This window comes from Gobius niger (assembly GCF_951799975.1).
Source record: "Gobius niger genome assembly, chromosome: 2".
Lineage (NCBI taxonomy): Eukaryota > Metazoa > Chordata > Actinopteri > Gobiiformes > Gobiidae > Gobius > Gobius niger.
This window is the reverse complement of record NC_136853.1, coordinates 37,615,159-37,687,247: the sequence shown is the minus strand read 5'-3', so window position 1 is coordinate 37,687,247 and position 72,089 is coordinate 37,615,159. Positions and strand designations below refer to the sequence as shown.

General features: G+C 41.1%; 1 protein-coding gene across 2 annotated transcripts; it reads left to right on the top strand.

The window, feature by feature from the left end:
- Positions 1 to 45,153: 45,153 nt before the first annotated feature.
- tmem168a (transmembrane protein 168a) lies at positions 45,154 to 68,613 on the top strand. 2 transcript variants are annotated; one of them, XM_079552443.1, is made up of 6 exons: positions 45,154 to 45,204; positions 45,756 to 46,711; positions 48,905 to 49,180; positions 53,351 to 53,493; positions 61,946 to 62,223; positions 67,840 to 68,613. In XM_079552443.1, exons 2-6 carry the CDS (start codon positions 45,875 to 45,877, stop codon positions 68,388 to 68,390), a joined length of 2,085 nt encoding a protein of 694 aa, XP_079408569.1. In that variant the 5' UTR covers positions 45,154 to 45,204; positions 45,756 to 45,874; the 3' UTR covers positions 68,391 to 68,613. The 2 variants fall into 2 exon arrangements, with proteins under 2 accessions (XP_079408569.1, XP_079408570.1); XM_079552444.1 differs by lacking the exon at positions 45,154 to 45,204 and adding an exon at positions 45,506 to 45,576.
- Positions 68,614 to 72,089: the final 3,476 nt, after the last annotated feature.

Sequence of the window (72,089 nt, the reverse complement as noted above, 5' to 3'; positions counted from 1 at the left end):
AGAGTCTCTCTCCCCACTAAGCCGCCGACCTGCGGAATATTACAATTTCTCCACTGAAATCAACGCACGATGAGCGTCTAAGTCTACGGCATTCTGGGTTTTCGTACATCTTGCTCGTGTTTGGATGTGAGCAGTCTGTGCTTGGACGTCTGTGGAGATCATTTAAATTTGATCATTATTAGGGATGCACCGATGCCAGTATCGAGTATCGGGCCGATACCACATGCTTGTACTCACACTCATACTCATTAACAAGGTCCCGATACCAGAAACCGATACCACTCGACGTGTGGCCGGCGCTCCCCTCCACTGAGGAGAGAAAAGAGCAACAAACTGGAGAATTCTTTAGTGGAAATACAATATTCCACATAGAGCTTGACTTTATTACAGAATAAACTCCCTAAATCAGAGTCTGTGCTGGATTTAACCAGAGCTAAATGTTGTTAGTGCTGCAGTGTGGAGTCGGCAGTGTTTACAAGATACAAGCTAATGTTGCTAATGTTGCTAAACTAGCCCTACTAACTCGCGGCTAACATTTCTGGCGATTCTTAGGCTGCTTTATGCCCAGGGGTTTAATTGATCTGAAAAAACGATCCCAGCGACTAAACAGTACTCATAAAATCCAAGGAGATACAGCATGAAATTGAGCTGCAGCAAAACAATCAAAATGCTGCAGCTACTCGCTAAGTTGCAATAAACACACAAGAAAATCTACACAGAGCTGAAGTAAAGGCGAGAAAAGACCATTTAGCTGCAATAATAAGTAACCATCTCAATACGGTTGTTAGATAAAAAAAAATATGTAAATGAATAAAGCACAGGCATTGAGGAGCTTTTGGACATGGGCTGGTCTGTCTATGATGGACAGTGCAGCAAAAATTAAAAATGATATTGAATGAAAAATTAAAAAATAAATAAAATGGCATCTGTTCAATTCTGACGAAACTTCTCTTAAAAGTGTAGACTACTTTACTCAAGGAAATGTAAATGAGTAAATAAAGTCTGTTGAAGAAAATGCCTTGTACTCGTATCGGTAGTCGGTATCGGCAAGCACTTAAATCAAAGTACTCACTCGTATCGGTTTTAGAAAAAGTGGTATTGGTGCATCATTATATATACAGTATGCCTGAGAGCTTCTATGGTCGTTAATTAGGACTGGTAGAAATCCATTCACCACATTTTGATAATTGGCACAATGTATGGTCGAGAAGTCACTAGAAACAACTAGAACAAAGCAAATACTGTATATTGTATCTGTGATTCTAGAGAAGAGGGACATGTCCTCAATGAAGGATATATAACTGTGTACTGAAGCTATTTACAAGCACATATTTTTGATATTTTGGGAAAATCCCGCTCAAATGCTGTTCCAGAAAGCCTATGTTAATTTTTGTGTCATCAGCAAGGATTTGTTTTTTTCACCAGCTCCAAAAACCTTTAAGAAATAATCCTAAAAATTGATTAAATTGAAATCAAAGGCTCTTAAAGGAACAGGCCTCTTCACTTTACTGCATGGACGTTGCAGTGCTCATAAGGTGTTACAATATAGTACCCCATTTGGCCCCATGTGTAGAGGAGGAGAGGCTAAATGCTAACAACATCTTTGGGTTTTTTTGCGTGACTGAGACCAGACAGGTACACATGAACTCGTCTAAGCTCAGGTAAGAACATATCTCAGTATGGAAAAATGGTGGCCTATTCCCTTAATATTCAAACCAGAGGAAGAGGAGACTGTGTAGGTTTCCTACAGGTACTCAGGTTTCCCATACCACTAAAAACATGTACAATAGGAACAAATGATGGTGGAGCAGTTGTGCTTCTGTCTGACCAGGGGAAACTGTGGCTACATACAGTACATAGCTCACCACCACCATGTGTGGAGTGAATGAAGTACAAATGCCCTAAAACTGTGTGAAGCCCTTTTTTGTGACATGTGAAAAGCGCGATACAAATAAGGTTCCATTCCAATCCATATAAACGTAACCTCTGGGAGTCATATATCAGAGCATATGACTGAACAAAGCAAATCCCACATGAAGCGCCACATACTGTGTGACATAAGACAGGCATAATACGGCCCTGCACATTGTAATGATCTCATTTCCATAATCGTGAACTGCTTTGTGCATTTATCATCAAACATATGTGCACTAAACACAGTCTGAGATTATGCAAAGACTAACTAAAACTACTGAACGGAACTAGAAAAAAATTAATGTGCTGAATTTTATATCTAATTTTATCATGAGAACCTTTTGTACCATTGCATTAAAAGTGCTTTGAATGCCTTAGGTGGAAAAGAGCTATAGAAATGTAGACATTTACTATTACTAATACAAGTGTTAAAAATGGCAATACAAACATTGTAAGATCTTTACGTACTTTAATTATGACATCAAAGAAACTTTATTGAAATTAATCGATAATTTAGCCTCTTCTTATCACCTATGCATGCAAAAGATAAAAAATGATGTTTTGAATTCTTAGTTACAATGGAAATTGTCCTCATATCACTGGGGGAACAAACATGAATATTGTTGGTACAGAGTACAGGACTACATGCCGTATGTTTCTGGGTTGGACCTGTTCCAGGCAGGATTGCTGTATCACCCACAGAACAATATATGGCCACTGCAGTAAATGAATGCACATAAATTAGCTTTAAGGTTAAGTAAAGCTCAGTGTGAATGTTTTATTGTTCACTGTAAGTCCTTAGTGTGATGAGTAATTGAACATTACTGCCTCTTGGGAAGACTATAGGGCTTAGCTCTATTAGTCATGTTTATTCTTCAAGAGGTACAGTTATATAAGCCACAACTGCTGCATCCAGCTCTGATTGGGCATTTGAAAACAACAGAGGAGAGTGGAAATGTGTGCAAATGCAGGAGAAAGCAGCAGAAGTACTTTATGTGAGATTAATCCTGAGCAGTAGGTGAGACACTGGAGGGTGTGGAGCTAATGAAATCAGTTGGATCAGCAGCTGGCTGCAGATGTGTTACTGATATGTCTGTACTACTCATCCACAGCTCATTGTTTCAGATACAGTGGTGTCACAGACACAGTGTTCTGTCCTGACACAGCTCAAGTCATGAAAATTAAATTGAACTCATCAAAACATGTAATTCCTACAGTTAAGCTTGTCAAGTCACTGATCTTAAAACACATTCAGTGATAATCCCTGGTGAGAGGCTGTCTTTAATCCTCTCCTAATATTGAGAAAAATACCCAGATCTGGTCCACATAGACTCCTCTAAAGCAAACAGAGACAGAGCTGGACCTGGCTCTGCTGTTGCTTAGCAACATTGGAAACCCCATTTGAAGCGTGGCGTCTTTTCGCTGAAATGTAGAATATTTTTATCTTCAAAGCCACACTCTGTTCGAAACATACAATGGCACGTCCCATATTTTTCAAATGTGAAATAAAGAGGTCATTGCGGTTCAGGATGTGTTTGTGTGTAGCCCAATGCTCCCAGTGGTGTGCGTTCAAACAAGAGAAGACAGAAAAGACAGAAGCTGTGAGCCAATTAGCCTGGCTCACAGCTTCATTGAGTCACAGCACTTTCTCAAGACAAACACAATACTACTACTACTACTACTACTACTTCTACTACTACTACTACTACTACTACTACTACTACTACTACTACTACTACTACTACTACTAATAATAATAATATTAATAATAATAATAATAATAATAATAATAATAATAATAATAATAATAATAATAATAATAATAATAAGACACGTTTTCCATTTCAATCTATATAGTAGATGAGTCAAAGCTTATAGCCTATAGATAAAATAAAATACAGATGCAAACCTTAACCCAGGGGTGTCCAAACTTTTTTCATGGGGGGCCGCATATTGAAGCGTACACGGGGTGAAGGGCCGTAGATCAGTAGTTAGTGCCGCAAAACCTTCGACTAGCAGAGGTTTAAATTGTGCCCCATACCTCTATTTAAGCTTAAAACTTTCATGCCAGCTCTGTCTCACAATAAAATGTTAGTTGTTCGGTTAGAATTGTATAGAATTATTACATTTCAAATAAAAAGGTCCATCTCTGGTGATGTGTACCGATACAGCAAGAGGCCGAGGGCCACCATAAATTGGTGTGAGGGCTGCATTTGGCCCCCGGGCCGCACTTTGGACACCCCTGCCTTAACCTGTCAGAATTCCCAAAACACCAATGATCATTGCAGTTTTGTATTTACTCCTTGTGACGGCAGTAAAAATGTATCCGTGTGGTGTATGTGAGCGTTCACAACAGTCAGAGTCATGCAGAACAGAACTAATTTTAGTTTTTCAAAATACCAAGACACTATATTTGAAAATATAGTACATAAATACTGCAATACAAATGTTAAAAACGGCATTTCCAAAGTTATTTGTATTTTATTTGTTCCTCTGTGAAGTGTTGGAGGGACTGTGAGCCATCTGTCCTCATATGAACCAAATAGCTAATATTAAAGATGAAACATAATTGAGTCATTCAGACCAAAATATCAAACAATTTGCTGATGAAAATCCACCATGGTTTGAATAGAAAAGCACAAAGCAGCATGTTATGGATTATGAAAAGACAGTTTGGTTTTTAAGCTGTTTTTAAGCTGCACCCTGAACAAAGTCATTACTTTTCATTTCTGAGTTAGCTAAAGCCAATTATCTGTCTCCCATTATCCAAAGATTCACATTTGGTACATTTTCTGTCAGGTGCCCCTCCTGAAACCACTTTCAGACTCAGGATAAGAACTGGGGAGGAGAGGAAACATCTCCTCATATATATATATACTGTATCCGGGAAAAAAAACGTACAATTTCAGGTGTTATGCTAATGTTATATTATGTTAAGTGAACTCCTCTAAGCATGTGATTTACTAAGCCTGGTTCTAAATTGCAGCAAATTACGAATTGCATTTGAAGTGCACATTTACTTTTATTAAAGTGTGTTAAGAACTTTGATTATATAATTCTTTAAACACGCGTGTGTTCAGTGAAGCCACAGCGCTGCCCGCCCAGCGGCGACTCCTCAAGAGTGTGTCCGTGTTTAGAGCCGCCCACCTCAGCGTGTTAGCGCACACGGCCTCTGGACTTTCCCGGTGTTCGAAGCTGCTTTGAGCTGGGTTCATGGCGATCGCTCTCGGCTGGCTTTTGATACCCGCCTTTCACTGTACCCTCTATAATGTAATACATGAGAGAATTAAACACATTTATTTTGCACCTGAAGCCACGGTAGCTCCGCTCCTCAGGTGATCTACCTGCCTAACTGATCTGGTCTTCTCCACATAGGCACACAGAGCACAAACAGGCCTCTGCCTGTGCAAACACTGCTGTTCAGAAGTGTGAAGTGGAGACTGAAAAGCATCCACCTCATGACTTAGTGACTAGGGGCGTAGGTACAGCTATCTCATGGTTTGGTTCGGTTCACAGTGCAGGAACCATGATGGTTCAGTGCATGGGAAGCATTAAATATTTAAAATATATTTTTAACTATTTTTACGTTTTGAAACAAAATGTTCATCATTCAGCAGTGTTTACAATCTCAGAATAAAATTGGCAAAGCTTTCTAATTTTTCCAAAGCTTCTGATAATGACAATATATATAATAACATAATGTGCCCCTGGGCTCGCAAAACAAAATAGAAACCAAGACTTTGGTTAACATTTAAAAAAGAGCAGCACAGAGTAGCCCATGTGCTCCACAGTTCCTGGACAACATTATGCTTGGACCTTTTTTTTTTAAACAAAGCTTTTAAGGCGGTTTAGGATCAAGATTGGATCTTAGATCTTATTTCTTTGGGCGCACTGTATCTCTATCATTTACCGCAGCCTGTTGTACGGCAGGAGAAACCTTTGCAAAGCCATGCAGATTTTGTGTGTTTTTGGAGGATGTCATTTTGCAGGTCTGGTGTGTCTACACAGTTAAGCGGTAAGTGATGAGTGGTAATGATAAAACACACATGTGCTCTGTATTGCAGCGCATACATACACATGACACATGACACGCACCACGGAGCTTAAATATTAAGCAACATAGACTCATATCAGATTTTTGCACCGTGGTGCACCGTGGACACCAATATGTATGCTGATGTCACAGTAATGTTCACACAGGTGAAAAGTGCTCTTGAGGCAGCCTTTTGTCTGTTAACAGCTCTTGATGATCCACAGAAATGGCTAACTGACTCGTGTCTCTGCCTGAACGTTCATAAAACTGTCTATGTTCTTTACAAATCCTATGACAAACTTAACCCCAGCAAAGGTCTATCTGTGAGGAGAAGCACTACAAAATGTTGAACAGTTTAAGTATCTCGGCGTGCTGTTATTCAAGATTGTCGTTCCCAAAACATGTATGTTTTGTGTTAAATGTTAAAAACTGTAAATTTTAATATACGTAATAGAGCATCGTTGATGGATAAAGCAGCACTAACATTCTTACATTCTACGATACTACCTCATGTTGAGAACTGCATCACCAGCTGGTCCTACGCTGGTATCTCAGTCATTAAACCAATTGAGTTATGCATAAAAGGGCATATAAGATGCTTTTCCTACCATCACTGCCAAGTCCTGGAAAAATACAACTAGTTGAATTTTTCAATTTTTTGCGTGACTCGAGCCACTGTCAGAGGCAATTGTGAACTTCCACTCAGACAAACATCCTTTTCTCCCCACATTTAGGAAACACTTAAAACTGTGGCTGAGAATCACAAACAAACATGTGAGCATGTGTGACATAGTAAAGGGCAATGCATGCGCAAAAGACAAGCTGGGAATTAATCTTACAATAATCAGACAGCAGAGACCTTACCATGTGTTCTGTCATCATCCTCTTTGGCCATAGCGCAGGACAAAATGCTGACTTTTGTGTATTGGGCATTTTGCATGAAATCCCTTTCATTAGCTGAATCCTAACGGTGGCCTTGCACGCTACTTTTTATGACCGCATGGGCCGGCGATCTACCTATTGATTCCAACTTTATCACCTAAAGTTGGAATGGGTGGTTAAACATATGTAATGTATTGAAAACATGAAGATTAATTTTATCAATATTGCTGATAATGATTTGATTGACTATTAACTGTAATTTGAGAAGGACCAAATAAACAAATAAATTAGTATTTTATCATGATGAATGAATTAATGCATGAATTCATACCCTTATTATCAAGTGTTACCAGATCTCTTTCGTTCTGCACAATTTTACCACAAAAATATTAAAGGCTCACTGTTCAACAATTTGGAGTATAGTGCAGTCAGCAAAACATGCTCATAATGACCAGCTATACACAGAAAATGCTATTTTTGCATTTGAGAATCAAAGAATGGATTTGTATGTGGTCCTCCTGACCTATTGAAACCTCATATTTGGCCGCCTTTAGTCTCCATGGAGACGAGCTGGAGATGTCCCTGCTTCCAGTAAAGTTACAAGTCTTAGGAGAGGTGAGCCACTCACAGCAAAGACCTGATTTTTTATTCAGTGTTAAAAATGGCTGTGAGCATAAATTCAAATAATCGTAATGGGGAAATGAGGTGAATTTCGAGGTGAAAATTTGAAACTAAAAATAATCCAGATATACCACTGATTATAAACTGCTCTGAGCTGGGTTTGTGGTGACTGCTCGAGGCTGGCTTTGATACCTGTTAGCGTGGGAGGGCATCCTGCTGCCCCCGCTCTGGTGTGCAGTGCTGTCCTACACTGATCAGCTCCACCTCCTCCTTCCTATTCCTCCTGCGCAGCTTCCTCCGCTCCCTCCGCTCCACAACAGTCTTTCACCATCCTCTGGGAAGATCTTAGCAGTTAGTCTGTTTTATTTTCCACTGAATGATTAGCCAGAACAAAAGAAAGCATGTGTGACTTAGCTGTGAGTCTCGCCCGGATACCTCCTCATTTTTGTTTCCTGTATCACTGTGCTGCAGGTGTGGGGGCGCACCGTTGTATAAGGTTCAAAAGTGGGAAAAAGTATCGGCTTATAGTCTGGAAATTGCAGTACAAGCCCACTGGAATTATTCTGTATAGGTTCAACTGACCTGCCTTCTATTGATGTAAAAATAAATTTTGGCTCAAAGCTGCTTTAAGACCGTAAAGTAAAAATATATAAGTAAATATATCATTGTGTGCTCTGGTTTAGCTCACTGTCCACACACATTTGTTCACAAGCCGCTTCAGCCGTGTGATCCCAATCCATCCATCGACCACTAACAGGAAGTAGTTTGATTGCACTGGGAGCTCCGTTCATTCCCAGCCTGATCGCTCAGACACACAGGTTAGAGTGTCACTGTCCGCCTTATCGCCTACTGCTACTTCAGCCTCAGCCCACAGCCTGGACGAGCCCCCGCATAGATAAAACCCAAAATAGACCACTCTCACTGACAGCAAGGCAGCACAAGATAAGACTTTTGTGTCCACGGCTTTGGGGTACTATCGGGAAGCCAGGGAGGTGATATTGTTTGAATGTAGATAGGGTTGTTTTTGCCATGTGTGCCCTTCGACCGTCTAATTCTGATAAGAGAAGTGGCTGTAAAAGATGCACAACCCTGTTTTGTCACCCTTCTTTTGTCATGGCGGGTGAGCGTTGATTGCGTGTATTGACCCACATCGCTAAAGCCCCCTTTGAGCCAATCTGAAGATCTGTTTCACGACAATAAGAAAATTAAATTGCGTGTAATGTATGTATGGACGTATGTGCTCTCACCTGTTAGCCAATGATTCAACTGCTGCCAGATGACCAACTGCAAAAGTGAATCTTAAAAGGTTTCCCTGTGCTGGCATACACAAGACAATCAATAGCTGTGTGTCTTAGTAAATTAGATCATGTAGACAAGAGGCAGTCGTCAGCAGAGGCATCCCCCTTAGTCCATTCTCCATTAGATGCCGGCCACAGTAATTGAATTAGCCTGTACAAACTCAATGCTTGGCCTGCGCTTTTCGGCATTGACAGCTATATTTGGTCTATACCCAAACTAAAAAGCTTGTATTTAAGGATGGTAGGACAGAGTGTAAGTAAATTAAAGATATATTAACGTTGAGCATACACAATAGTCTGAAAGCAGATTACTAATTGCAGTTAAAATAAGTATTGCTATTTGTTATTTTGCTATGTACTAAATTTCAATGGCTTTATATGCATATTCATTGAACCGGAACTGTGGTGATGCAGTAATAGGTGAAAGTTAAAATGTACACCAAGAAGTGTTACTGAATATGAATCGAAACACCGCACATGCAACTTAAGTGCAACTGGCCATTGTCCATGTACTCTGCACTTTCTGCACTCGACCCTCGATATAGTTGTCTATAGCAAGGCCCTGTCTCAATACCCACACTGCGCCCTACGCTGCTCTACGAAGTGTGCACTTGTTTGAAGTGTACGCAAGGGTTCCAGTGTGCAGGTTACAAGCGTACAAAAATTGCAGAGTTGGCACAGTGCGGCCTATCTGGTAAGTTTTATGTTTTTATACATCCTAAGTTTTGTTGAAGTGAAAAGTTGAAATTGAATTTCGGGGAAATCCGGGGATGCCACTATTTTTCTGTCTCTTTGGTCTGTACCGCAAAGAATTATGGGCAATATGCTTCGCCAAAGTCCGCTTGGATGCAGGCTTCGGCGAAGTGTGGATCGGGGCGCAAAGTAGGCGGGGCAAAAGACCCCTCTGGAGAATTGGGACACGCACTCCCATCATCGGGAACGCGCAAAGGAGGGGTGCGAGGGTGGAAGTGCGAGTATTGGGACGGGGCCTAGATGTGTTACGGTACACTCAAATTTCGATTTGATTCAACCATTTAAAGGTAACGTATAAAACCAATACCAAAAAATGAACTTGCAAAAATCATCATCAAAAAAACATGTTTCATTTGATGGGAGCACAGTAGGGCACGTGGAGGAAGCTATCAGACATTAAGAGCCTATCTCATCGGCCTGGAGACTAGTTGGAGACTAGAGTTGCTGCTAGTCATGGAGATGTCTCCGATACATTCCTTGGCATTAAATCGAGTCTCTAGGTAGTCTCGGTGAAAACAAACAGGTTCAATATCAGCGAAACGTCTCTGAGAGGTCTACGTGGTCTCCAGCAGCTCTGACAATGTTTGCGAACACTGTTTGTTATTTGTGAGATGTGACGTTCCTGCAATGTCTCGGGGACCTGTCGGATACCGAGGGGATGTCACAGAGTAATAATGGAGTCTCTTTCAGATCTCCTTGGTATCCAACAGGTCTCCCAGGTCTCCGAGACATTGCAGGGACGTCACAGAAACATCTCACAGGTTGAGGACAACAAATAGAATTGCTACACAACTGCTTGAGACCGTGTAGACCTCGCAGAGACCATGAAATCTAACATGTTTGTTTTCACCAGGACTACCTGGACACTCGCATTATCTCCAGGGAACATCTCGGAGACGTCTCTGTGACCAGTCTCCAGCTAGCCTCCAGGCCGGTGAGCTAGTTTAGTCAAGCAGCTAAACTGTAAGTTGACTCCTGGAGGCTCCAGAGGATGAAAAATGTGTGTATCACAGACAAGTGCTTTTCCACAGACGAGTAAACAGCGGCGCGACAAAGGGCTACATTTTTACTGACATAAGTTGTTTACGAGTGGATGGCCACAATGTGCCCCGGTACGTCAGAGGGAGGAGAGGTTAGGGTTAGCCGAACCTCAATGTAGAAGTTATTTAGGCTGCTCAACCAAACACTGTTAATATATGTATTTACACTGCTGAAAAGATGTTTATTGGGCTGTGGATGTGTTTATACATTTATTGTAATAAGTTATCTTCCAGATGCAATCCTTTCCTTGAAGCTTAAGACCACCTGCATCATGAACGGAAAACTGCATCAAGTCTACACTACTTGAGCAAGACAGTAAAATCTTGTAAACTTGGACTGATGTTGGGTGTTAGATGTTGCTTATTAGGGTTATAATTGTGTACAGTTATTAAACTGGCGATTTGAGCCAACTCAGCAAGAAGCCTCAGGGCCAATATAAATTGGGCCCCATTTGGACAGACAGACAAATTGTTTTCTAGCTTAAACACCAAATATTCAGGCCTTGGGTTGGAGAAAGGCCTTTGTCTGTGTTTGGAAGTGTTACCCACATGGCTCTGAAATGCGAACAACAACAAAAAATGCTGTTTCAACATAGCGGGAAGTATACAGGCAGAGTGTTTTTTTCTTTTTTTCTTCACAGTGACTGCAAGTGCCTTTCTGCGATAAAAAAAATGCCCAGTAGTGTATGTGTCCATAATCCCATGTGACGTGAGCAGTCGAGAGGAAGGGGATGGAGGGCTCCGAGGCAAAGACAAGCAATGCAACTCAGAAAGCAAAAGACTGAGGCAGCATCACAAGCAAAAGACATAAAAAGACACAGAAAATGGAAAGATTCATGTTAGGTTTCCATTTATGTCTTCCCACTGAAGGTCTCATGTGAAGATGAGCAAAAGGGGCTAGTTAGATATGCAAAATAAGTTATGCTATGGAGAAGATTGTGTAGGCCTATTGAACATTGCTGATTTGTGTTTGGACAGCAAGAAAAATCCTCGTAGTAAACCAAATGTGTAAACTGTTGTTGAGTAGTTATTTTTCAAATTAATTGCAGTTAAATGTTTTTTAAGCACGGTGCATCCTATTTTAAAGAAGACCAATCTTGACCCCACCCTCCTGTCAAATGACAAAACCTCACAGCTACAGTAAGGTCCTGGGCTCGATACCCAGACGGGGCCTTTCTGTTTGGAGTTTGCATGTTCTCATTGGAATCCTCCCTAACCCTAACCCTAACCTATTGCACACATACAATAAGTTAAACAGCTGCAACCTCTTAACCCCCACCTGAACCAAGCACATTTCTCCTGTTTGGCTTTACCCAAATCTAAAGGCTTCAAAATAAAAAAAAGCATAAAAAAGTGGCAAAAAACGTGCCAGAAAAGCAAAAAACATGTGACAAAAACACAACACAAACGTGATGAAAACACCACAAAAAAGCAATGAAAAAGCGACAGTTACGATCACTTTTGTAGGTCTTAGCATTCAAATGAGGCGTTACACTTTGGCTCTCCAGTTCAGAAGCTTCTAGGTTTGGGTAAAGCCGAACTGGAGAAAATGGGCTAGGTTCAGGCAGGGGGCTTAAAGGAATAGTTCACCGTTTTTCCATACTGAGATATGTTCTTGCCTGAGCTTAGACGAGTTGATGCGTACCTGTCTGGTCTTTGTGCGTGCGCTCAGTCATGCAAAACGACCAAAGACGTTGTTAGCATTTGGCCTCTCCCGATGTATTCCTATGGCTCCAAACGGGGGTGAAGTTGGAAGCTACGACGCTCTTCCACGGGCACAGACAAAAACCAGACAGGTACGTATCAACTCGTCTAAGCTCAGGTAAGAACATATCTCAGTATGGGAAACCGGTGAACGCCCCTGCAGCCGCAACCCATTTCAGCTCAGACGGGTCTTCCCTCTCTGTGCGCCGTCCTCTTTCCGTTCTCACTTGCCACTGCGAGAACAGGAAACACTACATGACACTAATGTTTTGTCAGGACATCTGAACTTAAGTTTGCAGTTAATGTACTACAATTGTATGAGTGTGTGAAGTTTCTACAACTCTTATTCATCAGTTACATTAATAAAACAGCGGCGCAAATACTGTACACGTTTCAGTCACCCTGAGGGGACAGGGAGCGGCGGCACTGCTAACAGCCAATCAAATCTCAGAAAGCTTTTATATTGATCCAATCACAGACCATGTTGTCACGACAGGAGGACTGAATTAACCTTAAAGTAAAATCTCGGCCGGATTCCGACTGACCGGAAAATAGACCCGTTTTCTGTCTGGGTGGAATGGAGCGGTGGTGCGAATAGGAGGTTGTGGAACTGTATTAACTAAAATGTAAAACTGTTTATGAAGGAATACGGAGGGGAGCGAACTGCAGGGTAGTAAATCTGAGAGTTAGCGGTTCAGCAGGTTTTATACCTATCTGTTATTAAGGGATAATTATACTTCATAAATCACTGAAGTAATGCCACGATGCCATGCCAATGCTTAGAATCATCCGTTTTTCAAACAGGGGATTTTCACCAGGGTGCCGCGGGTCAACTCTAAACACTAAGCTCGGAGCAATAGAGTGATATTTCTACTGAGGAGCTGAGGAAATGACTCCATAGAGATACCTGGTAACAAACATAAACCAACATGTGCTAATGAATAATGGATGGAGTGGAGGAGCGCGTATGCCTGGGCTTTCTCTCTATGGAGAGTGTTGTTTACATTGCCTCACAAATGCTTCCCCTTCATCACTGGTAAAATTGGCAACACTGTAGCTCAGCTGAGATACACCATGTTTTGCAGTGCATAATGTGTAAAAGTGTGTGATTGTTTGTTATCATTATACAATATTAGTGCAAATGAGGCAAATGAATATGTGAGTCAAAATGTAGGCCGTTGGGATGGGGGTGTAGGGTTAACATTAAATTCTGCTATGATATTTTGTTTCTTCATAGTAAGTAGCTTTGATGGTAGGATTGCACAGTGCATCTATAATTACTGATGTTTCAATAATACTGAAATAAAAGATATACAAGTTGGAATAGTTTAAAAATCACAGTGGCACAAAGAAAATACCAGTTTAAACTCAAACTTTACTGTATGTCCTCTCATATCTGAAAACTCAGAACTGAGAGCCAAGATTAAAGGGGATGCTAATTTGTATAGCGCTGTTCTCATGACACCCGTCACCCGTCACACGAGGGAATGAGGCAGCAATGCAGTCACAGCACAACAATAGCAGAGCCCCAGAGTGAACTGGAGAAGGTTACGAGTTCCTGTTAACTTTAATAGACTCTTCTAATAACAGAGAGCTGGAATAGACCAGTGTGTTTGTGCTCGGCTTTGAGGCTGACACCTCTCAATTAAAATCACCGGCAGAGACTTTTTTTTTTTTTTTTTTACTCTAATCTCTTTTTTTCTTTTTTTTTCTGCTGAACTATGTAGCTTGTTTGTTTTTATGTTATGAGTGAATGTTTGACAGTGCACTTTGAGCTACTTGCACCTATTTCCAATGTGGTTTGTAGATGACACACTTTTTATTGCTTCGTTATTCATGTACATTTTTATTTGATCTCTATTAAATTTTTTATGAACAAATAACATAAAACTAGATTTGTTTTGTCAGTGTGGTTTTAGAACACATACCAGATCAACGGCAGTGGCACTTATGGAATAAATAGAAGAAATAACAAATTGCATTGATAGTAAAAAAGGTCGCTGCTGGGATATGTATTGACCTGAAGGTGCTTGATACTGTACCATCAATCATAATATTTTATAGATGCTGAAATTTTACATAATAGGTTCAATGAAAAACATAGTGCATATTATTTAAGAGGAAAGTGAACATGTAAGAGCTCACGACCCGACAGCAAAATAAAACTGCTACTTAGTGACTGTTGTTGTGTCCTTAGGCAAGACACTTCACCCTCCTTGCCTCCAGTGTCTGCGTACATTGGTGTATGAATGAGAGTGTGAATGGGTGACTGGTTCCTTGCTGTAAAGGACACAACGCTTTGGGCCTGATAAAGGTAGAAAAGCTCTATAAGATGAGTCCATTCACCATTTACCATTTGTTATTATGAATTTGGACATTAAATGGGATCGGCCTATACCTGGAGGACAAAGTGGCCAAGCCAGAAGAGTGTGTGGGCAAACAGGAGCAATGGGAGCACTATAGTCCACCAGGCCAGGGCGACAGAGCGACAGGTAAGAGTGCACCCAACACAGACCTCCAAAGCCCCTCTGAACACATGCATGTACCTGAATCTGTATTAATGCACTTTTGAAGCAGAATATTGTGGTTTACGTTGTGTCAAAAGCTTTAGACAGATTGAAAAATACACCAATCGCAAAACCTTATGAATTAATCATTTAGTTCAATGAGAGCCATGTGTGCTGAAAATCCGTATGTGCAATTATATAAACATGTTCTTAATTAAGTGTTGATAAGTCTTTCCAAAATCTTTGAAACACATGGCATTATTGGAAAAGGATAATTTAAGAAGGATGTATTTCATACAAAGGTACAATTTTTGGTTCTGAAGGTACTATGCCAGTTTTTAGATAATGCACAAATATAAGTGGTTTAGAAATAGTAGATGCAACATCTTTAATAATAGAAGCACTTATCCCATCATGGCCAGGGGCAGATGTTTTAAGGTCAGCAATGATTTCCCGAACCTCACTGGAACGAGCAGGGCTCCAGACTAACATTTTACATTGGCTGCGTCGGCAAATTCACTGCCAGTATTTATTGTTTGATATCGTTTTCTCACGCAATTGAGTCTCATATGCCCCGACATCTTTTTGTTTTAACATCACACAGCTCTGAATGAGTGCATAATGTTATAAGAGCTCTCAAGGATGAAGCAGAAATCTGTATTTTACTCAAGTTGTTTTATGAATTAAATTTTTGCATCTTTAACAAGTTTGGCTACTGAAAATTCCGGATTATTGAGTGCAGCAAAATATAAGCCACACCATAAAGATAAAGATTTGTATTCATTTTTTTCACATAGGCCACACTGGTCTATAAGCCTCCTCTGTCCATGCGGTTCCAAGCGCATTTGAAAATACTGTAAATATTAGAGAAAATACTTTTCTCTTTGTGCGCAGTCTGTTTCAGCAATACATTTAAAGGAATAGGCCACCGTTTTTACATACTGAGATATGTTCTTACCTAACCTTAGACCAGTTAATATATACCTGTCTGGTCTTTGTCCGTGCGCTCTGTCACGCAAAAGGAGCACATACGCAGCCTCTCCCACATGTCATATAGCTCCAAAAAGCTCACGATAGAAGCTACCAAGCTCTTCCACGTGTTCCCTATTTAAATAAAGTTACGTGAAGTGTTTTCATGCGAAGTATATTTACACAGAAATGTAATGATACGAGGAGCAAAACGTCCGCGCAGTAACTCCTAAAGACTTCCCCCGCTCACTTCCGTCAATAGAAGCTGCGTGACTTGTAGAGAGCTAGCAGAGAACAGTTGAAGAAGCGTGGATAACTTGTGAACAATGCCTTTAACGTGCATCGTGCCGGGCTGTGATAACAAGCAGAAAGTATATAGTGTAGTAATGTTTCACAGATTTCCAACTCACCCCGGACGACGACACAGGACTCAGGACCTCTACCATGAGGTAGGAATGCGCCAGCACTTTCTGAAAATCTATGTTTTGCTTGTTGTAAAAGGCTCTCTACAAGTCACGCAGCTTCTATTGACGGAAGTGAGCGGGGGAAGTCTTTAGGAGTTACTGCGCGGACGTTTTGCTCCTCGTATCATTACGCCTCTTTTTATAGTACCCCTTTTTATCTGCTTATAAAATCGACATGCTACATTTCTGTGTAAATATACTTCGCATGAAAACACTTCACGTAACTTTATTTAGATAGGGAACACGTGGAAGAGCTTGGTAGCTTCTATCGTGAGCTTTTTTGGAGCTATATGACATGTGGGAGAGGCTGCGTATGTGCTCCGTTTGCGTGACAGAGCGCACGGACAAAGACCAGACGGGGATATATTAACTGGTCTAAGGTTAGGTAAGAACATATCTCAGTATGTAAAAACGGTGGCCTATTCCTTTAAACATACATTTACTTCTTAAAGTGTGTTAAGAACTTTTACTACTGTATATTATTCTTTAAAGGCGCGTGTGTTCAGTGAAGCCAAAGCGCTGCCCGCACAGCAGCGACTCCTCAGGAGTGAGTCCGTGTTTAGAGCCGCCTCCTCGACATGTTAGCGTACACGGCCTCGGGAGTTTCCTGGTGTTCGAAACTGCTCCACTCCAGGCTGGCTTTTGATACCCACGCATCGCTGGACCCTCCATAATATTTCAGCAGTGAGAGAATTAAACGCATTTATTTTGCACTCGAAGCCATGTTATCTGTAGGCGGGAGGGCATCCTGCTGCCCCGGCTCTAGTGGACAGTAAACACTGCGGACAGATGTGAAGGAAAAAGAATAGACGTCATGGAAAATCATGGCAGGTTTACAGACATCTTCCTAAAAAGGGCATAAGGGCGGGATCTTCACTGTAGACTCGCCCTTGCGTGACGTGTCGATCGCGCTGCTCCAATGCTAACAGTCCGACCCAGTCTGATTTTTTTATTTTTTTCCCGAAAACCAGCCTGGTTTCTTTAATTGTAACTAACCCAGCGTTATCACAGGAGGAATATCTAGCTGTAGAAAGTTTAAGAACATTCGAAACCAGGCTCAGAAGCCCCTCATGAGAGACCAACAGGCCCGGTTAGAATCGTGAGGCTGTCCCTCCGTGGACCCACCACCTGCAGGAGGAGCCATAAGGGGCTGGTGCAATGTGATTTGGGCAGCACCTACAGCTGCCCCCACGACCCGGAAACGGAAAAGTGGAAGAAAATGGATGGACGGATGGAAACCAGGCCTTAAATGTTTTTTTTTAACGTGTCTAAAGCGCAATGCATTCCAATGGGGGACTCGCGGCGATATGGAGGTACTACAGCAATGGCGGCCCTTAGTGTTGTCGTCACAAAGCAGAGCAGCCAGCGGCCACTGGGAGGATATAAACTAGGTGCATCGTTGTATAAGCCACAAGGTTCAAAGAGTGGGGAAAAATTCATATTCGTATTATTTATTTTATGACTGAAAAATAGACATAAATTAAGGGGAAATTGATATGTAGGTTCATTATTCATTACAGGTTCATATTAGGTTTGCGGTCTCTTCCTGGACAATTTACTTTAAGTCTTTAAGATTTTTACCTGGACCTGGACAAATGAAGATGAGAGATTATGTTGTTATGAGATTATCTTTCTTTCTTTCTTTCTTTCTTTCTTTCTTTCTTTCTTTCTTTCTTTCTTTCTTTCTTTCTTTCTTTCTTTCTTTCTTTCTTTCTTTCTTTCTTTCTTTCTTTCTTTCTTTCTTTCTTTCATAAAGTCTGTCGACACTCTCATTACATAATAGTTAAGACATTGATAATTTCATCTGCATTTTGACTACTTCAGTGCCACTGGGGGAACCTGTCAGGAGTCGTATACAGTACAGTGCCAAGTGCTTTCACTTGTCTTTCTCTGTCTTCATCAAAAGAGCATGCTGGACTAAAATAAGATCAGTATTTCAATATTTCAACTAAAGGTTTCATATTGGATTGTAGGGTGCTTGTTCATTTGTCACCAAATTTTTGTTTCTGTTTTTTTGTGGTGTTTTCGTTTCTTTCCCGTAAAGACAGGAAAGCTCTTAATTGAACTTCTCATCTAATCCATCCAATAAATGTGAGGTATCCTATTGGCCACTTCTGCCTAACATTTTCTGGGATCCGCTTTAAAGTAACAAAAGGCCGCCATTTTTACATACTGAGATATGTTCTTGCCTGAGCTTAGACGAGTTAATGCGTACCTGTCTGGTCTTTGTGAGTGCCCTCAGTCATGCAAAAAGACCAAAGATGTTGTTAACATTTGGCCTCTCCCGGCATATTCCGATACGATATCACCACCATTCAGAAAGAATTTGCAGTGTAGTTTACCTCCTATTAGGACAGACATCTGAGATGGATTATGGACATAAACAGTGAATTATTAATAAATGCACCAGTGCGTGCAGACAGTGGAGGCAAGGTGGGTGAAGTGTCTTGCCCAAGATCACAATTACAGCACGCACCTGCAGAAGCCAGGATTTGAACTTCCAACCTTCTGGTTATTAGATTACTCACTCTAGCATCAATGCGAGGTGCACAGACAAGGTGAAGCCACGCGTGGCCACCTTGCTACCTCTCGTGCTCAGGGTAAAGCCTATGTTTAATTTGCATTCTGCTGCATTATTGGCTGCCCTGTAAATTATTCATGTCCACTGGTTGTGCCGCGCTCTTTGAGGCCGTGTATTTGCGTAGAAAGAAACAAACTGTTATGTGGACACACAACATGTAGAAGGTGCTGCATTTGAAAAGTAAAGGAAAAATAGGTTTGAGATCAATGGAAGGAAGTCGTCTGCTGTGTTTGATAAACAAACAAACAAACAAACATAGACACAAGGGTCTAGAGAACTTCTGAGTTTCAGCACATTTCAGAAATAGTAGCGTGACAGGAGTTATGATGTGGATTCTCATTTCATGTTTTGACGACACTGTGCCTTCTTCAGCCCACACATCCTCCTCCATCACTGAGGCCTCACTCGGATACAGGAAATGTTCTATTCAGCTGAGAGCAGTGTTTTGTTTGTTCACTGGAAGCGTGGCTGCCCTTGGAGAAGAGCCAGAGCACTGCAGCATGACCACAGTGCCTTCAACTCACTGTAACTCTCTCCTCTTCATCTGTGCACTCTGCCCCCTCCCTTAAGCCGAATCTTTTGTCATCTCTGACTGGAAACAGTATGACCATTGTCATTGTAAGCAAAAACAGTATAGCCACCCACACCAACAGCATTATAGCCTGGCCTGCTTTCTGTCAAAAGCAGTATCTGGAGGTCTGCTTGCAGCCAATTGTAGCTTTAGGACTAACAGTTCCATTGACAAAGGGCACAGCTGTTCTATTAGTTAAATTGATTTTTTTTCCCGTTACAAAAAATATGTTTTTCTTTCATTTATTAGTTCATCAGAAAATATTCAAAAACCTTTGCATATGTGGCATTACGAGCGGTTAGCCCTAGCAGTTTTAACACAAAAATGCCAATCAACCGGGTGTACAGGAAGTCAGAGGTCAAATAATACTTTATCAAGTGATGGCTGCATGCTACAGACGGTTTATAGTGATGACTGATGAGGTGGGCCGAGAGCCAACAGCTACACGTAAGAACAGCCACAAACCTGCTGTATACGATGTGAAAGGCCTCAAAATGAAAAATGTCTCGGCAGTCTGAGTCTGACGGGGAGAAAGGGATGGCACCGGCAAATTAAATAGTTTAGTAGTTTGCCCATTGATTTGGCAGAAGATGGCAGTTTTCAGTGTGAAATTTCATGTTTAATTTGTGTTTTTGCACACATTAAGCTGTCGGACAGACCATGCATTTCTCTGAAGGTTAATCTAATTCTATTTTAATCTAATTTTAGTAATTGTTCGAGAAGACAAACTAAATCACAACATCATGTCAGTTTACCCCAGAGCAGTTGTGGCTTCATCCCTGAGAATGACATAAATGAATAATAACTAGTGTAGTGCTTTGAGAGATGTGTCAACCCCAGCTTGTAAAGCACAATACAAATATAAGCCATTATTATTATTCAGACACATGCACTTGTTCGACCGTTATTACTTCTTGTTCACCTCACAAGGCTTAAACTTTTCAGCAAGTAAAGTGCGCAACAATCCATTTAATCATCCAGAAAAAACAACATTGTTTTTACTGCAGGCCTGGTCTTGTTGTTTTTTTCCAATTTGGTATTCATTTTTATCCCTGCCTCTGATTCATTGCCCTGGCAACAAAGTGATGGTGACAAGAGAGTGGGAGTCGTAATTCAGAGCACTTGGTACAAAAGCTCGCCACTAACAGAGTGTAAATGTGTTACTGACCCACATTTGCGGCCTGCATATAAAAAGGCAGTCCTATGAACCAGATCCTCGCTGTATCAGCTCATCCATCTGCGCTTTGTCCCTCTCCCCAGAGCATTATGGGAGGTAAAGCTGAGCTGTGACAGGCAGGTGGGGCCAGACTGCAATGTGTTTCATGGACAAATTCACCAGGCGATGCTTTGTTCTCTCTGGTACTTTATTGTTATGTACATCTGGGGCTGCATATCGAAGTGTATATGGCATATAGAGGGACACAGATGGGAGATCGGTGCAGTCAAACATTCAACTGGGTACATGTAAGAGAGGTTTAAATTGTGCCAGAATCCTTTACTTAGGCTGGGAACCTTAATGCCAACTCTATCTTGCAATAAAATGTTGGTGTTTGAGGTTTTAATTGTGTGGAATCATTAAATGTGCAGTAAAAAGTACCATCTCTGGAGATGTATGCCAAACCCATAAGAAGGCTGAGGGCCACCAAAAATGACCTGGGAATCACTGATTTAAAGTAAAAGGAGGGATAGTCTGAAAGTTGGAGTCAGGATCACAACTCAGCCCCTGTCATATTAGTTTCAAAATTTGTCTTACTATTTTTTTAGACTACATTTTTATGGCAAATGGTTCACTTTCTTCCTTCTGCATCCCACACTGTATCAGGTGCTGAGTTATGCTAATAGTTAGGGCCCGACCGACATGGATTTCGGGGACCGATAAAGAAATGAAGGGGGGGCCGATAGCCGATATATAGGACGATATGTAATAGTAATTAACAGTAATAATAACAGGTGTTTTTTTTTCATCTTTCAAATAGTCTACAGTTTAACATCTATTAACTCCCTCGAGAGGTGTTCCAGGCATGTCCTATTGGGAGGAGGCCTCTGGGAAGGCCCATGACATGCTGGTGGGACTATGTCTCTGAGCTGGTGTCGCCTCGGGGTCCCCCCAGAACAGCTGGAGGTGTGGTGGCTGGGCGAGGTGTGCGTGGATCTGGAAGTCTGGGCATCTCTGCTTAGACTGCTGCCCTCGCGACCCGTCCCCGGATAAAGCAGCAGAAGAAGATGGATGGATGGATGGATGGATGGATGGATGGATGGATGGATGGATGGATGGATGGATGGATGGATGGATGGATGGATGGATGGATGGATGGATGGATGGATAGATGGATGGATGGATGGGTTTGTGGATGGATGGATGGGTTTGTGGATGGATGGGTTTATGGATGGATGGATGGATGGATGGATGGATGGATGGATGGATGGACGGATGGATGGATGGATGGACGGACGGATGTGTTTATGGATGGATGGATGGATGGATGGATGGATGGATGGATGGATGGATGGATGGATGGATGGATACCTCTCTCACCGCTCACAAAGAAAGCATGGGCTAAATCAAAAGAATATTTTAAGATTCCCTTACAACAGATACTACAAATAATAGAAATAAGTAGACTATATCTTACATAAACTGTTGAGTCGTTTGCATCCCAGCAGCTAAGAGTCTTTACATATGAGAAGGAGTGTAGCGATTTAGCCTAGTGTGTGCAGCTGGAAATACAGAGTCAAGTCTAGTGGCTTATGATGTGACCTAAGGGATGAATGATTAATGTGAAATCATGCTGGTTTCATACATGTTCTCGCTGCATGGTTCACTGTGCACTGTCATCGCGCGCCAGCTAATGAGCCTCTTGTTAGATGAATGAGAATGGATTTCCACATGCAAAAACTAACAGTCAACCATTCCCTACCAGTCATGTTGTTGTATGGATGATGAGGAGCTGCACTAATTCGATCACATCATACTTTCAATGACAACTTCAGAGTGTGTCGCCTATGTATTATAGTGTCACAGCCAATGTGTCTAATGCAGTGTTCCAGGCAACTGGTAACTGCAGCTCCTGAAAGGTTTGGTTTCATGATCGAAGCATTATCGCGGCGACAGAACTACATGTTGTATCATACGTGCTCGCTCCAGCACATTACCTTTCTCTCTCTCTCTATGCATGTTCGGGATTGGCAGCGCTTTCACAATCACAACAGCAAAAGACTGATTCAGGGCAAATTTGTGCAGCTCTGCAAAATAAGTCTGACAGTATTTCTGAATGTGTGTGTGAGTCAGGAAACGGAGAGGTTATTGTAAGGTTGCTGCACTTGAGCTGAAGTACAAAAAATCGGTACTCAAATGCCTCTTTAGAAAACAATTATTGCATCATTCTTGGACAATTGGACTAAATATATATCTCTTTCAGCCTACTTTTTCTATCAACTTACTCAATGATCTTGTTTTTTCTTCTTGAGCGTTCAACTGCCTCATCTCCAATGCAGCAGCAAGAAAACCAGCCATCATATAACCAACCTTTCTCTCTCTCCCCAAGGCTAAGGCGAAGAGCATTTATTAGCTCACAATTGACATCCAATCCATTGATTACAAATATCAGGTAGCATACAAGTGTGCATTTGATGAACGTGGGGAGATGACCATAGGCTGTGGGCATCATGAAATATGACTATTTCTGAAGAGTGACTGGTCTTGGGAAATGACCACACTGCTGCAAGCTGATGCCAAGCCTAATGACTTGATTTAGCATTCCCTGTGAATCTCCATGATGTAAGAGGCAGCACAGCCTACATCAAGCACTAAGCATTTTGGCCTTGATGTGTATAATGAGTTTCTACTAAAATGAGTGAAATTATGCACCATACACACGTGTTAGGACACTTATACAGTCTGAATTATCTTAAAGTCAACGAACATTTCTCTTGATTTTAAAAGTGCACCGGCTGACAAAAGCGCACAAGGGTCATTGAGTTGCTTTGTGAACGAAATAAAGTTACCTTGCCTTGCCATTAATTCTACTTGGCAAGCTCCTATGTAGCCACTGCTGCTCTGAGATACACTGCTGGCCTCTCTGACCACCACCATTCATTTAGACGATACATTCAAATACTCAAGTTAGGAGGCAAGGTGGGACTTGCCCAATGACACAAATCACACAGGCTATAGTGAACATGTTTAATTTATTATGGTGCAAGAAGGGTAAGCCCCTCCTTGAACCACCACCTTAACGCGGTGGAGAGGTTTGAGCACCCGAATGAGCCTGGGAGCTCTGTTGTCGGGGGCTTCGTGCCCCTGGTAGGGTCTCCCATGGCAAACAGGTCCTAGGTGACGGGTCAGACAAAGAGCGGTTCAGAAGCCCCTTATGAGAAACCAACAGGCCCGGTTAGAACCATGAGGCCGCCATTCCGTGGACCCACCACCTGCAGGAGGAGCCATCGGGGCTGGTGCAATGTGATTTGGGCAGCTCGGATGACAGCCCCCATGACCCGGCAACAGGCAAGTGGAAGAAAATGGATGGACGGATGGATGGCAAGAAGGGTAAGCACCAAAAATAATCATTTAAATAATAACTACATTAATAATAATGAGTGCTTTATAAATACACTGGCTGAAATTGTTCAATGTATCAATATAAGAGTGTCCAGGGACAGGTGTAAATTCCCCAATGTGCCGGAAACAAGCATCTTCCCGAAGAACTCTTATCTTGCACTGACCCTGACCTGGACACCAGGTAACAACAGCTCACATTCAGGGCACTGTAAATTGTGCATGGATTTCTAAGTTAAATAGGATGTCTATTGACACATCCCTCTGAAGGTTGTCCTTGCACTGTAGGTTCAAAAAGTAAAAAGGTGGAGTCACGTGGATGCCAGAGGAGCAAGAGATGTCAGTGATTATGTTTCCCTGCGTCTCAGGGCAGCAAAGTCCTTGCACCTGCTCTGGCAACATGAGAAAAAAGAAAAATGTGTTGCTATGGGATTGGTTGGGAGTAGTTGCAGTTTATGCAAGGGCAAAGTTACTAGCCACGTGGTTTGGATAAAAAAAAAAGTGGATGCTTCAACTTTGCATTGGTCAACGGCCACAAAAATACACACCATTCTCCATTCATAAAGGACACAAAGCATCAGTGAACAGCATACTATATAATGGCTCTGCAGGGAAAACTGTGTGGCCAAAAAAAGCAACACATCTTTCCCCTTCTTATGTTCCCTGTGGATTCGGTTCAGCTGTTAGTCTTTACCAACATGCTCCAGTATTTTTCATAAACAAGAGGAAGACAACAGTGTGGAGTAGTCTTTTGTTTGTGTTGTTTGAGTTAATATCGATTTCAAATGTTAATTCTTGATTTAGTTGTGGTTTAATCCTCATTCATCTAATCTTGCTCAGTGGTTTTGTGTTGTTTGGGTGTGTGTATTTTGTTTTGTGTCTTTTGCTTTTTATTCTGCCCTCTCTAAACGTATGTAGTGTCTAGTTTGGCAGATAGCTAACAGACTTGACATGAAGGCAATGTTGAATGACTTTGGGCCACTTTTATTGCTCCATTCAAAGATTTTGTAAAACTGAAAATAAAGAAACATAAAGATGCAGTCAATATTTGCATGGAAACAGCTGACAGTATCACAAACATAGCTTAAAACGTCTGTAACAGAAAAAGGTAGCTACAGCTATCATAAACCTGCAAAAACAATAGAAAATGCCAGCTAGCTTAGCCGCGGCTAATTAGCATAACGATCGCGACTAATTAACATAACAAACCATCAAAATTACACCCTCAAGAACACACTTACAGGCATATGCTCTCAAAAGCTCCGTGGCAGATGTATGGAAGACCAAGAGCAACTACTGCTTCTGTTCATGACTTTGCACAACAAAGATGGCGGCCGAACAACTTCCTTTTTTGCCAACACATGACGTAAAGAGACTCACCACTAGAGGGCAGTGCAACACTTCAAAATAACCAAAAGTCCTTGGGAGACAGCACACTCCCCGCCTGGTATAAAGTATTATACCACTAATACCAAACCATTAAACATTTACTTTATGAAACAATAAAATTACATCTGATATTGGTCTTAAGTAGACTTTAGGTACACCTTGCTTAGACACCTTAACTTCAACCTTACGTACTTTATTATCCTGACTAGGCAAAGTTTTAACCACAAGTCCAAGAGGCCAGTCCATTCTTTTGGCCTGGGCATCCTTGAGAAGTACGACATCTCCAACAAGCAGATTGTCTTTTTCAGAATTCCATTTCCTTCTGGGTTGTAGAGTCGTCAGATAGTCCATCCTCCATCGCTTCCAGAATGTGTCTGCTAATCCTTGTACTCTTTTCCAATGTTTGTTTGAAAGGTCTTGCATGTCTCCTGCGGGTGCGGAAAGTGAGTCCATCTTTTGGGTCAACAGCATTGATGGGGTGAGGACTACTGGTGATTCTGGGTCCGAGGATATTGGAACCAACGGTCTTGAGTTCATAATAGCAGTGACCTCTGCCATTAGAGTGATAAGCATTTCATGGGTTAACGATGGCATGTTTGTTTTGAGAAGGAGAGCCTCCAAGATTCGCCTTGCAATGCCAATCATTCTCTCCCAAACTCCACCCATATGGGAAGAATGGGGAGGATTGAACGTCCATGTGCATTTGTTGTCTTGCAGGTAGGTTTGTATGTCAGGATCATCCGAATTGAAGTTGAGCTCTTTACATGCTCCTATGAAGTTTGTTCCTCTGTCTGATCTGAGCATTTTGATAGGTCCTCTCAGTGCAGTGAAACGTCTTAATGCGTTAATGAAGCTTGAAGTTGTCATGGATTCTATTACTTCAATATGCACTGCTCTGGTGCTGAGACAAGAGAAGATAACAGCCCACCTTTTACTTTCTGCATGACCTCCTCTGGTTTTGCGTGAGATCACAGTCCATGGGCCAAAAACATCTAGCCCTACTCTTGTGAAAGGTGGCTCAGGAGTTAGTCTGTCTGTGGGCAAATCTGACATTTGTTGTGTTTCTTGTTTGCCTCTTAGTTTTTTACAGATGATACATTTGTGAATGATGCTTGACACCAGTCTCTTTCCTCCAATCAGCCATAGTCCTGCCGACCTTACAGCTCCTTCAGAGAAGTGGCGCCCCTGGTGGGCAACTTGTTCGTGATAATGCCGTACTAACAGTGTGGCAACATGACTCTTTGGGATGATAAGAGGGTGTTTTTCCTCAAAACACAGTTCCGCTGAGGATGTGCGTCCACGTACTCTTATTAATCCATCTTTGTCAAGGAATGGAGTTAACTTCTTGAGTGGACTTTGTTTTGGGAGTTGTTCACCTTTTGAGATGCATTTCAGTTCTTTTGTGAAACAATCTTGTTGTACAGCTTTTATGATTACTGTAGTTGCTTGCACACTGTCATTACTTATGCTTGTTTCAGTTTCCTGCTTGTTCGTCAAGCTCTTTGCTTTTTTGATCAGACTTGAAACTCCTCGGACTAATGATTTCCAAGTGGAAAATCTTTCGAATCTGTTAGCTCCGAGTGTGTTCTTTGCGACGTTCGTACTTAATGTTGTGACTACAGGACGTATCTCCTGGTCTGTGTCTGGTTGCACTAACTCAAAGTTTGTCTGAGCAGTGTCATCATGCTGCGGTTTTACCAGTAGTGTAGGCCCCGAGAACCAGTTGGTGGTCTTGAGAGCAGCAGCAGTGAGTGGACGCGTCCCGTGGTCTGCAGGATTTTGCTCAGTGTTGATGTAGTGCCACTGGTTAGGAAGAGAAGACCTTCGGATTCTTGTAACTCTGTTAGACACATAGACATAAAATCGACGTGAAGCATTATGAATATAGCCTAACACAATTTTGCTATCTGTATAGAATGTCACTTTGTTAAAGTTAATGTCCATTTCATCTTTGATATAGTCTGCCATGTCAACTGCTAACACTGCAGCGCACAGCTCAAGACGTGGAATGGTATGTGCTGGGCGTGGAGCAAGTTTGGATTTACCCATAACGAAACCTACATGAAAGTCACCAGAGATGGATACAGTCTTTATGTAGGCTACTGCAGCGATAGCGGTATTTGACGCATCTGAAAAGACGCACAGTTCTCTGTATTGTGTTTGTGTTGAGAGAGAAACAGGAACGTATGGTCGTGGGATTTGCAAGTTATCTAGTTCTTTTATAGAGTCCCTCCACAGTTTCCATTGCTCCTGTTTTAAAGCTGGGAGCTGGGCATCCCAGTCGAACTGCTCAGTGGACAGGTCTCGCATTATCATCTTTCCCCCTAGTGTAACTGGTGCCACGAACCCGAGGGGGTCGAAGAGGCTGTTAACTGTAGAAAGTATTCCTCTTTTTGACACAGGTTTCTCTTCTTGGGATACACGAAAGGTGAAACAGTCTGTTTCGAGGTTCCAAGCGAGACCCAAACTCCTTTGCACTGGTAATGGGTCAGCGCTTAGATCTAAGTCCTTTAAGTCTTTGGCTCTGTCCGACGGTGGGAAAGCATGCATGACATCGTTACTGTTTGATGCTACCTTGTGCAGCCGGACATTTGACTCTGCAAACATTTCTTGTGATGTCTGTAGGATCTCAATGGCTGTTTCTGCATTGGGGAAAGACGCAAGGCCATCATCGACGTAAAAGTTGCGTATGATGAACTCTGTTGCTTCAGATGTGGCGTTTACTGCTTCGAGAGCTGCACGGCGGAGACAGTATATGGCTATAGCTGGCGATGGACTGTTGCCAAACACATGCACTGTCATCCTAAACTCTCTGATGGGTTTCTGCGGGTCGTTGTCCTCGAACCATAAAAATCTTAAGTAGTCGCGATGTTTCTCGTCAACTGCAAAACAGTAAAACATCTGTTGTACGTCAGTTGTGACAGCGATTGGCTCTTAGCGAAAGCGGATCAGGACTCCGAGCAGAGTATTGTTCATGTCAGGTCCGCTTAAAAGCATGTCATTTAGCGAGACACCTTCGTGTTTGGCACTGGAGTCGAACACTACTCTTATCTGATCCAACTTTTGTGGGTGATACACACCAAACATGGGCAGATACCAGCACTCCTGGTCTTCTCTCAGCGGTTGGGCTGGCTCTGCTTGACCTGCAACAAACATCTTTTGCATAAAGTCAATAAAATGTTTTTTCATGAGAGGTTTCTTGTTCAGTGTGTATTGTAGTGATTTTAGTCTTTTCATAGCTTGTGGTTTGTTATTTGGGAGGCGACTGCGTGGCGTCCGAAATGGTAGAGGAGCAACCCATGTGTTAGAACTGTCCTTGTATACTTGTTGGTCTAAGGTGTCCAAGAAACTTTTGTCATCAATTGAGAGTGCAGGTTTGTCGTCGTTCTTTGTTCTTTGGAAAACCTGACTTCCGATGTTGTCTGTTTCTACCTCCAGGGGGAGCTCTGACGTGTTAGGTTTTGGGTCAGGAGCAGTTTTGCTTAGCCTCTCTTTGACCTGGATGACGTTTTCGCATGGACTGAGAAGAGTAGAACGTCCATCTTGAAGAATGTTTGTTCTGTAAACATTTATGTTTTTTGGCCTGTGTTTTTTGTCCAGACAAACCTCTCCTACAATGACCCATCCAAGGTCAAGACGCTGTGCATACGGTTCATTGCGGAGCCCATTGTGTTGTTCTCGAACTTTGTGCACCTGGAGTATGTCTCTGCCAAGTAGGAGGAGGATGTTTGCATTTGGATCAACCGCAGGTATTTTGTCTGCAACTGGTTTTAAGTGAGGGTAGAGGCTAGCTACCTCTGGAGATGGAATCTCTGACCTGTCGTCGGGTAGCATGTCACACTCTAAGAGGGCAGGAAGTGAGATTTGTACTGAGCTGTCTAGCGATTCAATAACAAAGTTGTTGGCAAGCCTGCCTGTGACATCCATGACACCTGCACAAGTTTTTAGAGTGTATGGCTCCAACACTCCGTGGATGCTAAATATGTCGAAAAAGTCTGTTTTTGCTAATGAGCGATTGCTTTGCTCATCAAGGACAGCATACATTTTGACTGCTCTGTTTGGCTGGCCAGCAGGGAACACTTTAGCTAAGCATATTTTAGAGCATGACCTAGGACCTAATGAACTTCCACATACCTCTGTGCATTTAGATGTCACGTCAATAGTACGGGTCTCCTTTTGCTCCCCGCCATGATCTTCAGTGGTAACAGGACTTTCTGCTTTGAGTGAAAGGGGCTCAGGGTGTAAAGCTGTGGCATGGTTCTCGCTATTACATTCTGCACATTTTATTGGCTTGGTACAATCTTTCGCCATGTGTTGCGCAGAGGAGCAGCATCTGAAGCAGATATTTTTATCTTTAATAATGTTTTTCCTTTCTGCTAGACTCTTGCTTCTGAACAGCCTACATTTTTTCAGTGGATGCGGCTTGTGATGAAGTGGACAGTCCTTTTCTGGATCTGTGTTGTCTCTCTCATTTGTCTTTTGGTTCGTCCCTGTTGCATGTGACACATCAGTCTTTCTAACTGAGACGGGTGTTTGATATTTTGGTTTGAATGTCTTTTCTGTTTTATTGCCCATAGCAAATGCTCCTGTGACACAAGCAAAGCTGGGGTCGTTGCGCGTCTTGGCTTCATCGTTTATAAAGTCTACGAAGAATGAGAATGGGGGATACGACACTCTTTTCTCTCTTTTGAATCTAGAGGCATTTGTCACCCACCTTTCTTGAAGATTGTAAGGCAGTTTGGCTAGAATAGGGTTCACACCATGTGCCGTGTCCAGATGGCAGAGTCCTGGGAGGAAGCCGTTTAATTTGGCTGCTTGGAGCTCGGTCAAAATGTCCCCTAGTTCTCTCAGACGATGGTTTTCCCTGTTTGACATCTTTGGGAAGTCCTCAATTTTCTTCAGCAGGGCATGTTCTATGATTTCTGGTGCCCCAAAACAGTCCTCTAATCTTTGCCATACCATGTGCAGACCTACCATGGGGTTGCCTACATAAGCAGCTCTGATGCGTTTGGCCTGTGCAGCAGACTGAGGTCCAAGCCATTTGGAAAGCAGGTCTAGCTCTTCTTGTGGCAACAAGTTCAATTCTTGTACAGCGCTCTGAAAAGAGGCTTTCCAAGCCCAGTAATTTTCTGGTTGGTCATCAAATTTTAGTAATCCTGAGCTGACCATTTCTCTTCTCATGAGATACTTAGCTAGACCTGATGTATCTGCGGGGCTACTGTCTACAGGTCTGGGTGTAGGCATAGTGTGCTGAGGATAGCGAGCTTGGTTACCACTGTCCTGTTTTGCTGCATAGGGGGTGTAATACCTGCTGTACTGCACGTTATCAGGATTGTAGGGAGCGTGGGGCAATCTTTGCCGATGTGCGGCGTTGTTATTTGCCTGTGCTTGTGGTAGCGGTTGGAACTCTTGACTGAACTGGTGTTCACTTATCTCTCCATCGATTGTTGTTTTGTTGTTTGCAACGGGTGGAAGCTGTGCCGGCTCAGTATTTTCAATGTGGAGCGTCTGCATCCTGTTTAGTAGCTCTGCTTGTTGCTGCACATACTCGTGTGTCCTTTTATCTGGATCGATAGGTGGCAAAATGTCTAGTCTGGACTGTTGTGGGTCTCCATTTTCCTGCATGGACGATTCCCAAGCTTGAGCCTCAGCTAGCGCTGCTGCTACCTCTTTTCTTGATTTGAGTAGGTGCAGATCCGCATCCAGTTCAGCCTTCTTCTTGAGCTGTTCAGCTTGCTCCTTTAATAACTCGGCTTCTTTTTGAGCATAAGAGAGTTGAGCGATGGCGGCTTCTGCCTTTGCCCGTGCCCTGGTTGCGGCAACAGATGACGTGGTTTGTTGGCTGGACCTGGCCCATCTCGATCTGGTTTCCAGCGTTTCCTCTAAAGCTTTATCTTGCGAACTAGGCATCATGGTTGCTGTCTTCGCCGTGGTATCTTCGTGGTGGAGCTTTATGGATGGATGCCTTTTTACTATTCTGCCCTCTCTAAACGTATGTAGTGTCTAGTTTGGCAGATAGCTAACAGACTTGACATGAAGGCAATGTTGAATGACTTTGGGCCACTTTTATTGCTCCATTCAAAGATTTTGTAAAACTGAAAATAAAGAAACATAAAGATGCAGTCAATATTTGCATGGAAACAGCTGACAGTATCACAAACATAGCTTAAAACGTCTGTAACAGAAAAAGGTAGCTACAGCTATCATAAACCTGCAAAAACAATAGAAAATGCCAGCTAGCTTAGCCGCGGCTAATTAGCATAACGATCGCGACTAATTAACATAACAAACCATCAAAATTACACCCTCAAGAACACACTTACAGGCATATGCTCTCAAAAGCTCCGTGGCAGATGTATGGAAGACCAAGAGCAACTACTGCTTCTGTTCATGACTTTGCACAACAAAGATGGCGGCCGAACAACTTCCTTTTTTGCCAACACATGACGTAAAGAGACTCACCACTAGAGGGCAGTGCAACACTTCAAAATAACCAAAAGTCCTTGGGAGACAGCACACTTTTCTTTCAAGCATACAGGAAAAGTCCTTAGCGTGATACAATTTACCCTTTACTTTCAATCTAAAATTGCAATGTTTGATTTTGTGCAAGAAGAATGACAGGGTTTTATTCAGTGCTATCTTAAGTTTCTTGTGAAATGCTTTTTAATCTACTATTTCCATTGGCACCTGTACATTTGTAATGGCATGAAGATGAAGGTGCCCTCCATATTGTTTGATCTCAGTGCTCATCCCAACACCGGGTGCTTCTTTTCTCAAATACACTGATCTTCATCAAATAGAATAAAGAAAATGACTCTGTTTTGTTCAAACTGAGCTAAACCCTGCCTTCCATTGTCATTGTCTCCCCTCTGACTCACACCTCTCTCAGTTATCGCACTTTGAATGATCTGAAGACAGCGTTTCCTGTGAGGTTTGGCGCAACGCTCACAGACGGGACCCTTGGGTGCCCAAGTGCTGCAAGTGCTTCTGACCTGATCTGACTTCGGAGTCTGTCAAGGTTTTAAGGACACACTTGTCCGGATTTCTGCAAAAGATCATATCAAAAGCTTGAGAATATATGCAACAGTTTCAATGTTTACACCATTGAAACTCAAACACAGAGAAATAACTAAGGGGAATTGTATGGTCTGCTCCTGAAATAACTGGTTCATGAGGTAGAGATGGGGGAAAAAAGGATTTTAGTAGATTTTTGGTTGTCTTGTATCTCTGTCCACTTGTCTCCCTTATCTAGGTTGGAGTCAGTGGGTTTTTTGCCGCCAGGCCGGCCTGCAGATGCTGATTTGTTAATCCTGAGAAAGCGCAGCAAGAAATCAATTCATTGGCACTTTTCCCTGTTTTTGTCAGAATGATGTTGCTGGAGATAAGAGAGGAGGGTGTAGAATCGAACTGATTTTAGCCTGTTGACACTCGGCAAACCACCGACTAATCCAGGACAATTACTAGACAGAAACATTAGAAACGGCAAAGTCAAACCTTTCATTTGGGAAACTGTGGGATTAAAGCGCAGTGCTTCTGTTATAGGCATAAAATAAACAAGTAACTACAGGTTGCCGGTAAGAACACACTGTGGGAATTTTTGAGATTTTAATATTATAATATACTATACCCAGAATGAATGATCTATCTGTGGTGTATATCTGTGTTAAAGCTTGTGTTTGTTATTTGTGTCTTGCAACTACATGACACAATTCAAAATTGGGAGGAATAGACCCTTTTTGGTAACACTTTATTTTACACTACCCATTGAACAAATACATTGTAAGCATTGTACATAATGTAACAAGACATAAGACCCTTGGTTGGTTAGGGCTTATGTCTTATTACATTATGTACCTTTAAAGTACAAATACATATTATTCTATTGTGCATGTAACTCATAGGTACAAGTTATTACACATTGCTACATAGCACATTTGGCAGGTATGTATCAAAGGGCAGTGTAAAATAAAGTCTTACCAGAAAGGGTCTTTTCCTGACTATCTTGTTTCATGTTTTTGAATGTCTAGTTGGGACTAGACATTAATTTGGGGGGCCCTGTTCCTCTGACGTTGAAAACACTCCAAATGCTTCAATTTCTTTCTTTTTGATCTTTTAATCAGTTATTTTCCAAACCTACTGGTGACTCTTCCAAATAAAGGTGACGACTGGTTCTGCAATTCAAGACTAAGACTAACACGCTGCGCCGGATTGTAGCCATGGGTTAATTTGCATCAGTTGTCCCACACTTGCACTCTCATACACACTCCATTAATCCTGGCCTATTGTACATGTTTTTAGTGGTAGGGGAAACCGGAGTACCTGGATAACTAGAGAGGAAACCTATGCAGACACAGGGAGAATATGCAAACTCCACACAGACCAGGTGGGAATTGAACCCAGGACCTTCTAGCTGTGAAGCACAAGCGCTAACCACTCCGCTACCGTGCCGCCCATGAAGTGAGATCATTCCACGAAACAAGAAGTGATGAATGAATGATACATATAGCCCCTCAGGTGTATAACATGAAGGAAAAAGAAACAAAAGACACTAATGTTTTTCCAACATTTATTTCAAATAATTACCAGGGGTTGATATTTCTTGGGGGCACTTCCAGTTATTCTAAAGGCTTTTACTGTGCACTGTGCTTGTGGATGGAACTATGTCGATGTCGGACTATTTTGTATAGAACATTTATGAGGAATGTAGTTTGACTTTTTCTATAGAAATGAATCTACAAGTAATATCTACGGTAAGCTAATTTCTAAAATAGTTTAAAATGTCTAACAATACTGTATGTCCTTTAGCCACAGGCGAGTGCGTGTTTTTGTCTGAATAGTGGGTGATTAAAATATTATTTTTTTATATTAATCATTTTACTGCGAATTCACAATTACCAAAACATCTTCACAAAGCTATTTTATACCAATTACCTTGGTGGGAATTCAGTAAATGGATATGAATGTAGACTACGCTGGCTTCGTTGTCATTAAAGATGTCGCTGAATCACCAGGTTTGGCCTCCAGCTCTGCAGTTGGTAAACAGAGGAACCAGACACAGAACCATAGGCTCAAACAAATCAAATGGATCTTTTGCATTCACTGTTGTAACATTTTAAAATATGTCCTTCTGTGCTTACAATAAATACTGTCACTGTTATTGATATAGATATTAAAAAAAAAACAATAATAACCTTAGTTAACCTGTTTTCTGCCAGCTTAGAGTTGGAGTTAAGGTTAGTAATTATGCTCAAAGCATATATATTACCAGTGTGATTTGAGAATAAAAACCTTCTAGTTTCTAAAAATATGTGTAAGATCAGAGTGAGTGAAACACAGCTTACATGACATTTGCCGATCCTAACCCTATCCCTGACCCAAAATCTAACCCTACATCCCTGATCAGGGCGGACAGCAAGTAACAGGTTAACAAACCATAAGGACAGTGATATTTTTAAGGGGGCAATATCAGCAAACATTCTGAACTTACCTTAAAGATGGAGGAGCTTTCTCCTGGGTCCAATCTTTTTATGTAGACATGTAAGGGACGGGCTACACTGAAGTGTTGCCAACACATCAGCTTTTACAACGCTTCAGCAAAATATCAGAAAATGCCAGTGGGAAATGAATCCAGTGTGAAAAGGTTGTGTCTTTAAGATAAAGTTGATGACGTTGATTTTAAGATGACAGAACAAACCTCGTATATGATACGTGTAGGCTTTGCAAACTACTACGAACTGCTTCTGTAGTGATTCAGTTGAGATACAGACACAGTAACAGTTCGTGTCTCAGTTTTAACAACATTGAATAGTTCCTTCAGAGCACACAAGAGACACATCTAACAAGTCCGAGCTGCACTAGGACGTCCCATTCGCCCCTGAGCGTCACTGGAGACAGGTGATCGGGTGGTCAGGCAGGCATTGCACCAAGCAGGAAGTCCAGGGATGGCAGCCAATCAGAGCCAGAGAGGGAAGCAAATCCACCAATCAGGAGTGAGAGCTCCAGTAAGGTATATGGATCATCACATGAAGGGAGTGAAGACAGTTTGAAAGTATAACCAGAGTTTTAGCAAAGAAACCAACTTACCACTTACACACTGACTTTTGATATGGTTATACATGACCAATGTATAAAACATTCTCGTATTTCTACTTACGGTCTAGTAGTTTGCAGGATGCTGTGTTAATGTTATCCACCATGATGTGACTTCTGTAAGTAAATGAAAGTAAACAGCTCAAACAAACTAAAATAAAATAAAATAGAATAAAATAAAGTATCACACAGATATATTTAGAATCAGACGCAACACAAGAGTGTGTCAAGCTAAAGTAAAGTTTAGTACAGGTATACTGTACTGTAATGTACAGTATAACTAATCAGACTTAATAATAATGCACCAGACAAAGCAGGGTAACTGAAATATTCCCAAACAGGACCAAACAACACCAATGGATCAAGTGTTTTATTCCACCCACCAGCTGGGGGCGCCTTATCTTGTATAAAAGGTCACAGTTATTACATGCTCGTCCTCTGGTCCTTTGTACTCCTGTGGTTGTCAGCATGGTGGTGCTCAGTGCTTCTGGCGAGCAGAGGAGGTAACTACTGTTACAATTGTCCAGAAATAATCTACAATAATTGGTTTTGAGTAAAGCCTTCCTTTCAGTGCTCATGTTTTGGAGGAAATGCATCATGGCAAATGCTAGAAACAGTCACAGTGTGGGTCCCCAATGGTCCTGTTTGTGCGTAGCACCCGTCCCTTCCAGCACATCGGAGTGGTAGGCTGGACCTTTTATGTTGAGCAATTGTTGTAGCAGTTTGCTTAGGCTAATCAATGTATTTAGGAGACTGTCCCTGCAGATCCATCAGAATATAGGACACCATTGCCGTCTTGTTTTTATTTTGACCATTTTCCTTTTGTTACAAATGTAACTTCTGAATGGAAACGTTTGACAACAGCAAATAGTGTGTTAAGGTTAAGGTGTACTTTATTGTCCCCGTAGGCAAATTTGTCCTCTGGATTTGGCCTGTAAGGGGATGTGGGCAACGGCAGTACCGTGCCCAGGGACCCATCTCCAGATGTCAAGCCAGGCTGATGGTCAGCATCACCTAGCTGGAGGTTTAGCCTATTTACTTACCAACAAAGTGTAAGGGGGTAAAAAAGATAGCACCCATACCCATGGCATGACAAAAAACTATCATGAAACAGGAAGACTCAATGCCAAGTTCTGTTCCTGTTTCATCCCAGCTCAAACATGAAGGACACTCCCCATCTGTGTATGTGAGCCGTGTTGACAGGAAATAACAGTGGAAAAGGTTTCAATTGATCCTTGTAAAATGACAGAGCACCCTGGGAGATGAGGTAGTGTCCTTGTCCCATCCAGATTGGTTGCCTTTTAAGTAGGAAACAAGTTTGAGTACTAGGTTCCTCTATCTTTCAAAAATAATCTTAAAAAGAAAAAAGTCCTGACGCTTGATGAATATTGACAGTGGTAGGCCGTCAGCACTGCCTTCTCTGCAAGCCCTGGCTAAATGTGTGGGGAAAAAGTGTAAAATGTCTTCATACTTTATTCAGTTAATAGTTAATTTAAATTAATTTGTGTAATGTGCAGTTGTGTTGCTATATTGGTATTGCTGAGGTGTGACTGCAATTTACTACTGAAAAAGTGTCTTCAATACCCCTGGCGAACTGCTCCTCCTGCTCTACAGATCCAGGTGCCCTTCTGTTGTAAAGGCCACCAGAGGCGGGTAGAGTAGCTAAAATAATGAAGAGCTTCGATAGCAAAGCAGCGTTAACGACAGCGGGACGCAGACGCTTGGTTCCCTCAGACAGAAGGGACTGCCCCATGATTACCTGCTTAAGCTGACTCGGGCAGGCAACTGGTATGGGACAACGGCCGCTAAAAGGCATCCCACATAGCACCAAACGGTAGTATCTTTTTAATATTAAGATTTTGCGTTTGGGTTGACCTCTGGTTGTGACTCTGTCAACAAAACATCTCCTAAAAAACCTGCTGGTTTCCATGTTATTATGTGCTGGTCTCTGCATGTCATGTGCTGTGTTTATGAGTGATCCTGAAGGTTTGTTTGGGGGCCGAGTCACTGCTGCCTTTGGTTGTTTTCACACTGGCTGTGGTTAGGTCAAGCGGTGCTTTTGGTCAGTGTGAATTCACTTTGGACGCCCCGAGACCGGCTGAAACAGGTAGTCCAGGAGCAGCCTCTGCTGCTTTATGGCAGAGTGGGTGTGGTGTGAAAGGTGGTCGACCTTGGCCTTGACACTTTCATTGCTTTTTATTTTTTAGCAAAGAAAGGGCTTCTTTTTAATAAATACGCACAGCAGGAGGCAAACTGTGTCACATTATATCATCAAAGGACATCAATCTTTTGCCCCACTCTCCTGTATAGTAAAGCTTACCTCTCCATGCGCCCATTAATGTCTCCTTCTCTCACATTAACCATGACAGAGAGAGAAATAACCACAGCGGCATGGAGTTGATAGAGCTCTGATCGCTTGATGCCTGTTGTCATGGAAATTAGTTTGGCAAACAGCTGATCGTTGTTACACGGCTGATGGTGCGGCTTTTGAAGCGAGACCATGTGAACACTGACTGAACACTGAAGTAAAATCAGCTGAAACCAGAGCGTCTTGGGTCGACCCACAAGGCGCTCCAACAACCTCAGTTTGCATTGTTAACACATCCTGTGGCGTACACAAGCCATGTAAAAAAGGCTGTTTTATTCATACTCCTGTCTAATGTGGTGTTAAATTCATACGTGTTTGAGTTGGGCTAATATGCAAATTATTATCATGCATGCTGATTAGTATCATCACTTTTATTCCATACCCTGAGTGAGTCTCACTATCAATATGATCGATATGCGTATCGTTTTAGAACTCAAGTCAGTTACCATTTTTACCTTCCCAGAATCATGAATTCATTTCAGCATTGATGGATATACTGAGTGGTGTTGGTTTCTGATTTGTGCCTGTGATGCTGTCTGCCACTCCTAACATCACATTGATTTTAGTGAGGATGAGACTGTGATGGAACAGTACTCTCATGTGAGTCAGGAAGCTCCACTGTGGCATACAAAACAGAAGCTGATAAAGTCTGCTACCTAACGGAGCACTCAGCTCACACAGTTGAGAACCTACTACTGCAGATTTAAATATTATTTACTATTTTTGTCTTGGACTTTTGTGTGGAAATGTAGAATGGAAGAAGGTTTGCTTTTACTATTTATAAACTGGTTAGAGTAACTTGTTTTTTTTTTTCATTAAAATTGCTTTGTAAATGGTATTATTAGGTACATAAACTGTTTTGAATGTACAATAATACAAAATTTACAATATTTGGCACTGTTTTTTAATTTACAAATCGTGTCCAGCAGGTTTGGATGAAAGGACAAATGTCGAACAAAAGGTCCTCAAACACGGGTTAGCCCCAGTGTTGCGTCCTGTCTCCTCTTCTTTTTCTTTCTATAGATCGCTTTCACCAGGTTTTGCTCATTCAGATTAATGCTCTGGGGGGAAAAAAGAAAGAGCGCAAGGTGCCGAAATATGCAGTTTTAACATATTCCCATTTAAATAAAATGGTAAATGGTCTCAACTTATATAGCGCTTTTCCACCTACATTAGGCACTCAAAGCGCTTTACAGCAAGGATCCACTCACCCATTCACACTCTCATTTATACATCAATGTACGCAGACACTGGGGCAATGTGGGTGAAGTGTCTTGCCCAAGGACACAACGACAGCGTGCACTTTCAGGAGGTGGGATTCGAACCCCTGACCTTCCGATCATGAGATGACCCGCTCTACCATCTGCGCCACTGTCGCCCCAAAATGGGACGTTATGGCTACTGGCTACTACACTTTGAAAAATATGGCATGGGTGTGATTGCCTTTTTTGATCGGAATAACCAAAAAGAATTTTGTGCCAAATTATTTTTATTTTCGTAATTACATCATTACAAAGGTCATTTATAACACTAATTACTGGTTTGAAGCCCTGCACCTGCGAAAGCTGCTGCAAATATTTGTCAAGAAAGCAGCTTTTTGGTACTTTTGGTACTGCATTCTTTGACTCCAATGAGACACAAGACCAGAAGAAGCTGGTGGTTCACAACATTATGGAAAAGGAAGGTTCAGGGGTTTCACTAAAGCGGTCATACCGCCTTTGCGATGCCCAATCCCGTCAGACCTTGGAAGCTAAGCAGGGAAGGGCCTGGTCGGTACTTGGATGGGAGACCGTTTAGTAACACCAGGAAGCCTAGCGAACGTAGTGAGTGAGTGAGTGGTTGGTGGTGGCCGGAGGGGCCGATGGCGCAGACTGGTTGCCTCGCTTCTGTCGGTCTACCCCAGGGCAGCTGTGGCTACAATAGTAGCTTACTACCACCAAGTATGGAGTGAATGAATAATGCAATGTAAAGCGTCTTTGAGTGTCCAGAAAAGCGCTATATAAAACCGATGCATTATTATTATTATTATTATTATTAAAGCATTTAGATGCCTTTAATCAAGCAGATTATGAAGGAAAGCAGATCAATGATTTTGTCACCACCAGCACGATGCGTTTCTTTGAAACTCTGGACGTGCCACAAATATCCTTAAGAATTCCTCCAGCAGAGTGGCTAATGATGCAGACTTTCAGAAGGCGGCTGAAATTGTGCATGCCAGGAAAGTTGTCAATGATGTTACTGAAACTATGTCTCTCTATGTTATTTTATATAAAGCAACTTTCAAGTCTAGTCTAGTACAACCTCTAATTATGAATTCATTTGCATAACATTTTGAACACAGATAATTAGGCTGGACATGAAACAAACTGCAGGATTCTAATATATATATATTAGAATTCTATATAGGATTCTATACATACATAGATAGATAGATAGATAGATAGATAGATAGATAGATAGATAGATAGATAGATAGATAGATAGATAGATAGATAGATAGATAGATAGATAGATAGATAGATAGATAGATAGATAGATAGATAGATAGATAGATAGATAGATAGATAGATAGATAGATAGATAGATAGATACATAGATTCCACAGTGTCAGCTATTAACAGAGTCAGTAAAATAGTTTTGCACAATCTCAGGGTGAGTGTTGTATTGTGTACCAAGTAATGTAACAGATCAAGTGTCTGTGGGACTGGTGAGCGTGGAGATGTGTTGGAATGAGGCTACTGCATTATTCACCAGAACCTGTCTCCTTTAGTCCCTTCTATATCTTCTTTCTCTGTGTCTCTCCCATATCCTCATGCAACCTCTGCAATATGAATGCACCGCTCTGGACTTTCAACATCTTCCTTGTTGCCCTGCTCTTTCTGCAAAATCTTAAGAGTTTCAACCTTGAAGTAGTAATAAAGTCCATTAAAGTAAACTGCAATCTCCCTGCACACTCTGATACCCCTTTTTTAGGTATTTCATTCCAGCTAATTTTGGACATACACACTGCATAGGGCTTCTAATTTGATTTTGCTCACACGACTGTGATCTAAACTCTTGTTAAAGTAAGACACTGGAATATTGTGGATTAAAGGGGATTTTGGGATGTGGTGGAACTTTAATCTAGAAGACTCAGAACATCAAATTAGGTCGATATATGAATGTATATAGATTGCATGTAACAGAAGATGTTTTATATTACTTTTAATTGCTTTATTTGTTAAATAAGTTTTAAACCATTTTCCAGATTAACACTTATTGATTGACTGCGGAATTCTTCCGCAGTCAATCATTGGTTTTCATGTTCTTTATTATTATTCCTCTTCCATCTTTTTCACGGTTTTCTAGAGCTTTCAGCACCTTCATGCTTTGTGCAATTTATGCAAGTTATGCATCAAAACGTTCCGCATGTTGAGGAGAAGGGTACTATTACTTTTGGGACTTCTGCAACTTACGGTTTTTCCGCAATCGGCCAAAATGTCGGAGATTTTTCCCATTGACTTATAATGGGGCTGCCGCAAATCCATGCTTTTCTGCACTTTTTTCTGCATTTTCTGCAATTTCTGCACTTTGTGCATGTTTAGCTTCTGCAACTTGTGGGTTTTGAGAAAAAATTGGCCTTCTGCAGTTTTCCATTTTTTTTATACGGGAGTTTGAAATTTTTGCATTAGTGTGTATGTGGACCTGTCCCATTAGTGTGTATGGGGGAATCCAGCCAATCGTGAGATTCCAGGACTTTCAGCCATTTGTGCAGCTTCTGCCAATCAAGCACTGAGGCCATTTCAACAGTTTGACCAGTTTATGGAATTAAAAAAGTGTATGCAATATTAATAATTTATGCAAAGTAACCACTTTATGGGATTTAACCAGTTTTTTGCATTTTAAAGCGTTTATGCAACTTAAGAGTTTATGCCATTTAGGAGTTTTGAATTTTAAAGAGTTTATGCAATTTACATAATTTATGCGAATTATCCCATTCATGCATTTTACCACTTTATGCAGTTTATACAGTTTATGCAACATGACATTTTATGCATTTTACCAGTTTATGCAAATTTGATTATGCAATTTGAAGAGTTTATGCAATTTCTGCATTTGCTTCCCGCATTTCCGCAGTCAATCGCAATGGCGCAGCTTAGTTTATGTATGCTCTTGTTTTAGATACTCTCAGAAAGTTAGAGCAACAGCTGGTCCTCCCTTGGAAATGTTTAATCAATCAGATAACATTTAGTGCAACCTGATGTATTTTAGGCAACAATATGCTGTTTAAATCAGCCCTATTACAGTGATGAAAATCACTCTCTATGATTACTTTCCTAAAAAAAAAAAAGAAAGAAAAAGAAAGAAAGAAAAGCAACACTGATTTTTATAGCTGCAATGAGACTAATTTTATAATTTATTCTAGTTATTTATTGTTTTTTAATGTACTGTGAAAATCCTGTGTAAATGTATCCCATCTGCTGCCTGTGTCAGCTCCGCCCCTGTTCCTCCGTCTGTAGCTATACTCCTCACGCTGGGCAGAGGAGAGGAGGCACGGCACTAAAGACTAAACTTTAATCAGGATTCCTGACTTTCTGGTTGCTTGTATATGTACTGTATGTTGCAGGCAGATTCAGAGATCAGGTCTGAGGAAAGATTTTGTGAAAAAGGCTGACATTGCACCCTAATTGTCGTCTTTCCTCTTCAATATGCTTCCTAAATAGCCAACTCTACAGTTGACGAGACAAAACTAGACCAACAAACTGCATGTATGCGTGTGTGTGCTGCCTTACGTTCAGGTGACGTGCTATCATACATGATTTTGTTGTCACTTAGAGGAGCCACTGGATCTTGTAATGATGAGCCTTCTCCATGGCTTAGATCTGTTAAAGCCCTTTGTTTGGCTGGGCATGCTGTTTTAGGCCTTTCGTTACATTGTTGTTGCTTCCTAGATAACTCCACATCTGAGAGTGTTGCTATATCAGCTCGTTATTCTCTTTCCAATTATGCCATGTTGTCGCGGATCTTACCGGGCTTTGGAAATGGGAAAAAAAAAACGTATCCCCTCCGGAAACCGGTCTGGATATCAAGCCCCAACAGCTGTGCGTAGTTTCTTCTTCCATTTTAATGGCGGACTGCAAGCTAAACCTACTGTATCGTGCTTAGTTCCTTCACGTTTTAACTTGTTTTGTAGCAGAAAACTTACAAAGACTGACTCAGGCCAAAGACACGCATGCAAAATCAGCCAGTTTAACAGCTTTACACCCCATGATGCTTTGCAGCAATCTATTTTTAATCTGTAAAACTGAAAATTAGTTATGGCCAAAAAACTAGAGCGCTCCGGAGCTTGTGTCGCTCTTCCTGAAGCAGATTGCTTCGAAGCACTGCGGTGGAGCCTCTTTCAGTAACACCTGGTCATGTGACTGTCTCAAAAACTGCTTCATTCTGTGCGTTGTGTATCGTGTCATGTTTGCAATGCTTTCTAGTGCGAAACTAGCTTGTTCTGCAACCACTAGATGGAGGAACTGCAACAATGGCGGCCCCCTGCATATAGTCACAGAACTGTGCTACACTTTGGACCCTCTCTCCTGCAGCTGCAGCTCTCTCTCTCTCTCTCTCTCTGTGTGTCTCTCTCTCTCTCTGTGTGTGTCTTTGTCTCTCTCTGTCTGTCTCTGCGTCTCCCTCTTCTCTTTCTCTCTCTCTCTTTCTCTCTGTGTGTTTCTGTATCTCTCTGTGTCTGTCTGTCTGTCTGTCTGTCTGTCTGTCTCTCTCTCTCTCTCTGTCTCTCTGTGTTTCTGTCTCTCTCTCTGTCTGTCTCTGCTTCTCTCTCTTTCTCTCTCTCTCTGTGCTTCTGTATCTCTCTGTGTCTGTCTCTGTCTGTCTCTCTCTATGTCTGTCTCTGCTTCTCTCTCTTTCTCTCTCTGTCTGTCTGTCTGTCTCTCTCTCTCTCTGTGTGTGTCTCTGTCTCTGCTTCTCTCGCTCTGTCTCTCTGTCTCTCTCTCTCTCTCTCTCTCTGTGTCTCTGTCTCTGCTTCTCTCGCTCTGTCTCACTGTGTTTCTGTATCTCTCTGTGTGTGTGTCTCTCTCTCTGTGTATCTCTGTCTCGCTGTCTGTCTCTGCCTCTCTCTGCCTCTCTCTGTCTCTCTCCCTCTACTTGCTAACCCAGCTGAACAGGAAGAGAAACCACTACCTCTGAGCCCCTTAAAAGAATAGGCCACCATTTTTGCATATAGCTTAGATGAGTTGATGGGTACCTATCTGGTCTTAACGCATGTGCTCAGTTACGCAAAAACATGTTGTTAGCATTTAGCCTCTCCTCCTCTCCTCTATGGACCCAAACGGGGGTGAAGTTAGAAGTGACCAAGCTCTTCCACATTTTCCCTATTTACATACGGTTACATGAGCGCTTACATCATCCAAGTATGGTTGCACAAAATTAAACATGTTGATTTTCTAAGCGGATAAAAAGAGGTACTATGTTGTATGGCGTAATAATACCTTAGGAGCGCGTCGACGTCCGTGCAGTAAAGTCGAAGTGCAAAAAAAATGGCATATTCCTTTAACATTTTTTATAGGCTACTTTCAGAAACGGCCACAGAATGATATAGAATATGGCTAGCTAAAGATTAAAAAGCAAGGAGACACTTAGATAATTATAAATAGTGCAACTGTTTCTCTGTTTAAAACAAAAGAGCAGTGAGCAGGACCATACCTATAAACCCGGACTGAAACAGGATCAAACCTGGACTAAACCTGGACTAAACAGGGCTCAGTGTTGAACTGAGCAAAGAGGAGAAACACAGCACTGCATTGGCACATAGTGTAGGCAATGTTTCCTGTTATTTAGAACCAAAACGTATTTTTCAAGTAAAAACAAAACTATTAATTATCATTGGATTTAATAAAGGCTTAAAAATCTCCATATAACCGTGAATCATGTTTCAGACCTTTGCTTGATAATAATTATAATAATAATAATTATTTTCTTTTTTTTCAAATTGGAATGAAATTTAATTCAAGACCCTTGAACTAAACTTTAGGTGACGTGTCCGCCGTTTGGACCCTACTTCATTTGCATCAACTAGAAATTACTTTCCTCCCCTTTTTTTTTAATTGTTTAAAATGCACCAGAATGCAGGAAAATGCATCTAAAAATAAATAAATAAATAAAAATATTCCGAGGAAATCTGCTTGAAATCTGTGCGAAACACTGATATACAAACACACACATACACATCCGAGGTAACGTTGAATTATTAGAAATTATTATTAGAAAGCGAAAATAAATTTGAATGTGTCGAATATTAGAATGCGCTTTTCTGATACCACAATGTTAATCACAGACCGTACATTCCTTCTTTTTTTTTCTACATTCATGTGTGTGAAATGTGAAACGATTTGAAGAAATTTTGCGTTCTTTGGGCCATGTCAGACACCGTAGTTGGATACCCGGAAGCGGGGTTTCTACTATATCATCTAAACAAACATGTAAGCCAATATACTCTCCTAACATCGAAATATGCACAACTCGATAGATCTGCAACACTGAATATCTGTATTTGATGCTGTTTTTTGGGGGGAAATGTGTTGACATGATGAACTGCGACATGTCGTTTGGTAAATACGAGTGAGCTAGTCGCTAGTCGCTAAACTTTCGGGCTGTTGCTGTGCCACATAGTCAAAAGTTAACTTTGGCAGAAATGATCCCGCAGGGAGCTGTGTTACACAAAACATCGCATTTGTTCTGCGTTACGTTGACAATGATTTTTTTAAATAATCCCAGCGCTAAAGTTTCAGGATTGAGTCGTTGTTTATTTTGTTACAGCCTAAGTGCGTGCTTTTTAACTGGACAAATAACGAGTAAGTTAATATTCCTGTTTAGTTACTACATGGGGTGATTTTTTGCTCAGTGGCCTGGATTTTTAATCAGACCATCATCTTTCAAAGATCTGATAAATCTGGCAATAAATGTCTAAAGCGAAGTTCAGTGAATCTGAACACACGTTAAGTGACGTTAACGTGTTTATTTATTTCTGCAGGGGTTGATGTTCTGGCCTTTGTCGTCAGATTATTTGTGTCATCATCTGGACATGGTGACTGAGCACAAAGTTATCTGACACGTACTGCAGCTGCATTCCTCATTGACCGAAGGTGAGCCATGGCTCGTGAGGAGGAGGAAGAGGAGCTGACCCCCACTGAAGCCCTGAAAGAGGTGGACGTCTTCACCTCAGTGCGATGCCTGGGTTACCTGTCCAGTGTCAACCTCCTGGTGGCGGTGTGCGTTGGCATGTATGTGCGATGGGAGGTCACCAGCGAGCCGATGATTTTGGTCATCTTCATCCTTGCGCTATTTGTCATCGGGATAGCCAGCATCTTCCATTACTACTTTGCAATGCAGAAAGCCAGCCTTAGCTTGTTCCATCTATGGGGCGGCTTCCTGCTTGGCCTGCTGTGCTTTCTCAACAGCCCCGCGTTGGATTATAATGTAAAGGAGCTCGTAGCGAACTACCTACTTTTAGCATGTGTTATCATGAAAGCGGCATGGGCTTTGACTGAGCGGATATGCAACTCTGTTCAATACAAACCTGCCTTACTCACATCAGCTGAGTTCCTGGAGCTGCTGGGATTCGGTATTGCCAGCACTACAATGCTCTTCCAAAAGTCAGTGGCCATCATAGGTTTAGTTGTTGCCCTGGGAGCTCTTATTGTCGACCTCAGGATGAAGTCGCTGCTGGCGTTACCCAATCTGGTCACTTTTGCCTTGATTACCTCTTTAGTATTCTTCCAGGCCTTGAAAATCACAGCCAACCCATTTGCATTGGGGTGCTATCTGGGCAGGCTCCTGTGTGAGCCTGTGTTGGATGTGTATTTCAGCGGACTGGGACCGAGCGAACGCTGGGTTCCCGTGTTGTCTCTGGGGAAAGTGTGGAGGTTGCTCTCACTGCTGCCTCTCATTGTCATTGAGTTGGCCTACTTTGTCCTGGCAGCTCTAAAGGTAAATATAGAAATTACAATTTTTTTATTAAATACAAGTTATTATAATTTCTGAATCTATTTGTGGCATAGCTATTGTGAAATGTTTTCTTTTCTGAGTGTTGCGATTGCAAATAGAATTTATGTTTTTAAATCAAAATGCAGTTCACAGGGCACAATTATATCATGTCCCAGAGATGATAATTTGAGAGAGGATTGAAATATGAATGGCATACTGTCCAAATCATTTCAGACTTTGCAATATTGACATTTTTATTTGATTGCAATAAATTGTAGTGCGCTCTAATGGCTCTAAATGTAGTAAAAATATTATGAACTTTGGTGAGCATGTCTCATTTTTTGCTTTATAATTATGCCTCTTAAACTAAGGAATAGGCCACCGTTTTTCCATACTGAGATATGTTCTTACCTGAGCTTAGACGAGTTGATGCGCAACTGTCTGGTCTTTGTGCGTGCGTTCAGTCACGCCAAAAGGCCAAAGATGTTGTTAGCATTTAGCCTCTCCTCTGCTCCTCTTTGCGGTCAAACTGGGGTGAAATTAAAAGCGAACAAGGTCTTCCACGTTTTCCCTATTTAAATACGAAGTGCTCCTAAAGTGTTATTACACGGATATGTGAGTAGTTGCATGATCCAGGTATAGTTACACAAGTCGTCATTTTTTTTTGGGACACTTTTTGGATATGGATTATTGTTATATTATGATTATCTTATCAATACAAATAAAAAACAGAGCGTGTGCATGATGAAACGTGCATAACACGTCTGTTGGAGGAGAAACCTCTACTTCTGAAGTTAATTTAATTAAAATTTTACGTGGCTCCCCGGAGGCGTAGAAGGACCTCTATCACTTTCTGATCAGTGTTAATTTCGTCGACTAAAATATTTAGTCTTAATTTTAGTCAAAGTGTTATTTTTGACGACTAAAATTGGACTAAAACTAAATTAAAAGTTTTTCATGAGACTAAAACTATGACTAAAATAAGACTAAATAAAAATGAAAGGGAGAGACTAAAATCATCCAAACTTCTATTGACCGTCTGAAAGAGCCTCATATCATGTAAATTCACTGCCAAAGGATCAACTCTGAGCTTTGTTCATGTGGAGCAGCTCCATGAAGCAGAGGAACAAGATTAAATATGATTATAATGAATATTATAAATGCAAAGTCGACTAAATTCGTCTTAAATTTAGTCGACTAAATTTACTTGCAATTTTAGTCGACTAAAACTAGACTAAAATTGAAGATATTTTTTTGACTAAAACTAGACTAAAATCGAATTACATTTTCGTCAAAATACTAAGACTAAAACTAAATTAAAATATGTTGTCAAAATTAACACTGTTTCTGATCCAAAGTTACGTCCGAAAATCGGCTATGTTTTAAATGGCGGGAGTATTCACCTTATTCCGCCCCGCCCACTTTTGTCACTTTTTGCTTTGTCTTGGCACTTCCGTTGTACAGACACTTCTGGCCGAGCGCGAAGCCCGTTCATTTATTGATTTGTGTAAAATGGCCAATGTTCATTTGCACCAACATGTCAACTCTGCACCGTTTCTCAGCGCGGCCGAAAAACGGCTTTGTTTTTCGTGTAGTAACTGATTTTATGTGGACGTCTCCAGCCCTATGTTAACTGATAAAAGAGAAAGAAAAGGGGTGGGCACAATTAATGGCGGCGCCCACACGAGCCTCCGGAATAAGGTGAATAGGGTTAAAAAATGCCGCAATTCGGGCGCCCCCTCCAGCAGATGGCGCCCTAGGCGGGCCTGGGTTGCCTATGCCTAGAGCCGGTCTTGGGTACTATATTGTAAGGCGTAATAACACCTTAGGAGCACTTCGTATTTCAATAGGGAAAACGTGGAAGAGCTTTGTCACTTCGAACTTCACCTCAGTTTGAGCCCATAGAGGAGAGGGGGAGAGACTAAACGCTGACAACATCTTTGGTCTTTTTGCGTGACAGAGAGCACGCACAAAGACCAGACAGATACGCATCAACTCGTCCAAGCTAATACGATTTCTTAGGGGTCAGTCAAACAATTAAAATGATCAAGATTCTTTTGGTTTTGTTTAAAGATGCAAACATGTTTGTTTTGCCATGAAGTCTGTTTTTTTGTCTTGAACCCATATTTCAACCATACCAAATACCAAAGCTATTTTCAGATTCTAATATAGCTCTTTGATAATTCCTCTCTGCAGCTGGGGCACTTGGAGCAATGGTATCTGGTCATCCCTGGGTTCTGCTTCTTCGGTCTCTTCTGGTCCATCTGCCACATTGTTCTTGTCATTACAATATGGGGCTTCCACACAAAACTGAGTGACTGTCAGAAAGCGTGGAGGGCGCAGAGGACTGGTACGAGGAGCCTGGACCAAGTCATGGCTTCCAGAGGCATTAGACACTTCTGCCTCATCTCGGAACGGCTGGTATTTTTCACGATTCTCTCCACAGTCATACTTGGGGCCGTGTCCTGGCAGGTAAGACCCAATATATTTCACATACAGTGCTACGCTAACCTCCATATAGCTATAAATCCAGACTTGCATCTTCTTGTATAAATTGTTGAATGAATAAAAAGTATGTTCTAGTGCCCAGCATACAGTTGTTGGGAAGATCTAAATTTGAACCACCATTCCTTATAAAAACAACAATAAAAACAACAATAGAAGTAAAAACAGGTAAATTTGCCCGTATAACAAAAGCATAAACAAACAAACAAAAAAACCAAGGCACTCCTCCCACATCATAAATGTCTTGACTTTTGTTTTTGCATTGACTTTTTACTTTAATCCATAAAATTGACAGTGAAATTAGATAAATGTTATAGTTTATCCCCCTCTGTGCACTTTTGCCGTGTGCAGCGGGATGAATTGAATGCTTGAGGTTGCGTGCTCCTCCGTGTCTGCTGACCACCATTCTGTGAAACTACCCCTAAACAAGTCAGTCAAAATAGGGACAGTGTAAGTTTGCCGGTTCCTGGTTAGAAGTTGAAGAATTTGAAACCTTTGTTGAAGCTGCTCAAAGATGCCGTGAGGCCTCAAAGTGTTTAGAGGAGGTCTTAAAAAAAGTCTTTAAAAGGTATTAAAGTCATATTTCAGGATTTTTGACCTAGGGCTTCATTTGATAGGGCCTCATTTCCAGAGTGTTGTTGATTTCTGGATATATATATATATATATATATATATATATATATATATATATATTTAATTCATACAGTCCTTATATTTGAAGAGTTTAGTGGCTAGTGCTCGCCTAGTGCATGTCTATGGTAACTGTCAGACCCAAGCACAGTGCAAAGGCAAATCACTTTTAACACTAGACTACCGATATAAATGTCTCTGTTGACTGAATCATTTTTAAAATATAACCATTTTGCATTTAAAAAAAAGTTACATTTGATCTACAGTAGTTTGTTTACCTGCGGCCAGCATTACTACACGTGGAATTCACAAAGGAGCTTTCTACAAATCAGATATGGCAACGTTTGGAGGACTACCCCATGATTTTAAAGAGGTTTTTAATGCAGGCTACTGGTTACCATAGACATGCACTAGCCTAGCACTAGCCTAGCACCACTTAACTCTTCAAATATAAGGACTGCATTAATTAAAAAAATTAAAAAATCTCCAGAAATCAACAACACTTTGGATAACTAGGAAATGAGGCCCTATGTCAAAAATCCGGAAATATCCCTTTAAATTTGACTTTGGGATTTCTGCAAATACCCTGTATTTATATTTTCTAAAAAGCCTCTATTGTGCTGGGCTGATAAGTATTACAAATCTTTTAAAGCATATTGCTAACCAGCAATGTAAATAGAGAATTATGATGTGGGAGGAGTGCCTTTGTTTTTTGCCTTTGCCTTTGTTCCCCAAACACCAAAGAGCACCTTCCCCCAAAAACTAATTTTGTTATTGACTTCCTGAGCATTTTGGGTCTAGTTTTTCTTGTAAACAAATGTGTACATTTGGTGTGTTTCTTTCTGGGTTTATGCTGGAAAAAAATGCCTTCCTTTTTTGTTCTCTCTTGAAAAATACTACTGAGCTAAAACATAAGTCTCAACAATAACACAGACACAAATCAAAATGTTATTGCCATATTAAACATGCTACAACTACCAAAATAAAAATAAAAAGTGGATTTATTGTCAAACAATTTGGACATAACAGAATCACCTTTCAACCAATTGTTATGATCTGGGGTTGCTGCAGTTGGTCTGGTCTCTTGAGAGGATTGGCCACCACAAAGTCCAGATCTTATCCCCATCGAGAATCTTTGGGATGTGCTGGATAAGGCTTTGCACAGGGGTCACTCTCTTCCATTATCATTACAAGATCTTGGTGAAAAGAATTAATGCAACGCTGGATCAACATTGGACTTTTGACCTTGCAGAAGTGAATGCATGCTGCAATCAAAACACGTGTGACCTTTTTTGTGGCACCTATTTTATTGGTCAGGCAGTGAACATAGGTTTAATAACAATAACAATACAATGTATTTATTTTGCACTTTAAATTTTATACTAATCTCAAAGCACTTAGGAGTTATAGCAAAGTGGATCAAACTGTAAAGAGGGACTGTAAAGTAATCACTTCTGCTTAACTGCGTAAATGATTTATTAGCACTTTAATATCCCACTGTACTTGCAAAAAGAGTAGCTATCGCTTATTTAACCATATTAGGCATTACCTTAGGCTCATGGGCCAAAGGACTCAATTCAGTCTCCTCTTTGTTGATGTTGTCAGCCTCTTAGCGCACCTACTGCACTTCTCTTATTCGAATGGTCTTTGTTCTGGGCTGGGGAGAAATTCATCACTAGGTGCCATTTGCATTTACAAAGTCCTTTCGCTCCCTTGATCTGTGGAGTACGTTATATCGAGGAGGTAACCCCGCGGTTTCAGGTGGGTCTGGGCTTATTGAGACAAAACATTTAAAAAAATGAGTGAACTCTGTTAACACACCTCCTCTCCCTGCAATTCGGGCGTTTTGCTCTCCCAAAATTTCATACACTGACGGCGCTGTGATAAAAAAAATTACACCGTTTGTTGCGAAGCGCACTTCCTGTTGCTAGCATACTGCATTCAGACAAACGCAATGGAGACTGTTCTGTTCTGTTCTGTTCTGTTTTATTGCCTCAATATTTGGTGCAGCCCTGTGAGACAAGTCCTGTTGTGATATTGGGCTATACAAAACCATTGATTAATTGAGACGTCAGGGGCGAGGAAGGAGCTCTTGATTGAAAAATAACTGAGGTTTTGGGGCTTACTACTCCCTCTTTGCTATTGCCATGTCCTATGGATCTTTAACTATAGCTATACCCATGGTCTACGCGAGGATCTCCCAAGTATTTAAGCACATATCCAGCCCAAACATCTGAGTAAAGGACTATTGTTTGTGCCAGTGGACAATGGTCATTCCAGGTTGGCCCCGTTAGCTTGTTACAATCACCTACAGCTCATTGTTGATGAAAAGTCCGCAAAAAAACACAAATGCATCAAGCCCGGCTCAGTGTGTGATCATCTCAAAGGCTGCTTTACATAGTTTTATTGCTTTATTGACGTTATTAGTGCATAGTTACTTGTTTTCATCGGATCTATGCGTGCTAGCTGCTAAGCAGCTAGTTAGCTCCTGGCGAGCGGTTAGCCGCTCGGCTACGGACTTATTTATTGACATGGCTGGATGTTCTCACGTTGAAAACACAGACACGATAAAGCTGTATTGGAAAGAGAGAGTAAATCAGAGGTCTGTCAGTGCTTATGAATGGCTGCTTTTAACTATAGTCTCCCATGGACAGCTCACAGACACCGGAGGCAGCGCACCAAATGTAGGGAGTCGGAACAGTCAAAGTCTGCATAATAAAATATCAGCTACAGAATTGTATTCCTTTTTTAGAAGAAGCTGAAGCAAGCAGAGCGAACGAAAACGCTACGGCAGACAGAACCGGAAGTCGCGAAGTCAAATGTTACCCATAATGCATCGCAAAATTCAGTCGCTCCCCCACCCATCGGATGAAATTTTGGGAGAGCTGAACGCCCAAATTGATAGTATTCATTAAATGTAAGTAGTGTAGAATGCCCCTAATGGCCAATTAGTGAGACAAGAAGTGTGGTTTATGGCCGTCCTGACAACTTGAGTAAATATCTTGTGTGTTTACCAGTCTTACATTTAAGTACAAGAGCCAGAAAAAAGCTTAATATAAAAGGGAAATGTCCTCAACTTAATCCGCCCAGTCCAGTCCTGTAGCTGTCTAATATTCCTTATATCAAGGTGGACACTTGCGTAATGTTTGATCGTTCCAATGAGTTCTTCTCGGCTGATAGGATGGGATGCTCAGTAGGAGGCTGTTATATAAACTGCTTGCAAGGAAAAAGCCCTGACAGTCCAGATAATTGTAAGTGATTATGACCCCTGCAGTTATTATTATTCTGTTGTGACGGAACAGTGGTATTGTGTGTTCAGACTGCTCAATGCTTGCGTCTCCATTTAGTCTGGTCCTGTCATGTTTTGTCAACCCATAATAACACTGTGCCAGTCCTGCATTGTACAACTGTCTGGCAGAGTGTCACCACCAATTAGCTTTTTGTGATTTCTCCTGTTCGGATGATGAGAGTTGAATAAAACTGACTCTAATTCTGTCTTTTTCGCAGCAATCCAACGGGCTCTTTCTCAGTGCTCTGCTGGTGGTTCTGCCCGTGGAATCGCTGACTCATGCCTTATTTTATGAACTGGGGAGCTCTTTGGGTGGAACCTGCGTTGGTTATGCTCTGGTTGTACCAACTGCGTACTGCAGGTAATGTTACACCAAGTTTTATTCTTGCTTGATCTTGAATACTTACATTTTGTTAGATAGATAATGCTATATTGATGTAAAATATTTTTCCCACTTCTGGTTTGACACTTGTTTCAAAGTGGATCAGTCCCTTTGAGAACCTTTTCACCACTGCCTCTCCAGCTTTGTGGACGTAGCATCTGTCATCAACGCTATTATCAGGCAGATTATTTTTTGCAAAGGAGAGTTGGAGCAGTGAGTTTCTTGGTTATGCAGGGCTGTGGGAGGACAAAACAGAGAGAAGCGCCAAATCACTTTTAATAGCTGCTGTGGGAGATTCAAACATTACTTACGCATGAATGACAGGCAACATGCCATAGAATGTTTCAATCATAATCAGAGTAAGCGCACATGTTGATTGATTGCCATGTTATCACAGTTATAGGATGTCTTGAATTAGACTGACTCTAAGATGATATCCATATAAGGAAAATATCTGGTATATTTTAACATATGCCATGTTAAAACAGGCACAATTGCCAGTATGTTTTTGATGCAAATAGGTACTTTCACAGTTTAGTTTGTATTATTGGCTGCATGTCCCTGCTTATGCCTTGCCTGACACGTGGTTTAAAGTTACCAGGGAAGCAGGGATTAAATGCCAGAACCATTATTTGATGAAAAAAAAAATTAAGAGTAGGTTTGATCATCAATGAGACTAACTGGTCATTAACAAATATTCAGGGGTTCCGCGGTGCATTAAAAAGCAGTCGTAAAATTTAATTGTGCCAAAAGTAAGGCCTTACATTTCATCCTAAAGAAGCTTTAAATTGGATTCCAATAAATAAATTTGTTGGAAAACAATGACATTGCTCAACTAGAGGAGGAGGAAAAAGTAAGTGCACCGTGTGGAATTTCTTGCATTTCTGGCAAAATTGGTCACTAAATGTGGTCAATCTTTATTAAAATCAGTAAACAATGTCTGCTTGCCTTGAACTAAAACCACCCAAACATTTACATTTTATTATATTTTTATTGGCCACAACATGTAAACATTCACAGGAGAGCGTGGAATAAGTACTGTATGTACACCGCCTGAATCTCACTGAACTGCAGCAGTTTTGTAAAGAGGAATGATCCAAGATTCATCCTGATCAAGGGGGTGGGACTAAATAAGGTCACACTTCAACCCACTCCTTTTTGAACAATTGCTGTTGCTATTATCATTGTTTGTAAATTGTTCGAAATAAACTAAACAAACAAAAAAAAGCCAGCTATTTAATACAGGGGTTCACTTACTTATTCACATGCTGTTGTGAATATCTCACGTTTTTCTGCAAAATATCTTGATAAACTTATGACTTAATTTTTCCATTGATGACAGCACGTTGTCCAGGCCCTGAGGCAACAAAACAGCCCCACACCATGATTCTCCCTGCTCCATACTTCACAGTGAGCATAGGGTTTTGATGTTGATGTGCTGTTCCATTTGTCCTCCACACATGATGTTGTGTGTTCCTCCCAAACTATTCGACTTTGGGTCCAACAGTCCAACAATCTCGGGCTGAAACCTGACTGTTTGCTCTTTAGTTTTACAACTTTCATTAGTTTCATCAGCAGTTATAATCCATACATGTGTTTATTTACTACTTGTACTTTACTACGTTGCTAGATATTAAGTAATGAACTGGCATTAAACCCTGTTTGTAGGGAGCTTTTAGACGTCCCTAAAGTGGAGCGTGTATATCCTGGTGCACAACCACCCAAACTTCATTTTTGATGAAACTGAATATTTTGTGTTCCATTCAATATAGTATTTTAACATGAAATGGCTTTCAATCGTACCTGTTACTACCTGTGTAAATCCTGCTGGACAAGGTATGGAAAGTGATTGTTTTATTACCTTTTTATTACCTTTGATTAACCTGGTAAAATGTTTGGGAACTAATTCTCATTTACGCAGTAAGAGTACAACAAGTCTTAGAAGAAAGTAGAGAGGATTTGAATGCTTGTCTAACTGGAGCGGCTCATAATACATTTTTCAGTGCTTTTGTCTGTCAAACAGCAGCAGCACATACGTTTACGGCCTACCTTGAAGGGATGTAAGAAGCAGTGGAAGTTTCTTCTGTACAATGGAGCAAATATTATTTTCCTTCCCTCGTCGACAAGTTCGGCTGACCTAAATGATGGTTCTCAGGCATGGATGAGTACAGATCGTCTTTCAGAGGCATTTGATGTACTCTGAATGTTGTTTTTAACCACCATCCCAAACTTCTCCAGCTGTAATCAAGATGAACGACAAAGTTTGACCAAAGAGCAATGTGAGGCTTCAAGCTGGATTTTAATTCCAGCACTTGTTAAGTTGTTTCCTACAGCCCTGTTTTGTCTTCTCATCCCACAGCTTGTTATATCAGTTTCACCCTAAGGAATGCAGTTTTACAGGCCTAGTCAGTGGCTGTTGCTGATTTACTGCAACTTTAAGCAGATGTCCGGGCCTCTTTTAATTAATTTTGACTAGTTTTCATTGGCGATGCTTCCCCACTGTTTGGTCATAGTGCTGGCATGATTAATTAGTTTACAAAACCGGGATTGCCAAACTTTGCAGGCCGTGACCCAAAATATGGGTGCGAACCACTGGGAAACCCACAGTGATGCACGTTAAGCCATGTTAAAGAGTCAAAAGAAAAATCTGTCTCCGTAGATTGTGCTATTTTAGATTAACAAAACATATTATTACTATTTCATCACTTTTGAAAATTGTAGTATCTGAACAGAATCTCCATCCGACCTCCATCTCAGTGCTTTGCGACCCCCTGGTCCCGACGCCCACTTTAGTAACCACTGCACTAAATAATGCAGCACATACAACCATATTGATTTAGCTTATTTTTTATTTTCTAAGGATGGAAAAACTAAACCTGGGAGTTTTATAATTGTATCTTTTTTTTGATGAACCGATTCAGTTATTGCCCAAACAAACAAACAAACAAACAAACACAAACAAGATTATTTTCGCTATCCCTACATAACTGCATTTCTCTGCACCGCAGGCATTTGTAAAAAATGATCTCTGGCTCCAAGTTTTCACTCCGCACAAAAAGCGTGTGGATAAAAGGCCAATAACTATGCATAAACATGCTCTAATGTTCAGGCCCTTGAGGGATAGTTCCAGTGATCCCTTCGCAGCATATCAAGTTCTTCTGCTCGAGCAAGTATTACCCATTAGCCGCTGTATTACTGCCTCTACCATTGCCCTCTCTGTCGGCTGCTTTTAAATGTATTTTTTGATGAGGCGGCTTCGCTTAGTCCGAACGAATCTCTCCATCAGTTGCATATTAGTTTAACATTTTGGGGGAGCCTTGGGATGTCTGCTACAAACTAAACATTTTTGGAATAAACATACTTAGGGTTTAGATCTGTGTGTCTATTAGTTGTTGTGCATGAAGATTCATAAATTCCAATTAATATGTCTTTTACCAGCACTGCCCACCCTTTTGTTTTTGGAGATTCACATTTTTGGGATAGGAATTTAGAATATAGCGATAAAAAATCCGGACCCCCAGAGGTTTTAATCCGGACCCCAAAGCCGTTTCATCGCAATATACTTAATATCCGCTGGAATTAACAATTAAAGGGGCTAGACGCAAGTTGGTGATTTTATGCTCACTACTGCCATCTCAGGCCGTATGTGTAACTGCAGCTTCTATATTAAGCTCGCGCATGACGGCACTTCGGACCCGGATAAACACCTTTTTGAGTGACAGTGCAGGATTTTGGAGGCAGTTGTGGTGAACAGGTCTGGGCTCATTCTACACATTAGGACATGGCTGGAACATGTATAGTCCCTTTAAATATAAACAATATAAATAACACATTGAATTAAAATTTGATTATTTATTCTTGGATCAGCTCTGCTATCTAATTGTTTAACCTGTGCTAATGAGAATAATTTACATGATTAAGTTTCCCTCCTCCTCTCTTTCTTGCACTTTTTAATATGTGAGTGTGGTTGAATGAAGATTGTGTGTTCTGTGTGTTGATACTGTTTTTTTTATTGTACACAAGCAAGTTGACAGATTCTTCTTATCCAAGTAAATTTCGTTGCATTGTTGTCTGTTGATATGATAAATAAATCTGATCTAATCTGAGGTAACTAACTGCTTAGTATCATACTTCATTGTGATTGGTTACATTGCCTGTACATCCGTCAGTGATTGCATATTGTTTGAGAAAAAAAATTCTCATTGCTCTCGAAGCGCATTAAAATGCACCTTTGTACGAAGTGCCCTTTATAAATAAAACTGCCCAGCCTTTAACTGACAGTTTTCCATTGTGCATAGAGGGAGTATCAGAGCGTAGTGCCCCCTCTGAACTCGTCTTGGTTGATATCGGGTGCTTGTTTAAGTGATGGGCTCGCAGAAAGCAGTGGTGGTATCTGTATGCAATGCTCGTGTTTGCGAAGTCCAGAGGGAGAGCTGTGAACATGATGAGAATGCAGTGGTGTATAATCGGGTGTTTGATGGCTGCAGATCATGTTTTTACAATGACAAGAGCCCCATGGGGAGATCACAGAGATAGGGGTGAGAGGAGGCAAAGCGTGGGGTGAGACGCAAGGGTGAAGGTAAACACGGACGCATGTAAACGGGCAGACAGATATGAGGAGGAAAACATCTTCAGCCAAACAGTATTTTTTGGATACACTGTTTGGCTGACATACATTTTCAGCATATTAAACTGCTGACGTTGAAATGACTATCTATTTGTCATTTAAGTGATTGTGCAGCCCTTTTAAAAGCCAAAAATAATAATACAAGTTATGACAGACTGAGGTTTGCTGGGAATAAGTACAAGATTTTCTAAGGATAAAAAGAGAGGAGCGATATGTGGTTTGAATCTTAAACCACAGACTCTTCTTCTCCCGGACGCCGGGAGAGCAGAAAAGATTAGATAGGTTTAGGTGAGTGGGGGTGCTTGCCAAGCCATGCCGAGGTGTCTCGCATCAAATGCAGTATATCTTTATAGGAGGCAGCATCAAGGTTGTCAGACACGAATCTACGCATCAATTCCATCCACAGTGATACTATAGGACTGTGCTGAGTCATTTATTACGATTCAAGGACAGACTGCATTTCAAAATGCATACAAAGTAAGTAATTAATTAAATGAAAACACAAAAAATGGATGCAATAAATGAGCAGTGAACTTATAACATGAGAATGAGCAGCAGTGGCTCAGTATTCACCCTATTCCAGAAGTTCGCGTGGGTGCCGCTATGAATTGTGCCCACCCTCTCACTCCTTACTGAAGAAGTTGAGATAAAATCAGTTTTACACAAATCAGCCATCATATCAACCGCTAAATGAACGGACTTCGCGTTCTTCCGGAAGTGTCAAGATTGTTGAGATTGCCACCTGAGTTTTTAAACCTGGGGCTGCTGCAGTTCTACGACAGCAGATGTAAATTTCTCTTTCATTACAAGTCTCCGCCGTTGGAGGCTATAATTTGCGGCCGCATGCCGGCGTGAATCGAAGTGGATCTGTCTTTTTAGCTTGCGATTATCCATGTGCATCTGCCACACACAGAGAAGCAAAACATGGGCAACGTGGGAAAGGTGTTCAGCGTGCAAAGGATAATTGCACAGTGGGGCAATTGAGGAAAATCACTAACCTGTGCGTCAGTGTCCGGTACAGACTGTGGCATAAAGTCAAAAAAGTGTTTGTTAGATCTGTGTCTAAATCTAAATCTGAGTCTACTGCTGCTGCTCCTCCTGAAATCAATTTTTAACTTGTCAAAAGAGCCAAATGTATTAGCCTTGTTCAAATCAAAAACTACATGCAAGCACATATAGCCTATTTTTATTGCTTCAAAGAGTAATTCTCTTTGATTATTATATCAAAGAGAATTGGCGAAGAACAGGACAAAAAGGTATTGTCTATGACACTGCATGATATGGGTAAAATCTCATAAATTCCTATCACTATTAGTTTATTAATTTTGTTACAAACAATGCATACAATGGCTCCATACAATGGAAACAAGAAGAAAATATGTGATTTATAATAGCAGTATGTCAAAATCTCGTCTCGTCAACCAATTATGCCAAACGTTTTTGCCCTCTTTCAACTTCAGGGCTGCTTTTCCAGTGCAGGGAAAACTTCTACAGGCAGATCCAAACATTTAATGCAGAGGAAGGATTTTTACTTACCAGAACCTTTGTGATATTTAAAATGAAAAATGAACACGCCCGAACAAGGACTGAACCAGGACCATAGCACAGGACCTTCCATGCAAAAAATATCCGATCAAATTGAACATTGTCCTAAAGTTGGATTCAGTGAATTGAATGGAAGTCGCATTGTTTTTTATTGCTTTCCTGTGAGTTACAACATTCTCTATAATATTGAAAGTAGCCTCCGATCAGTTATAGCATGCTCCATAAAGTATCACCTCCAATCCACCTTCACTAAACTTTAGCTTGTCCTTGTAAAGACGAGGATAGGGGCATATTGAGAGTGCGATGTGTGAGTTATTTATGCCCTCACCTGCCAGAGAGATGTATGCTTTGCTATCTGCTTATCAGTGAGAAACATCAAGACAGGACATTAAATAGGAAATGCATTGTTGATCGCTCACCTTGACCTTGGTATATCATGCCACACTACAGGTACTGCAATTGTCTAGACTCTAAACAAACTCTTTGAAATGACTTTTATCTTTCTGAAGTTCCCAGTCAACACAGTTTCCTTTGAGCTCAGTCTTCAGAAGTGTGTACTGTTCCCTTCTCTCTTCCATTCTCTGCCCCCCCCCCCCCCTCTCATCACTCCTGTTTGGATTCTCCCTGGTGATAAAGACAGCGACTCCACCCGTCTGTGTCAAACTATCAACTTCACACTCGTTTATCTCCCTTCTGTGTATGATCTTCCTGCTCCCTCACCATTTCACACTTCAGACAAATCACCTTCATGCGGTTAGTGTCTTATGGTAACTGGACTACATAGCTGCCTGTAACTGGGGAATAATAATGCAACTTATTGGGGAATCTTTTGCCTCACTAGTGAGAGATTGGTTGGAGAGACAGACATTTGGGTTAGAGAAAAGGCTCTGGTCTGCATTGGTCAGGAGTTTAAGGAAATGAGAGGCACACCAGAGATAATTGTATGATTTTTTTTATTGTGTATGTTTTGATGGGTCTGCCAGTGGATATAAAGATAATTAAATGGCGTTTACCAACATGCATTTTAGTATGAACTAAAATGTGACAGCCCGATCTGCATAGCAACTTGATCTGCTTGACACTTTGATCTGTACATGCTTGGATATTTCACGCTCCCACTGCAGCATCATACACAAGGACACACTTCTTGTTCTTTACATATTTTACAGAACGTGTGCAAATATGGCAGAGCATATAAAACAAAGTGAATTAATTTCAGATCAGTATAGTCCATTGGTGGTTACAGCAGGTGTAAACTATGTGCGCCGCTCTAAAAATAAACTTTGTGTAAAGTGCTTTACCAACTTTATGCCTAAACCTTAAATGGATAACAAATTAAAGCAGTACTAAGTAACTTTTTTACCTTAATGAATCCTTCTGGGGGTAATACAAGTGTTAATGGGATGATTAGGGGTCTTTCATCTCCCCCTGGTGTCTCTAGCCAGAAAACCACAATTACAATTTCGCTGCCACCGGGTAGGTGTCACCAATACACACTAATAGAGTCATGAAGAAGAGGCTAACAGGCTAACGGGAAAAGCTAACTGCAGGCTAGCGCCACTTAAACAGTATTTACAACTAAGTTTCAGTGAAAGAAATTATCTCCATTGTGGATGTACTATATCCCTCTCTCCCTTATTAATTGTCCGTGAGAGAGAAAATACTACGCTGACAGAAAAGACTGAGTAAAAAACTGCAACATGCTACAACACCTGCAGTGACGCTTATGGCCTCTAGGTGCATGAGTTACTTTGTGCTGCTTTAAAGAGACTAGATACAAGTTGGTCATTTATACTCACTACTGCCACCTCAGGTGTTATGTGTAACTGCAGCTCGTGCATGACGGCACATCGGACCCGATGACAGTGCAGGATTTTAGAGGATTTTAGTAGTTGTGGTGAACAGGTCTGCGCTCATTCTACACATAAGGACGTGTCTGGAACATGTAGGGGGAGGAAAATACTTCCTCTTAACATTTTTAAACCCTGTATAGTCCCTATAAGGCTACAACCAAGAGAAAATATATTGCACCTTTTCTACGGAGTAAAATAATAAAACTGTCGTCAGGCTACTGGATTGGCATGATTCATGATGATCAGGCCTACGTGCAGATTGGGCTGTTATTGTTATTCACTAAATGTCTTGCTGTGTCTGCACACTCAGACTAGCTGTGAGGATTTGAGCTTTAAATGTTCTGGAGTTGTTATGCACTAGTCACGCTCCTGACTCCAAAATACAACTGTTTTCTTGTCTGTTCAGTGCGGATGGCCAGCCCGCCCTGTTACCTCCGGACCAAGTGCAACAGCTGAACATGCGAGCCACCGGGATGTTGAACAGTGTGCAGCGACTCTTCTCCCACCACATGGTGCAGACATTTGGCTGTGACTATTCGACCAGCGGCCTCACTCTGGAGGCTGTGCTCAATAAACTGCGCAGCTTCTTGGAGCTGCGAACCACAGACGGTCCACGCCATGACACCTATCTGATCTTCTACAGCGGACACACGCACAAAGCCAATGGATCCTGGGCTCTGGCAGGTGCGTGCTCTTGAAGTCATTTATGAATATAGCTATGCATAGGCCTTTTGTTGTGCAATACAATGCATTTTTGGAAATAATTCTGATCCATCTCGTGTCATCACAATCCAAGCGACAAAGCAATGTTGTCTGTAATACGCTGTGGTTTGTGAGGAAGTGACAGGTCCAGGCCTGTTTTCTCCCCCCGCTCTCCTCTCGTGTCTCGGTATGCTGTACATTTGTCCAGCTGTTCTGACAGACGGGATACGAGACCCTCTGGTTCTGGCTCTGATCGCGTGGGGTGATAAGGCCCGAGCAGATGGAGGAACAATACGAAATGGCTGCATGCCATGATTTTGTTTCATTAAATGTATAGGCTATGTTTAGCGCCAGAAGTGACTGCTTTTGCTTGTATGTTAATAAGAAATCTTTAACACCCAGAAATATCCCATTTAAGGTATATACGGATGGTCTATAACACATCTATTTTTCTAATTTGTGAAGTAAAAAAAACAAAATACGTCTAAATCAAGACAGCAAATAGGCGTAATGTGTAATATAGTTTCCAAAGTTTAATCTCTGATGCAATGACAGAACGAATTGGCTCAGTACAGATATAAAGCATGCCCCCTACAATGTCGCATTCGTTCCTTACTTCTTTAGACCTGCACACCCCAAGAGCACAGGTCTAAAACATCACTAACTTGTATGTTCTCGCCATGTTCCAAGTACCGTAAGTAAGTCGTCCACCTAAGCAGTGCTGTAAGTGAGACGTTACTTACCTCCAGAGCAAAAGCAAAATCTGGCATGGAGCTAAGAAAAATCATTTCCAGATCATATGGAAAAGATGCTTGCTCCTACCGTACAATTTTTTTTGGTACAAAGACATTTTGTACCAAAGTCTCTATTTGTTGAAATTACATAAAAGATATTAGAACAAAAGATGTGCCTAAAGTCCTTTTCAAATTTCTCTCTCACAATGGGAGCTCTGTTTTGTTTAGTATAAAACATTTTATACCCACTGGTCTGTTCATGAGCTCAGAAGGTAAATAATGTCCTGTCTTTCCAGTCTTGATCCTTATACTGTATTTGATTGACAAGTCCCGTCTAAAACCAGAACTTGGCACTTGAAATAGGGTAATGAAGGAAATGCTAGGCTTTTTGTTTCTTATTGAAATGTTGTTTTTGTGTTTGATAAAAGATTCCCGGGCTGTGTAGGCCTGTCATGATAATTACGATATCGACTTGCCGTCCAATCAATAATACAGGAAAACAATGTATTTTTAGGCTCAAGTTACGAGTTGTTTAGTTGAGAAATTCTTGGTATTTTCGTGACATGCCCTCCTATCTTCTTACTCTAATTTGCATTACACTCAGACAGTGCAGACTTTTCTTTCTTTTTTCTGAGCCCCTTTGTCAATTAGAAACTGATTTGCAAAGATCATGTAAAAGAAAATTGTTGGAATTAGTTTTGTGACGTTAGCCTCCAGCAACAGGGATTCTGAGAAAGTTTGAGGCATTTTTCCGACTTTAGCATCCCCTGAAGAGAAATGAGATCCGCAGCAGGTTAACGCTATGTCAACCCCGGCTCTTCTGTTCCCAGATTACTTGACACATTATCTCCGCACGCCGCTGCAAACAAGAATAAAAATCCCCGTTGAAAAGATAATGGCTTCCCTGTGTCACCAAACTGGAGGCGACATGGGGATGTTTTCACCGGATAATTGTACACAGTCTGACGACGTATGGTCTCTTTGGCAACAGACCAAATTAGGAACAGTTGCTTTTTGAAGTTTGTGTCTTTTCTCAGTTTAGAAAAGATTTATTTTTGAGTTGTTTGTTTGGGAGAATGCCTATTATTTTTCTGGTGCTTAAGTTGGTCTCAGTACTCATTAAATCTTCCCAAAATTGTCGTAAGTTCCCTATCTCTTTGCTTTTATTGCATCAAATAAGAATGAAACAATATTATCTGCAATGTAACCCTAACCTCACCTAACAAAACTGAGCAAGAAGTCTAAGTCAAGCTCTAGAGGGTAACAATTAAATTCCATAGTGAGCCCTATGATTAAAAAAAATGCTTTATATGGCTGCTGATGACCTTGGATTTGACTTGGACTTGCGAGTTTATTTAGGCTTAGGGACTCGGGGCCTGTGTCTGGTGAAAGGACAGCGCAAACTGTAACTCGATGGCTATTATCCGAGTGTTGTTGCGCTATGTGCCTTGGCCACTTGCGAGAAGGGGTCGCTTATAAAAAAAGTTCAACTAAGGCGTGGTTACAAGCAGCCTCACATTCCCGCAGTGGCGAGGGTCGTATCTTGCTTGGCAGCGACCAAAACAAATGCACATGTTCAGCTCCCCACTCCCTCTCCCCTTCCCGGCCGTGGAGTGTGGTTGGAGGAAAGACTGCTGTACTTAACACCGCCATTGCTTTTTTAAATAGCTTTTAAATTATGAATTTGTACAGTGCTTACCCAATAGCATACAATGGACACAATAAGCAATAAGAAACTCTCCTTAAAATGAGCTGGATTTATAACTATGACACTGATTCAATTTTAGGTTATTTTACGTAGTTTAATTTTATAGGAAAACACTTGCTTTAAGCTTTAAGCTTTAAGGATTGCAAAGGGTGCTATAAATTAGGGATGCACGTTTTCTTATTTTTCTTTAACGATAGTCAGAGACCTTAGCAATTGATAATGGTTCACTGAACTGAAGTAGATCAATCCTGTCCTAGGGCTGCACGATTTTGACAAAACACAGCAATTTTAATATTTTACGTAAGGCATATGTTTTATTTTTCATGTAATTGAGCACTGAGCTGCATCTGTCTACATTCGAAACTGCTGTTAAACATCATGGCATACTCAGTTATTCCATTTCAGTTTGATGCAGCAATAATAGGCAGCAAAGAGGCATTTCATACATTCTTCTTACCTATTCAGCTCCATAAATACATTCTCCAAATCACAAAACAAACCATGAACATCCCTACTTAATATAAAATATGTTCTGATTGATAATGGTTCAACTTGACTTGAACTTTTATTTTAATGAACATTTGGACTCCTGCTTATCCGAACTAAACAGATGACTCACCCCGGACTAGACTTGGACAGAAGCTTCTGGTGTAAAAACTTGCCACTGTGATTTTTATTACCATTTTTGTGGCACGTTGTACTCTATACCGTGCCAAGCAACTAATGAAGCCTCAACTTTTTCAGAAAAACTTCTATTACGATGGCCTGTTAGTAATAATCTTCTGCTGCCCACTTAAGTGACACATGTTCTATATCTGAGTATGACGTTGTCGGCGCCCACCTCTCTGATCTCTGTACTTTGGCTGCACCATCTGGAACCCACTCTGTGCTATTTGTGCGGCTGACATGACAGCAGTAAGGCAGACAGACAGACCCGCCGGCCAAAAGTGACAGGTTTGATCCCTGTAAAGCCACTGTCCATCACCAGCTTTGTGTCCTAGAAGCAGCAATGCCCTTGAACAGATCAAGAACACGCAGGAGTTTTCAGGCTGTGGTGGAAGAGCGGCCCATTGACTCATGAGTCTTGTCTTGATGTGGTTTTAATCACGGATAAGAATCGATGCAGCCCTGATTTAGTTCTTTTATATTGATTTATCTGTAGTTTTTCGCAAAAGCTAGTTGGCACCATGGAAATACCTTTAACTATTTGAGCCTGTCCCCACAAATGCATAGTACATCCTGTTAGGTAACGGTACCCGGACCTGTTTGTTTATTGTGCAATCTTACCCCATACAAATGAATAGGGAACTTAGGTATGTAGTTGTGGTTTCTCTATCATTAAAAACTTGATGATGTTTAGTGGCTATTGGAATTGGAAGTGTATCGGAACCCACAAAAAAACAGAAACTTGACTGAAGGACTGAGGAAACTTTTATACGCCAACTTGTATCTGAAGTAAAATCTTGAAAGGTGAGTTTAACAAAAGAAGAACTATAGGTAACGCTTCATATTAAGTCGTTCTCATTAAGTATTAATAAGGTATTAATAAGCAGTAATAATATGCTTGTAAAGTTTTAACACACTGCTTATTATACATTTATCTGTTAACATACTAATAGCACATTAATAATATGCTTATTCATTGCCAACCCTTAACCTAACCCTGACCTTAACCCTTGCCCTAAAATGATTACTAATACTTATTAATACGTAATGAGCACACCTTAATCTAAAGCGATACCGAACTATATCAGGGCTGAATCGATTCTTATCCGTGATTTAAACATAACCACAGCAAAACAAGACTCATGAGTCCATGGGCCTCTCTTCCGCCAGAGCCTGGAAACTCCTGCTCGGGCTTGATCTCTTCAAGGGCATTGCCACTTCCAGGACACAGAGCTGGTGATGGACAGTGGGTTCACAGGGATCAAACCTGACACTTTTGGCTGGCGGGTCGTTCTCTCTGCCTTACATTCACTAATCATTTCTAACTAGGCTTTGATCTCACCTAAATATGGCCGATGGGTTGACAGCAGCTGCAAACATCTGGATTGTTCACAATTTGCTAAGGTTGATGGCTAATGCTAACAGCTGCAGGAAAAAATACATTGTGCAGGCTAACGGACTCTGGAAAGTTGCCCCGACGAGCCAACTTGCTAACTTGTCACTGAGAGATGATTACCAAACTGTAGCTAGATTATTTAAAAAAACGGGTATGGTGGCGTTTTTCATTTATTTATTCTTTATTTACCAGGAAAGTCTCACTGAAATTAGGAGTCTCATTTCGATTGGAGCCAAGGGTAAATGTTTTTAGTTGTTAGACCCAACATGCAAAATCCACACATAAAGGCCTTGTCCAGGTGGAATCGAACCTAGAAGAGGGGACCACTCCAAGCCTCCAACTATCTTTGGTGGTGCTCGCCCTGTTTGCGCTGAGTGCTATATGTTCACAGGCACTGACGGGGCTTTTCCGAAACTGTTCCCTCCTCCCTTCCCCTACTACACCCTTCCACTCAGGCGTCAGTGAGGGCACCTTCAGAGGTTCACTCATCAGAGAAATTAGAGCTGTGGCTTTCAGAAGCACTGTCCCTTGTCCCCACGGACTGCACAGCCCATAATGTTGCAAAAGTCACAAGTTCGACTGATCATACTTTTAAATGAAAGGTTCCCTTCAAATTCAAATATGTCATATTTACATTATAGAGTTTAGCTTCTTCAAACTCACAAGTGAGAACTTTTCCTCTACCAGTAAAATCATATCATGTGTCATTGCCTCCTGATATGATTTTTCATTAATAAATGTCTATGTGTAGTTGTACTTAGGTGCTGCTAAATAAACGCGGAACTGAGGTTGTTTGGTGCGTGTTGCTCGTGGGACTGCTCTACGGTGTAACACACACCTGTTAAGCCAGCGTCAATGTCGACTCACTGTGAAGGAGTTTATTACCTACTTCCCCTCACTGAGTGCTCTGTTTCGGACCAAGCTCTAGTCCGCAGGCACACGCAAACTGAGTGTTAGGGAGTAGGGTGAGGGAGGAGGGAGCGGTTTTGGAAACGACCCGCTCAGCCTGATACTTCTGTCACCCACTAGCTGCTTTCACACAAAAATGTCTGCCTGGAGTTGCTTTTAATAATATATTCAATAATCTTTTGCAGGTAATGAGACTCTCCATATGGCTCAGTTATTGGAGTTGTGGAAAGAGAAAAACGCTGGCCACTGTGCACGACTAATAATCGTCTTGGACACCGAAAACTCTCTCCCATGGGTCAGGGACATCCGAAGAGTGGACGGTGTCTATGTGGCAGTCCAGGGGGCAGAGCTGTCCCAAACCAGATTGGACCCAGAGGTTGGCGAGAGCCCATGTCTTGGCGACTTCACTGCAGAGTGGGTGGATTTCAACTGCAACGCCGATTCCAACACCCAGTGGTCAGACAAGGCTCGAACCGTCATGGCTATCTATGGGGTGTCCAAGCGCTGGAGCGACTACTCACTTCATCTGCCCACAGGAAGTGATGTGGCCAAGCACTGGAAGACCCACTTTCCCAAAGTGACGTATCCCATGGTGCACTTGTCCAACTGGTGCTGCGGGCTGAATCTCTTCTGGCTGTGTGGAGTGTGCCTCAGATGTTTTCGCAGGTGTAAATTCGCATGGTTCCCGCCCGCTGTACTGGACACCGGACTGGGCATCAAGCTGGTGCATTCATAGACTCTACAGAGAAATTGATCAAAATGCTTGGGCAATTGCTGGAATGTAAAAAGTTTTCAAAAGGGAGAATGTTATGGTTCTGAAACGTACAGATTTAAATGCGTGATTTGCCATATACTGTGCCTCTAAGATGTGTTACAGTTTCTTACAAGTGCTTTGGGATTTATACAGCCCATAGGAGTAAATTTAGAATACTATGGGATTTAGTGAAACTAAATAAAAATTGGAGATGGCGTCCCTCTGGAGTTTATGTGTGTTTAAAGTGATATTTCAGGATTTTGACATAGGGCCTCATTTCCTAGTTATCCAGAGTGTTGTTGATTTCTGGAGATATATATTTAATTCATGTAGTCCTTATATTTGAAGAGTTAAGTGGTGCTAGGCTAGTGCTAGTGCTAGGCTAGTGCTAGTGCTAGACTAGCGCATTTCTATGGTAACTAGTAGCCTCCATTAAAAACAGTCTGACCAAAGCACAGTGCACCTGTATTTAAAAGAACTTATATTTGAGCAGCATCTGTTTCCTGGTTGTAAGCTACGCAGCGGCAGAGTGATCTGCCAGGTTACCTGATCTACAGTAGTTTGTTTACCTGCGACCGGCATTACTACACGTGGAATTCACAAAGGAGCTTTCTACAAATCAGATATGGCAACGTTTGGAAGACTTACCCGATGATTTTGAATAGGTTTGTAATGCAGGCTACTAGTTACCATAGATATGCACTAGCCTAGCACTAGCCTAGCACTAGCCTCGCACTCGCCTTGCACTAGCCTAGCACTAGCCTAACACTCGCCTAGCACTAGCACCGCTAAACTCTTCAAATATCAGGACTGCATGAATTCAAAAATATATATACTTCCAGAAATAAACAACATTCTGGATAACGAGGAAATGAGGCCCTATGTCAAAAATCCTGAAACAACCCTTTAACCAATGTTACATATAGACTATACGAGCTAGAAAAAGATCAAACAGTCCTCAACATAAATAACCCAATGAAAAATTGTTGAAAATCTCTACTGCAATGTTCAACGTTCTACAGTTGAACAGTACTTGTCTTAGCCATAGCACATGCAATTTGCTTATTATATTATTAAATAAACCTACTTTCCCTTAATATTGTAAATGACTGATATCGGGGCTGTATACAAATTGAATTTTTTATAATATATGCATTACCGTTTAATATGTGTTTGTCATGTTTTCATGATTAATCTGTTGATGTAAAAATGGTTTTGGTTTATTACTTCATTTGCCTTTATACTGTAGGTGCCTTAGTTATCTTTGTTACTTCATCTTAAATATTTTGTGCCAAACGTACAATTTAAGTTTGTACTTAAGTTAAGTCTAAATATCATTGTGTGTGCTCAAAGAACTGCATATTCAGCATATGGGAATGGTTATTGGACATGATTCTGTGAGGCATCTGACCTTCCGCTCTGCAGAGATAAACCACAATGTAATTCTGTCATTCAGTTTGAGGGATATTTTTCTTATCGCGTAGATGCAGTTTAGAAAGCCATTTAGAAGACGGGGTGATACTGCATGTTGGCAAAATACAACGGTTGTCACCTCTATTACAGCATTGTATCTTTGCAGACAACAATTTGCAAGAAAACAAATTTACTGCTAGCCTGACCTTGTAATCTGATCGAGACGTTACTGAATAGTGCCACATATTCGTGGTAAACTATACTAGCTGCCTATTTTATATTTCATTTTGCTTGGTCAATCGTTGTGTCTGAAATTGACAAACCTTGGAAATAAACCAACTCGATGCCTGGTATAATTGTGTGAATTTTTATGCAGGAATTATTGCAAGATAGCTCTTTTAGAAAGTACAAGCTGAGGAGGGAATCAGGCACAGCGCTACAGTCAGTTCATTTAACATGGCTGCAGATAGACGCTGAGTACACACAGACAGTGCTGGAGCATAGCATTTCAAATATTAGGATTGTTCGATGGGAAAGATGAGAAACTTGCCAAACAAGGATTTTCTCTTGCAAGGATTCTTTTAACTTTTTGCTCAATATTTCAGCCCAAACGTACAATTTCATGGAAGCTAACATCAGGCCAAACCTCTTCCATTTTTAAGAAAATGGGGCTGCACAATGTCTCACCAAATTGTCATTGCAATATTACTTGAGACCGCAAGAAGCCACAAAAAATCCCATGTATTTTTAGCCCTGACTTTTCGAAAAAGTCAACTATTAAGAGTTTAACATCACGTTGCCGGCTAATCAGCTATGTGCCATATCACGGACGTGAAACATACAAGGTAAAATTCAAGATATGTTTGAAACGTTATAAACTGCAAAATTATAAAAGTAATTCCGTCGTATTTTCAAGTATTGTTTGTTTCTTTTTTGTAAAATACCCGCGCAAGTACATAGCACACAGCTGATTACCCGGCGCTGTGCCATTAGACTGTTAATAATAGACTTTTTGGAAAAGTCAGCGCTAAAAATGAGGCGTAATAACACCTTGGGAGCACTTTGATGTTACTGCGTCCTAAGCTAAGGTAAGAACATATCTCAGTATGGAAAAAATGGACTATTCCTTTGAAATTATTTATTAAGTTGAAATGCTTACTTTTCAAATGTTTGCAATATTCAACACCGTTATCACATATCACTTTTTTATCTTTTAATTCATATTGCATTACCAGAAATGTTGAACAAAAACTACATACGCTATTACGGACCTGTAATTTTCTTTTATCTCTCAATCCTGCCAATTGTCAATTATCTAAAGAAAATATAGAAATAACCTTTGCCAAGAAAAATGACTTGTTACCCCGGCAGTACGTTTCATGGACATAATGAGGGGTGTTGAGGGGCAACGTTATACCAGTTTATTTGCAGGACGACTTGAAGCTACCGAGTGTGATTGGTGATGTCTTCATGGCTCTGTGACAAAATGCAATACTCATACAAACATGTACTCGTAGAGCCACCTCCAAAATACTATGAGACGGCACATAGGGCTTTCTTACATAAATTTATAGCATTAAGTGGGTGCACAAGAGTCAATCTGAGCAACATTCACAGTAGCAATAATTCTAAACAGACCAGAATGATGGCATGTGTGGGCGTCTTTTTCGTTGCTGTTGCCCGCTGTTACAGCTAAGGTCAGAGATTCATGTATATGGCTATGAGATTATTAGATTATGGGCTCAATTCATCTCCCAAACGGGATTAGATCATATAAAAAGGCCCTATGTGCTGAGTCAGAAATGGGCACACACTTCAGTTGTAAAGGATGGGCGCAAGGGCAGAATATTTTGGTTAAGAGTTTCTAACTGCTACGGTGATGGTCCGCCAATTTTATCATTTGTTTTAGTAATTCAAGGGCTTTTTTCTGAAATGATGAAATATGTGGAACTTTCTTTACTATATTAGCAACTGATTTATGTTAATAGGATGCTTGAATGCTGGAAGAATAAGGGAATATAGGGCGAGCAATCAGACAAATCCCAATTTCCTGTAATTGGTAGAGTTAGCAGTGAGTTTATAAAAGGATGTGCTCGGGTCATTTATTAATAATTCTTAATTTATTAGAACAACATAAATAACAACAGGTCATGTAGGTGCTTTTTGCTGTCATGCAGTACTTTATATTTTAGACTTAACTGTCCCCGTAAAAAAAACTCGCCTTGTCATCGACTTTACCTTTACACGCTTGTGTTTCCACTACACGAC

What these genes read in the sequence shown, in the direction of transcription:
- tmem168a (XM_079552443.1), top strand. Translation starts at nt 45,875, where the DNA reads ATGGCTCGTGAGGAGGAGGAAGAGGAGCTGACCCCCACTGAAGCCCTG. An exon ending in GTACCAACTGCGTACTGCAG is followed by an intron (nt 53,494 to 61,945) that starts GTAATGTTACAC and finishes TTGTCTGTTCAG; the next exon opens with TGCGGATGGCCAGCCCGCCC. An exon ending in TGGATCCTGGGCTCTGGCAG is followed by an intron (nt 62,224 to 67,839) that starts GTGCGTGCTCTT and finishes AATCTTTTGCAG; the next exon opens with GTAATGAGACTCTCCATATG.